At 44.7% G+C, this 72,089-nt stretch overlaps 1 long non-coding RNA gene across 1 annotated transcript; it reads left to right on the top strand.

The window, feature by feature from the left end:
• The first annotated feature begins 13,617 nt into the window (after positions 1 to 13,617).
• On the top strand, positions 13,618 to 33,089 carry LOC115093328. Its single transcript, XR_003857292.1, has 3 exons — positions 13,618 to 13,866; positions 24,354 to 24,470; positions 32,813 to 33,089. It is a non-coding gene; the product is annotated as an uncharacterized LOC115093328 (long non-coding RNA).
• Positions 33,090 to 72,089: the final 39,000 nt, after the last annotated feature.

Raw genomic sequence — 72,089 nt, 5'->3', positions numbered from 1 at the left:
TGTGCTTTTGAAAATTGTTACAATATGTGCCATTGAGTAGACAATAAGTTTTATCCATGTTAAGTGCACTTCCACTTGACTAAATGGCTTTTGAAATTTGCTACGAGAGTATGTTACCTTTACATGCATAAATCCCTTGAAAATTCACCTGATAATGTTTATCACATTCAGTTGGTAAATTTGTGTTTAATTATAATTTTTGTAGGTATTCACTTTCTTCAATTGGGGGAGAAGGGAGAGATCAAAGTACACCTTACTGAAATTGTTTCTAATTCTAATACTCCTTGTTTCTAATTCATGGTAATGCAGTGTGTGGTGACTAAAGAAATCTTTCAGTATTGGAACAACTGCCTTGAAACTTCATTTAGTTTCATCCAACCCCAATGGCACCTGCAAATTACCCAGTGATATAAGTGTGATATCATAATTGTGTTTCCCTATAGTGACCCCCTTTTCTCAACCAGTTTAATAATCTGGAGTGGAGGGTTACATATGCAATACGGGGAGGGGGGGAGATAATGAAGGAGGGCTTGGGGGCTATGTAGCAGACTGGCAGAGATAAATCACCCCCCCCCCCCGGGGTTCATTCATATGGGTGAGTCACCTAGTTGTATTTATTGACAGACTGTTCAGGATCAGACTCTGGCTGACAAAATTCTAGTATTGCTGCAGGATTGAGAATTCAGCAGGCTAGATATCAAACAACCTAGAATAATGCAGCATGCAAGCTAGATGGCCAGGTTCATAGGGTATGGGTACCTACCTGACTAAATCAATGCCAACTGGACAGAGTAACTAATGCTGAATGGACCTTTAAGACCAGTCATAATCCTAAATCAGAATCAGGTTAAGTCTACTAGCCATATTTTGAGCACAGGCTAATAGGCCTCTGCTGCTTTGGGCTAGTAGCCATTCTTGATCCAGGCTAGTAGCCATAACCACAGCCAGGAAGATCAAATCTGAGACTGGGGATTGTCCCTTAGAGTGCTACTATGACATGTGTATTATCTGAATGTGTCAGTTATTTGTTATTGTAAAAAGCAATAATAAATCTGTGGCTTTTATCTTCCCACTAAATAATTGTTTCACAATGTTCATAATGAGGGTACTGGCATAGTTTGGTTTCAATGAAATATATTCAGATGAAAATTTTTTTTCAAAATAGTACATGTATTTAGCAGATTATAACAACTTATTTTTGTATAGACTGAGCTATGATTACTCTCTCTTGCAAATTACCAGGATCCCAATTCTTTTCTGAAATGCTGGATGGTGAGCTATATGGGGAAGCCTGTATTTTGTTTGAAATAATTGGTTCATTGTGTTATTTTTTTTCACTGTGGCCCAAATTTTTGAATATATGTGTTTTTGTAAACATGTATAGTCTTTCTGTGGCAGGAATGGGGCCATTCTAACTGCAGATGCACTGTGATAAATCTATGTAGGAGAATGACTTTCTGAAGTCCAACATTCCTCCCTTTGAGAGTACCTTGATTTTGTTTTTTACTTGTTTTTGATCTTTTCTATTACTTTTCTATTACTTACAATATCTTAATTTATTGTTGCGCCAGAGGTAGACCCTAGGGCTGAGGTGGGATTGACGCTACCCGTAGATGGGATCCTATGGGGCCCCACCATCTGCAGGCAGAGGGGACTAACGGACGGAGGCCAGTTCACCAATACCAGTCCTCATTCCCTGTGGGTTGAGCCTTTGGGTGCCGGGGCCAGTTGGACTTAGGTGGCCTCCGTCAGTGGTCGTTGATGGGTGGATCGAGGTCAGTCCAGAGGCAGCAACTAGTGTAGGTATCAGTCTGTACTGGATGAGGTGGAGACCCGGGCACCAATAGGAGCACAGTCTGTCAGAGAGCGCCCGAGCAAGAGCAGGCCGAAGCCTGAATGAACCACGTCCAGAACAAAGGCTGAAGAGGCATCTTTAAGCAATCTGGGTTCAGGGCTGGTGGCAGTCTGGAAGCAGTGGCAAGCAAGGCTGAGGTCTAGAAGAGGAGAGAGTCAAAGGATGGTCAGACGAAACAGACGTCCAGGGCTGGAGAGAAGCAATGGCGTGGTCAGGCAATGCAGAGGTCAAACCAGGTTAGCAATCCGAAGGAGAGATGAAGGAACAGGAACACAGGAACAAGGAACAGGAACAAAGGCAATCAGGATCGGGAACAGGAACAGAAGAAGCAACAAGTACTCGACTAGCGAGGAGACCTGTTCAAAGGCAATTTGAGAGAGCAGAGCCTGGCCTTATATACCAGAGCTTAGCCGATGTCATCTTCCGGGGCTGCGGCCAGATTCCTGCTGCAAACCCTATTAAAGGATCAGCTGTGTGCGCATGCGCACCTAGGGAAGGGTGCGGCGCTGGTTGGGACAGAGTCTCTCTGCAGGCCATGCAGAAAGGCCCAATGGGGAACATCAGGAACTGTAACAGAGCCGGAGGCCCCAGGGGTGGCCCAAGGATGGAGCCGGTGGCCCACAGCCACCAGATAAGGGACCAGGTGCTGGATCATTTTGAAAGAGGTGAGGGGGTCAAGCTGTTGGTCTGCTGCAGCCGGCACGCGTAACATTTATCTCTAATTAACCCCTGCCTGATATGCTTCTATAATCTGCAGACTGTATAAAAAATGAAGTAGCATTTCCTAGTCTTTATATAGCTTCCACTACATGTTCCTTTCTATTCTCATAGCCAAATCATACAATATTGCAAACATGGCAACTTCTCTCTCTATATATAAAAAACGCTATCTGTCTATCCATCTGTCTACCTATATATCTATCTATACAGAAAGAGAGAGAAAGAGAGAGATCCAAGGTATTTGCACTAACCATGATATTTGCATCTTCATAAATGTTTGTTGTAAATATCCAAAATGTTAAATTTATGGAGCAATCCATAATTTTAACTAACAGGGAATGGTAACTTTAAAACAATTACGCGAGCGTACATGAAAGTGCATATACCCGGCTCAAGCCCATGGAAATGGCCATGTTATAACATGTATGTATATATGTTTCCATCTTATAAAATCGATTAGACGTGCGTAAATGTGTGCACTATTTTATATGGATGCGCACAGGTGCTGCTTCTACCGCATATGCATGCACGCCAATGCAATTACCAGTTAAAGCAGTTCATTCCCACTTTGCCCAGTTCCAGGATAGGACTTCCTAACCCCCCCTAGCTAACTAACCTCTCTTTTACCATACCTACCCCAACCCTTAAAACCCCACTGACTAGCCTAGTTGTTTTGTTTTATAACTTACACATCATCTATAGCAGAAGTAAAGTTATTTGGTAGAGGACCCCAGCACACACACTTGTGTGCATAAATACTTACATGCTGGTTTCCATTTAAATTCTTAGAACACCCACTTCCTGCCCCTTTTTTGGACTTTTTCTTTTGGGCATGTAACAGGAGATACGCACGTCCATGGACACTTCTTAAAATATGCACGCCACACTCCGGCCCGAGAAACACGTGTATCTCCCTAATTTGCCATGCGAAGAACTTTTAAAATATATACCAAAGGAAGTAGTAAGCAAAAGAGACCCAAGCTTCTAGCATGCTTAAGACAGGTTTCAAAGGCTCTGTACTCCAGAGAATACAAGGAGATCAAGAAGGTCTAATGGTGGAAAAGTAGTGAGGAGTAAGTAGGTACACTGAGGTCCTATGTGATAAGATGCACAGTGAATCTACGTGCTGAAAATCAGTTTTCAATTTTCAAATCCATGCAGTAACAACATTTAACTCCTGATGCAGTAAGCAAATAGAATACTAATGAATCAGTAGTTATAAATAGAGATGTGCATTTGTCTGGGATGAATTAGACAATTTCAACAAAATTGTCCAATTTGTCCTGTTTCGGCAACCCCGAAAAACGAAGCAAATTTTCCCGAAATTTCAGAAAAAATTATTTTTTCGGGGTTAGCATGTGCTAACCCGAAATTCGGGGCGGCCGAAAAAAAAAGGCCCGAACCACGGGAAACCGAAATTTCTCGTGGCAGACTGATAACGAAGGCCGAACCGAAAGGTTCAGCCGAAGCACATCTCTAGTTATAAAGTATTGAAATCCAAGTTAAACTACATGTTCAGCCTTTTGCATAGACCGACCGCAAATTTTAACTCGGGGGTGGGGGATGGGTGTTGTATGCGTACAATCAATTTTCTTTGCAATAATACTAACTGCTTACTTAAAAAATAATTTTGGTACATGCAATTCAGAGATTGTCTCTTAGCATCCTCCAAGGATGCCCCTATATGATGATCTTCCTGAGCGCTGACAGCTACAAAGCCACTAACTCAAACATGCCAGCAGCTGCAATCCCGGCTGCTGTGGCAAAATTGTATGCACAGGGCAATAGGGACTTCTGCTTAAACAATGGCCAGGATTGCAGCAATCGGCATGCTCAGCTGTGCTGTAATGCCCAAGTATTCTTGCTGCCAGGAAGGTAGAGAGAAAAAGACTCAATTACTGTATTGATAACAGGAGTGAATTGCCAGGGCACTACTGTATTTTCCAGCAGAGATAAGCAGCTTCCTGCTACTTCACTTTGGGCTTGTCTAGGAATATTCTTGCAGGATTAGTTTTACAACTGAGCAGTAAACAGCCAGGACCACTGGCAAGTAAGTGCATCCTAGGGCATATCCTAAAGCAACCTTCCCTGTTTTGATCACCAGTAACATGCACTAGGGATGTGAATCGTGTCCTCGATCGTCTTAACGATCGATTTCGGCTGGGAGGGGGAGGGAATCGTATTGTTGCCGTTTGGGGGGGTAAAATATCGTGAAAAATCGTTAAAAATCGTTAAAAATCGAAAAATCGAAAAATCGGCACATTAAAACCCCCTAAAACCACCCCCGACCCTTTAAATTAAATCCCCCACCCTCCCGAACCCCCCCCCCCAAATAACTTAAATAACCTGCGGGTCCAGCGGCGGTCCGGAACGGCAGCGGTCCGGAACGGGCTCCTGCTCCTGAATCTTGTCGTCTTCAGCCGGCGCCATTTTCCAAAATGGCGCCGAAAAATGGCGGCGGCCATAGACGAAAAAGATTGGATGGCAGGAGGTCCTTCCGGACCTCCGCTGGACTTTTGGCAAGTCTCGTGGGGGTCAGGAGGCCCCCCACAAGCTGGCCAAAAGTTCCTGGAGGTCCAGCGGGGGTCAGGGAGCGATTTCCCGCCGCGAATCGTTTTCGTACGGAAAATGGCGCCGGCAGGAGATCGACTGCAGGAGGTCATTCAGCGAGGGTTCCGGCGCCTCGCTGAACGACCTCCTGCAGTCGATCTCCTGCCGGCGCCATTTTCCGTACGAAAACGATTCGCGGCGGGAAATCGCTCCCTGACCCCCGCTGGACCTCCAGGAACTTTTGGCCAGCTTGTGGGGGGCCTCCTGACCCCCACGAGACTTGCCAAAAGTCCAGCGGGGGTCCGGAAGGACCTCCTGCCGTCCAATCTTTTTTGTCTATGGCCGCCGCCATTTTTCGGCGCCATTTTGGAAAATGGCGCCGGCTGAAGATGACAAGATTCAGGAGCAGGAGCCCGTTCCGGACCGCTGCCGTTCCGGACCGCCGCTGGACCCGCAGGTTATTTAAGTTATTGGGGGGGGGGTTCGGGAGGGTGGGGGATTTAATTTAAAGGGTCGGGGGTGGGTTTTAGGGGGTTTTAGTGTGCCGGTTCACGATTCTAACGATTTATAACGATAAATCGTTAGAATCTGTATTGTATTGTGTTCCATAACTGTTTAAGACGATATTAAAATTATCGGACGATAATTTTAATCGTCCTAAAACGATTCACATCCCTAACATGCACTATTTCCTGCAATCTAGACAGAGTCTGGAAACGGTGAGGCAGAAGCTACAAGAAGTACAGGAGGAAAGAGCTTGTGGCAAGCCTGGAGCAGGGCTATGCTGTGTGTGCATAAAACATCTTTTATGCTCACAAATAATCTTTTATTCGTTCATAAAATAATTTCCAAATAATTGACAGGTTTGGAAAATGTAACACCTATCAAAGATGGAGTGAATTAATTTTACTCCACCTCTGACCAGGAGTTAAATTTCCAGCATTAAGACAGCAAGAGTTAAGCCAACTCGCCTCTCTGCATTTTGGGGTACTAGCCTTCATGAGCATAGAGTTTCCATGTGAGGCTGCAAAGCAGTATTCACAGTTTTATGAACACATTTTGTTTTTTGTGCAAAACTCCTCGCTACATTGGGTGTAAAGTTTGTGCACAAAAAATGTGCACACAACTGCTGGTTAAACTGTGCACTCTGCAGAGCACACCTTGTTATATCAGTTCCTGGGTAGGTCAAGTGGTCCTTGTGCTAACTACATTTTTTGTAATTAGCTGCAAATTAGGAAGTTGTTGCGATCCTGCCCGCGAGGAGCACGGGCAGGTTGATACCTCCACGTGGCCAGTCGGGCCGCCGGGAACTCATCCATACGGCTGGGTCCTGTGTTGCTGCTCCTGCCTCTCTCCAACAAGCTGCAGACGATCCCGGGGTCTTCAGCCGGCAGGGAGGCCATCCCTGCCGGTGCCTGCTGCAGTCCGGGTCCTCGCCCGGAAGGGAAGCCATCCCTGCCGGTGCCTGCAGCTTCCTGCAGCTCTCTGCTCTGCCTGCAGCCAGCCCTTCTCTTCCTGCTTCAGTCTTTGCAGCTGGGAGCCGCTCCTGCAGCCTGCCATCTCTCCAGCTTCGGAGCAGGGCTGCTCCGCTGCCTGCCTGGCTTCCTCAGGCCTTCCACGTGGCTGAGGATGCCACCAGCGGATCCTGCTTCTCTTCTCTCCAGCTTCCTTAGGTGCGGGCACGCGCCTCTCTCCAGCTTTTCAAGGGCCAGCCAGGTGTGGCCCTCTGCTGACCCCTCCCTGGGCGTTGTCCTCTTCAGCCCTACAAAAGGGCTCAGCGTCCATTCCAGCTTTGCCTTCGCAAGGAGTTGGTCACTCCTGGGATCCTGCTGTCCTTCGCTCCAGGAGTCGTCCTTGTTCCAGCACTTCTTCAAGTTCCTGTGTTTCCTGTTCTTCGTTGGAGCTCCTCGTCCGTGTGCCAGCCCTAAGGTCTGTCTCCTTATCCAGTATCTGTGTTCCAGTCCAGATGTTTGTTCCTGATATCCGTGATCCAGCCTGATGTTGCTTCTTCTGATCCTGAAGTCCGTGAGTCTGTCTTGCTGTCCTGAACTCCTGGTTCCACATACCATGCTTCCTGGTGTGCCATGTCGTGGTCCGCGACCAGACCCACGGGCGGGCTGTGTAGGGCGCCTCATGGTACGATGCCTGCCTCTCTTCTGCAGCACTAGCCTCCGGGAGACTTCCGCTTCTGTACTTGTCCCTGGTCTACGGAGTCCCTAGTACTTGCTCCGTCCATGCCAAAGACTCTGCCAGAACCTGCACTCCCAGCGTGGTCCGTGACCAGCCACTGGTGGCTGAGTAGGGCACGCCTTGGTGCAGGCCTCTACAGCTTCTGTGACATGCTCCATTCATTGCTCCATATCTTGTCTAGAGGCTCTTCGAGTCCAGCGTGGTCTGTGACCAGTCCCGCGGGTGGACTGTGTAGGGCACGCTGCATTGCAGTCTCACCCCAGTGCTTTACCTGAATCTTCTGATTACCTTGAGCCTTGCCTGAATCTTCTGAAAGCTAAGTACCTTGTTCCTGAGTCTTCTGAAAGCCAAGTACCTCGTTCCTTCCTGCACTGGTCCCGCTCCCGCGGATGTAGGACAGGGTGGTCCGTGATCAGTCCAGTTGTACTGGCTGAGTAGGGCGCCCTGAGGGATTGCACCACTGTCAGTATACCCGAGTCTCGTCTGTGCATCCAAGTACCTCGTTCCTGAGTCTACGTCTGTGCATCCAAGTACCTCGTCCCTGAGTCTCGTCTGAATCTCCATGTTCCGGTCTTCGCTGCCCTGGCCACCATCCGGCCTGCTGCTTCTTGCCGTACCCTGCGGCAGGTCCGAAAGGGCTTGGAACGGTCGGAGGACTGTTCATAAGACCACCATTGCATTGTTGGTCTTCCGAAGCGTGCAGGTCCAGAGGAGGGTCAGTATCTCCAGTCTTCAGTCCAGCCTCGCTCCTGTCCAGCCCATGCTAGGGCATGCTTCGTCTACTACGGCATCTCTTCGGAGTTCCTCTGGGGTCGAGCCATGGCCCAAGAACACACATCTCTTGGTAAGTGGGACCACTTTCCTAGCGCTCCACAACAGAAGTGGCACAGATTTGTCAGGGTCAACCTGTGAATGACCTGCTTTATCTGAGTTGATTCACAATCAAATTTCTCAGGGGCTGATGCAATAAAGGTACGTAGAAAGTGAGCGCTGAACAGTCACCGCCCACTCTCTTAACGCACGCATGTGCCCTCCTCAAAGGGGGGCACCATGCAATATTTAAATTAGGGGGTCGTGTTAGCAAGGATATGCTAGGGTCACATTAAATAGGCGCTAATCCCCTTATAGCATTAGGGGATCGATTAGTGCTTATTTTACCCACGTCCAACTACACGTTAATAGTGCGCTCTGCTCAGCGCACCATATTGCATCGGCCCCTCAGTTTGTGTTACAGCAATGTGAGTTAGCTAATTTGTTTCAAACTTCTCATTCTCAAATGATTGAAATTTCAACGTGAGTGGATTCTTGTGTGACCAAGGAATTAACTCTGCATAAATCTGTTGAAACGATCTTAGTTGGGCAACCATATTTGCAGAATAAGCTGGAAAAACTTGAAAATGTTGTATGCTGTTGGAACATAAGTATTATTAATTTTCCTAAGAAAAATCTTACTACTTCAGTAGAGATGTTACATAGATATTTTTTGGAGAAATTATCAATTAAGGAAAGTTTGCTTCCTCCTAACCCCAACGCCTATTATGTTCCTATGTATCTGAAGGATCGCAAGTAAAAGATGTTCCTGTAGATGCTGGCTTTAGATTCATCACATCTATCTTCTTTTCTTGAGTGTAGGGATGTGAATCGTTTTTCAACGATTAAAATTATCGTCCGATAATGTTTATATCGTCTTAAATCGTTATAGAACACGATACAATAGAAATTCTAACGATTTATCGTTAAAAATCGTTAAATCGTGTTAGTGCGCACTAACTCCCCGTTAGTGCGCACTAACTCGATTTAGAGCGCACTAACTGAAAATGATACAAATAAACACTTTCCAGGTCACTGAAGGTCAGTTAGGAATGAATATGTGTTCCTATTGGCTGGCTGCCCTCTTATCTATTGATGTTACCAAGGTTACCACTGAGGTGATGGTTGGGGGGATGGGAAATGGAACTGGAAACTAACGAACACCAACAGAAAATGAAACAAAGTGTTCACACTTCCCAGGTCAGTAAAGGTCACTTAGGAATGAATATGTATGTATGTATTCCTATTGGCTGGCTGTGCTCTTATCTATTGATGTTACCAATATGGTTGGGGGGATGTGAAATGGAAACAGTTGGAAGCTTGACAAAAAAAGTAATGTAATGATCAGCACTCACGTGACTAGAACTTGTTTGTTTATTATTTTTGTTAGCAGGCACCTGAAATGCTAGTGCAAGTTGAATTTGCCAATCACTGTACATTTTAGAAAGGTGGTCCTGGCTGGAACTGTACACAGTTCAAATATATGTAATTGATTGTTGGTAAGTGTATTTTTTAAGTAGCCACACTGGCACCAGTATGTTTACTTTTCCTCCTACTTAACTCACTAGCTCAGCTTTGTAAGAAGGGCTTCTCTGCTTGTGTGTTGTTTTTGTTTGGTGTGAGGAGAGCAGAAACATCAGATCTTTATTCAATCTACTACAGTCATCTCTTACAGTGCCCTATCCCTATTAATACCAGGAGTGTTGTGATCTTCCTGCATACAGTGCCCTAACCCTGATACCAGTCTGAGACAGCTCCCTCCCTGCATTACTAGTGAGAGGCTGGCTTCACAGACAGGGGGGAGCTGCCTGACCCTCACTCCTGACTTCCCCCATGTCCCAGCTAGTGAATGGTGTGTGGGTGAGGGGGGGGGGGAGGATGGTGAAGTCTGAGACAGCTCCCTCCCTGCATTACTAGTGAGAGGCTGGCTTCGCAGACAGGGGGGAGCTGCCTGACCCTCACTCCTGACTTCCCCCATGTCCCAGCTAGTGAATGGTGTGTGGGTGAGGGGGGGGAGGATGGTGAAGTCTGAGACAGCTCCCTCCCTGCATTACTAGTGAGAGGCTGGCTTCACAGACAGGGGGGAGCTGCCTGTCCCTCACTCCTGACTTCCCCCATGTCCCAGCTAGTGAATGGTGTGTGGGTGAGGGGGGGGTGGATGGTGAAGTCTGAGACAGCTCCCTCCCTGCATTACTAGTGAGAGGCTGGCTTCACAGACAGGGGGGAGCTCCCTGACCCTCACTCCTCCGGGGTATTGTGATCTTCCTGCACACAGTGCCCTATCCCTGATACCAGGGGTGTTGTGATCTTCCTGCATGCAGTGCCCTATCCCTATTAATACCAGGAGTGTTGTGATCTTCCTGCATGCAGTGCCCTATCCCTATTAATACCAGGAGTGTTGTGATCTTCCTGCATGCAGTGCCCTATCCCTGATACCGGGATGTGTGCAAGAAGATCACAACACCCCCGGTATCAGGAATAGGGTACTGTGTGCAGGAAGATCACAACACCCCTGGTATTAGGGATAGGGCACTGTGTGCAGGAAGATCACAACACTCCTGGTATTAATAGGGATAGGGCACTGTGTGCAGGAAGATCACAATACCCCTGGTATCAGGGTTAGGGCACAAGTTCTAGTCACATTGACTGATCACATTACTTGTTTTGTCAAGCTACCAACTGTTTCCATTTCCCATCCCCCATATACTGTCAGTAGGAAACTTGGTAACATGAATAAATAAGAGGGCAGCCAATAGGAATACATATTCATTCCTAAACTGACCTTAACTGACCTGAAAAGTGTCAAATTGTATCATTTTCAGTTAGTGCGCACTAACTGGGAGTTAGTGCGCACTAACTCCCGTTAGTGCGCACTAACTCGAGTTAGTGCGCACTAATCGGAAAAAACGATTTTTAACGATTTTTTTAACTAAAAAATCGTGCCTAAGACGATTTTCTTGCCCTGCCACACGATTTCTATCGTTAAGACGATATGGAAAACGATTCACATCCCTACTTGAGTGTTCATTGGATGAAGAAGCTGTTTCTTCTACTTTACTTGTTACTTTTGCATTAGATTCGGATCTTGACTTTATTTTCAAATTGTTTTTTCATAATTGTGATGCTTTTTTTTAGGATTTAAGATCCATATGTTCCCAGATGTGTCTAAATTAACTCAGACTAAAAGGAAATGATTTTTGTTGTTGTGTCCTGCTGTTTTGAATTTGGGGGCTTTGCTTTGGTTATATTTTCCATGTAAATGTGTTGTTAAATTTCATGGCATTAAACATCTTCTTTGATTCTTCCTAGTTAAATGTTGTTCTTAATGATAAATCCAGACAGGACACAGCTCCCTTAATGCCAAGCCAGTAATTTTTGTGACGAGCGGCACAAATGTATTTTGAAGATTCTTTCCCTTAATTTTTGATGGGTCTTTTTTCTTCTTTTCTTATATTTCTTCTCCTGATTTCATTGGATCTCATCCTTTTTTGTGGTCTGACAGGGTACTATGAGATATATATATTTCTTAATTATATTGTTTTCTCTTTTTTGTAATTAACAATTTATTTAATTAATTATTTATTTTAAAAGGTTTATATACTGTTTTTACAACTAGATTGGTCTGTCAAAATGGTTTACATGTAAAAATATATATAGTTTAAAATTGGAACAGAAAAAACACAATAAAAGTCTTAATAAAAAGAAATAATAAAATATATAAAATGAAAAAAGCTGAGGAGGAGGATCAGTGATCAGTGAATATCGTTGAGATGGGATCTATTGAGAGGTAGGTAAGGAGCCGAGAATAAGGTCTTTACGCTTTTTTTTTTAAATCTCTGTGTGATACTATTTGTTTTAACTGGTCAGGTAGTGAATTCTAGAGTGAGGGACCTGCAACAGAGAATGCGCGTTGTTGTGTGATTTCTAGTCTGGCAAGCGAATGGATGGTACTTCAAGGAGATTTTTGTACAGAGAGCATAATTGTCTGCTAGGTTGACAAATATGGAGAAACATGCATAGCCATGTGAGGAGTCATTTTAGATTAGGTCATGTATAACAGACAGGATTTTGTATTGTATTCTGTAATTGACCGGAAGCCAGTAAAGTGAGTATAGAATTTGGGATTTGTACCATTTCTTGTCAAATTGTATTAATTTGTTAACATTCTAAAATTAATAAATGAAGAGTTTAAAACAAAGGGGGCAAATTGCAATTTAGATGTGGGATTGCAAGAGCATTTTTAAAAGGAAATACTGTATGGTATTTCCCTTTGAAAACTGAGCTGGCAAGGCATAGCAGATACTTAGCATCTGATTTGAAGTAAATGCACATGAAAGTCCCAAACATATTTTCCCTTCCCTGATCTAACTCTGTCCCTTTCTTGATGTGGGTGAACACCAAACAACTCATTGGGGGGGGGGGGGATTTTCAGCAGTTTACCCCCATGAAAGCTTTGAAAGTTGTCCTCAAATTGTATTATTTGTGGCAAAAAAAATGTCTGAAATGTCTGGAGTTACTGCTGTTGTTGAGAAAGTCTCTTCTTAATAGCCTTCAAACATTTCCTGCCCAATGATAATAGCTGAACCAAAAAAAGCTGCTTGTAAGCTCTTCCAGTGCAAGGCAAACCTCATCCACTGCTACAAAATGAATGGTTGTAACATGAATGAAAAATGATTGAACACCTTCAGAGTCAAGCAGCACCAGCCTATTTTCCCTTTCTAAATTATACTTCAGTGGAAAGATTTGCAACACTTTGATTACCCCTAGATGAAAATCTGTGTTTGTGGTATGGAGACAGAATCTGTCAGAATCTGTCAAAACTGATCTTGAGTCTGTTGGAAAGCTTTAAATTATAACTTTTCTAAATTAGTTTTTCCTCTTTACTCATTTTCCATATTTGGAGTCAGGCAGAAAGGGAAGTGCTGTCGTCAGCTCAATGAGCAAGATCTGCTTAATGATGCACCAATTTAATATGAACAACAGTGCAACAAAGTCATGCACCCAGCTGATAAACCATATAATCATCTATTTGCATTTGAATTTAAGCCTATGCCCCAAATGAGACTCATTGCCTTTGAAAGTATAGAAACTATGACTGATTTACATTTAGGGCCTGATTCACTAGGACTTTTCTCCCGTTTTGGGTCTATGGGGAAGGACCTTGATACAATTTCTGAAACTGAATTCTTTGTCTTTTTAACACACTGATAGGGAAAGCCAGATTAAATAGCTGTAACATGCTTGGAATTCCACAGTGGCATGCGATCATCTGAGATATTTAGTCTGTTCCCTTTATTATGGGTACATGCCATAATAATAATCATGCTGCCTGTTGTATAAATCATGTATTCTTGTACTGTACACTATTTCAAAGAGTGACCTTACCCATTGTAAGAGTTCATTTTAATTAGCAGTTAACAGATTTCAGAAGTGTGCTGTTCCTCACATGGCTAATCAATGCTAGGTCTGTAAAGCAGCAAACTACCTAACAATCAGGAGCATCACTAGCAATCACAGGAAGGCTTTCTTGTTTCCTTTATTTCTTCTTCTGGCAAGACTGAGAGAACTTCTTTTCTTTCTTCCACCTCTCTCTTTGCTTTCTTCCTCCTTTCTTTTCTTTCTCCTGCCAGGCTTGTCAGTTGGAAACTCTTTGCCACCAATATCCTCATCATCACAAACAGCTACAACAACAGCAGCAGCAAAGGCAGCACTTGCTGTCCTGTACGGAAGAGCACTGCATGGTGAGAGAAGACCCCCTCCCATTTAACTATGTGTCAGGCTGATATCCAGGAGTTACTTCCCTAGCCTTCGCCCCTCTCTCTGTGGGTAAAGCCAAAACAGTGTTTATTATAGTATTTTAATGCAGTCCAAATCTAGAAATGATATGGTCTCTACTTGTGATTTGTGGACATAATTTCAATTAATCTACCTCATTCTGGTCATTTTTTCATTTTGATTTTCCATAACCCATAAATAAAAAACAGCATTTTAAAAATTATTCCTCTAATTGTAAGACATTCTTATATTAATGTTCAATATATGAATGCAGTATATTCAGCTGAAATAGCTTGCATAGCATTTTGGTGTCCAACCAAAGAGAACAAGTTTCTGAAACAAAAAAAAAGATCAAAATAAATAATAGAATGCAAATTATGGACATGCCATTTATATTTTTATGATTTTAATTGTGTGTTCTTTTGTGTTTGCTTTGTTTGATGGATTTATATTGTATTTAATATTAATATATTGTAATTTGCCTAGCACATGTAAATATAAAATGGTCGACCCACGGAATGCAGGGAGGGCCCCCCTTAACCTGGCGCTTGCCGGTGAGGGAGGCCCCCCTTCCCCCCCTGACCTACCATATCACTGCGGCGGCATTCCTGGAACCCTCCCCTGGTAGGGGGAGGGGAGGCAATGACGTGCACAGCGCATCATCATGTGGTGACATCAGCCTCGCAGGTATCGCGAGGCTGAGGTCACCAAGAAAAGCAGCAGCGAGCGCTGGGCCCAGCCTCTTTTTGCAGCCAGCACTCGCATTTTGAGGAGCAAGGGGCTCACAAGGGGGATCACGGTGGAGGCCCGAAACGTGATCAGAGGCACCCAGGGATGATCCGGAGCCGGGAGAAGGCACCAAAAATCAGGCAGGCACCTCGGAAGCCTAATAAGAGGACCCGGAGACCTGTACCAGGAATTTAAAGGCACAGGCAGCCTTTTTGAGTCACTTTCTGTGCCGAGAGGCGTGGCAGCTTGGTGCCACATGCAGAGCCTGAGACCTGATCTGGGACCAGCAAGGGCCTGAGAGGGGCACAAGGACCTCCCCAGCACTCTTTCCCCGCAGTTACAAACGATATTTACAAACTGTGAGTAAAAAAAAAGAAGTCCATCGTGCAGTGGTAGCAGGGGGAGGAGCAGTAAGAGCACGGGGGAGAGCAAGGCAGCAGAGGACCCCAGAAGCACGGGAAATGCAGAAGGAACCATCCTCAAGCACGGGGGAGGGAAGAGGAAGAGTCAGAGGGAGACAAAGGCCACAGGTCAGGAGCCAGAAAGGAGCAGGATCAGCTGTGAAGGCTGTGAGGGCGCCGAAGGTGCAAAAAAGGAAGGAACAGGAGCAGGCAGCAACCGATGTCAACCACAAAGGAGCAAGGCGGCGATCAAGGGACAGCAGGTTTGAGGCGGAACGAGGCGGCCCACCGCAGTGGGGTTGGCCCATGATGGGTCCAGGGGCCATGCCAGGAGCACCAGGCTCATATGCGGATTCGTCTGTGCAAGGTGGACAGGAAGGAAGCCAGTACAGTGCCCCGCCATGGCAAGCCACAAGGTCACAGCCTTACCAGCAACATATGTACCCTCCATGGTGGCAGGTACCTCTGCCATGGTATACCGCAGCGCCTGGACAAATGGCTACACCGAGTGACATAGACACTAGGGGTGTGCATTTGTTTTGAACTTAAATGTAAAACGCTACTCTTTTTTTTTTAACTTAAAAAAGTGATGAGGCGAAAACGATCGGATTTCCAACTTATTCAACATAGCTATGTTGAATAAGTTGGAAATCGCGATTGTTGATCCAAAATAAAAATTTAAACCCCCTCACCTTCCTTAATCCCCCCCCAAAGACTTACCACAACTCCCTGGTGGTCCAGCGAGGAGTCAGGACGCCATTTCTGCCATTTCTGAACTCCTTTGCGAGGAGCACGTGACGTCGGCGCCACGTCGGAGTGACGCGGCGTCACGTGATTCCCCGCGTGTTCGCTCCGGGGACCCTCGTTCGACCCAAAAGGAACTTTTGGCCAGCTTGGGGGTGTCAGGAGGCCCCCCCCAAGCTGGCCAAAAGTTCCTTTTGGGTCGAACGAGGGTCCCGGAACGAACCCGTGGGGAATCACGTGACACCGCGTCACTCCGACGTGACGCCGACGTCACGTGCTCCTTGCAAAGGAGGTCAGAAATGGTGTCCTGACCCCGCTGGACCACCAGGGAGTTTTGGTAAGTCTTGGGGGGGGGGATTAAGGAGGGTGAGGGGTTTAAATTTTTATTTGCACATATGGACATAGACTCAACTTATGGAATTCTCCATATGTCCATATTGACCGCAAATGGGACCCCCTTTTGACTTATGGACTTATGAACATAAACTTTTGCTCTGCACATCCCTTATAGACACTGGCATGGAGAGACTGAACCAGTCAGTGTAGAGTGAGGAGAGGCAAACCAGTAAGGGCCGGCAACCCAGAAGGCGGGTCGCTGTGAAGGATAGCGACAGCGACAAAACGGCACAGGAGATGGAATCCAGCGAAGAGGAAGCCAGCGCCGAGGAGGTCAGCAGCATGGGAACACCCAGAGGCTCAGCGGGAATAGCTGCCGGGCCAGCGGCAGCAGATGGAACGAGTGGAGGTTAGCGAAGAACAGACAGAGAAACAAAAGGCAAGGTTACTAAAAGGAAAAGGAAGCAAGCGAATCCACCACTGGCTCGTCAGAGGACGACTCTGACGGGAGCGAGGCATCCAGGGGTAGCTCGGTGCTGCCCGAGTGAGTAGCAGGGAGCATGACAGCAGCAACAGCGCTGCCTACTTTAGCTGATTTATGGGAGAGTGTCCCGAGGGCATTGCAAAGCAAAATAAAGAGGGGAGAGTATATAGATATAGTCTCAGTCTTGGAAGGCAGGAAAGGTGCAACAGAGAAAAAGAAAAAGGGGAAAATAGGAAGAGCAAAAGGGGGGGGAAGTAAAGGTGTCAAAAATATCATTAATTGGACCAGAGCGTATTTAAGAATGATTAGTGTCATAGGAAAGGAGGGACCCATCCCAGTACGCACCCATGCTTAGCTATGCAGACACGATATTGGAGGCATATAAAGAATATCAAGGCTGGTGTTGGCTAAACTATGATAAAAAGTTTAGAGATAAGATGGAAGAAAATAGAAACATGTCATGGGGGACTCAGGATGTGGGTTTATGGTTGCGGCAGATGACCAGTAAGGCCATGGAAATAGGCGTGACACACAGAATAGGGAAGGCAGGCAACGGGCAGTCAGCATTGGGGAGTAGTCAATGGAGGGAAAGTGGTAACAATAAAGTAGTGCTGGAGATATAACAAGGCAGGATGCACCTTTCAAGAATGTAAATTTAAACATATCTGTTCCGTGTGCGCTGCAGCACACCCGGCAAGTAAAGTGTACAAAGAAAGGCCCGGGGCCCGCTGGGAGTTTCAGCGGAAGAGGAAAGCAATAACGCTTTTGGCAAGGCACCTTCACCAGTGCAATTGGCAACTATCACCAAATGGCTGGCAGAATACCCTAGACGTGCAGACGCTGCCAGGCTTAGGGAGGGTTTTCAATATGGTTTCAGCATCCCCTTTCATGGAAAATTAAGAGCGCAAGCTTAGGAAATTCCCTTTCCGCAGTTAGGCACACGGACATAGTGCGACAGAAGGTCAATAAAGAAATTGAAATGGGTAGAATGGCAGGTCCATTTGCGGACCCGCCGTTCCGGGATATGATGTTGTCACCATTGGCGGTAGTGCCAAAGAAAGAACAGGCGAGTCTGTGAATGATCATTTGCCGGAAGAGGCATGTACAGTGCAATACGCGTCCTTCGACATGGCAATTGCTCTGGTACGGCAATGTGGGAAAGGAGCATTAATGGTGAAGGCCGACATAAAGTCCGCTTTTAGATTGCTACCAGTGCATCCTGACAGTTTCCCACTACTGGGTTTCCAATTTGACGGTCAATAATACTTTGACAATTGTATGCCAATGGGATGTTCCATATCCTGTGCATATTTTGAGATGTTTAGCACATTCCTACATTGGGCACTCCAAAAAAGGGTGGGGAATGGCAATGTGGTCCATTACTTAGATGATTTTTTGTTCATGGGACTGGCCAACAAGAACACTTGTGCGCGAACACTATTAACATTTCAAGAGATGGCAGATGAGTTTAGGGTTTCTTTAGCACAGGAGAAGACAGAGGGCCCTGCGACCATTTTGTCCTTTTTGGGAATAGCGATAGATACACAGGCCATGACATTGAGATTGCCGGAACATGTTCAGGCAGACGTTAGCGTCAAAAAAAGGTCACTTTAGCTAATATATAATCAGCAATAGAAAGCTTAAATTTTGCATGCTGGGTAATCCCCATGGGGTGGGCCTATCTGAGGTGGTTAGCGGACGTGACAAGGGGAGTGAGACACCCTCACCACCATATTAGAATATCTCGACCCATAAGGGCAGAGATATTAATGTGGTTGGAGTTTTTGGACAGCTTTAATGGCATATCAATGTGGCAGGAAGAAACTGTTTCAAATCGGGACTTGGCCATATACACGGACACATCGGGAGGATGGGGGTTTGGGGCGTATTCTCAGGGCACCTGGTGCGCAGCCCCATGGTCGAAGGAATGGAGGGAAAGGGGATTAGTAAAGAATATCATGTTCTTTGAACTATTCCCTATACTAGTAGCGATCACAGTGTGGGCCCACAAGTTGCACAACAAGCGGATAGTGTTTTGGTGCAACAACCTGGCGGTAGTGACGGTGTTAAACAAACAGGCTGTCCGGTGCTCGCAGGTGGCGGAATTGTTGAGGGAAGTGGTGATACAAAGCCTGCATTTGAACATGACCTTAAGGGCTAAGCACATACCCAGTATCCATAATAAGGTGGCAGATTCACTTTCTAGGGCTAAATGGGATCTTTTTCGCCAACAGGTGCCAGAGGCGGAACAGGAAAGAGTCCCAATACCGGACCATTTATGGCGGATTGGAATGAGACTGAACGGGGATTGCTGAGGGCATCCGTTTCCCCTGCGACATGAAAAGCCTACTTTAGGGGTTACACAAGGGTGCAGGAATTCCTCCAGGGGCAAGGAGGAGTGACAGGGGCACAGGAGTCAGGCATGTCTCGAGGAGCCACAGTAAACCAGTTAGCTGGTTTTGCCTTCTTTACAGAAGCACAAGGGCTAGGGGATCCATTTAATTTCTTCATGGTTAGGAAGCTGTTAGCAGGATAGGCAAGAGAGGCAGCAAGAGAGGCAGCATGTTTGATGGATTTATATTGTATTTAATATTAATATATTGTAATTTGCCTAGCACATGTAGATATAGGCAAAACATAAATAATCCAAATAAATAAATAAGTAAAACAACAAACAAATATACATAAATATGAACAGGAAGAATAAGAAGATGGACCCCCAAGTAAATAGTACAGTATAAAGAACGGTTTAGCTGTAAGTGCAAGAAGCATACTTCTTATTTTTCTCAGTGTTTTATGCATGGCAGATATTCTTAGGGATGTGAATCGTTTTAGGACGATTAAAATTATCGTCCGATAATTTTAATATCGTCTTAAACCGTTATGGAACACAATACAAAACAGATTCTAACGATTTATCGTTATAAATCGTTAGAATCGTGAGCCGGCACACTAAAACCCCTAAAACCCACCCCCGACCCTTTAAATTAAATCCCCCACCCTCCCGAACCCCCCCCAAATAACTTAAATAACCTGCGGGTCCAGCGGCGGTCCGGAACGGCAGCGGTCCGGAACGGGCTCCTGCTCTGAATCTTGTCGTCTTCAGCCCGCGCCATTTTCCAAAATGGCGCCGAAAAATGGCGGCGGCCATAGACGAAAAAGATTGGACGGCAGGAGGTCCTTCCGGACCCCCGCTGGACTTTTGGCAAGTCTCGTGGGGGTCAGGAGGCCCCCCACAAGCTGGCCAAAAGTTCCTGGAGGTCCAGCGGGGGTCAGGGAGCGATTTCCCGCCGCGAATCGTTTTCGTACGGAAAATGGCGCCGGCAGGAGATCGACTGCAGGAGGTCGTTCAGCGAGGGTTCCGGCGCCTCGCTGAACGACCTCCTGCAGTCGATCTCCTGCCGGTGCCATTTTCCGTACGAAAACGATTCGCGGCGGGAAATCGCTCCCTGACCCCCGCTGGACCTCCAGGAACTTTTGGCCAGCTTGTGGGGGGCCTCCTGACCCCCACGAGACTTGCCAAAAGTCCAGCGGGGGTCCGGAAGGACCTCCTGCCGTCCAATCTTTTTCGTCTATGGCCGCCGCATTTTTCGGCGCCATTTTGGAAAATGGCGCCGGCTGAAGACGACAAGATTCAGAGCAGGAGCCCGTTCCGGACCGCTGCCGTTCCGGACCGCCGCTGGACCCGCAGGTTATTTAAGTTATTTGGGGGGGGGTTCGGGAGGGTGGGGGATTTAATTTAAAGGGTCGGGGGTGGGTTTTAGGGGGTTTTAATGTGCCGGTTTTTTCGATTTTTCGATTTTAAAATTAACGATTTTTCACGATATTTTACCCCCCCAAACGGCAACAATACGATTCCCTCCCCCTCCCAGCCGAAATCGATCGTTAAGACGATCGAGGACACGATTCACATCCCTAGATATTCTGCACTTAGCTTCACACCTGAGGTCTGACTGGAACTAAAATTCAAGTTAACCAATATTTTCAAAATGTCATTGTTTTTCTTTATTCATCTTCAGGCCTAGAAGTAATAGATTAGTTATTTCTTAGAGTTTTCTGTTTGCTACTAAAAGTATGTTAACTATCAGGTATGTTTTAAAATGAAGGCAAGTATTAATATTTATCTAGCTGTTTTTCAATGAACTTAAAACAAAAGTAAAAGAAATAACATTAGCAGATTTACTTCAGCTTCACAATAAGCAAAAAGATGGAAATTTTTCATTTTCATTTTCATTTTCAGTACTGGCAGCCGCTAGCCTTTGCCTTCACTATGTCGCAGGGGCTGGCCGTCGGCCCCTGTGACATAGTGAGGGCAAAGGTAGCGTGGGCGCCATTTTGAATACTGGCAATACGGCCCGAGTGCAGGAGGTCGCTCCCGGACTCCCGCTGGACTTTTGGCAAGTCTTGTGGGGGTCAGGAGGCCCCCCCAAGCTGGCCAAAAGTCCCTGGGGGTCCAGCGCCGGCCATCCAGTGCTCCTACCATGTGACAGGGGCCGGCCAATGGCACGGATACCCTGTCACATGGTAAGGGCAAAGGGCCATCGGCGCCATTTTGATTAGTGGCAGCCAACGGCCCGAGAACAGGAGATCGCTCCCCGCGCCCCCGCTGGACCACCAGGTAATTTTAAAAGGTTTTGGGGGGGGGGGTCAGGAGGGTGGGGGAGGCTAAGGAGTCATTTTAAAGGGTCGGGTGAGTTTTTAATTTATCGGGCCATCGGCGCCACTTATATTAGTGGCAGCCAAAATGGCGCCGATGGCCTGAGAGCGGGAGATTGCGCCAGGACCCCCCCACTGGACCACCAGGTAATTTAAAACATTTTGGGGGGGGGGGGTTCGGGAGGGTGGGGGATTTGTTTTAAAGGGTTGGGGTGTGTTTAGTGGTTGTTTTGGTGTGCCGGTTTTCCCGCCCTCCCCCCTCCCCCGATTTATGATTTTTCATGATAAATCGGGGGAATTTCTATTGTATCGCGACTCTAACGATTTTTGAAGATTTAAAAAATATCTGACAATTTTTTTAAATCGTCAAAAAACGATTCACATCCCTAGAATACATGTGCACAATTGAGCTATCTAATTAGTTTTGGTTACGTCACCTATTAAACATTTTTTTCCATGTGATCCAAACCAAATTTTCATGACATATCAGGGGATCTACGAGAGTAAAGGAAGGTGTATATATATATATATATTTTTTTTTTTCGGGGGGGGGGGGGGGGAAACAATGCCTTCCATGAATATGCACACACAGTTATGCCTCCTATTAACATTTTGGTTTTCTATCCGAACCACATCAAAATTTTAAGGAGATGGCAGGGAAACCAATTGGGGTCAGACAAGTGTATTTTTTTTTCACATTCATTTAGTGTGCACATGGAAAATAGGCTGCATTAGTTCAGTGTGGAACTTTTAGTTAGGAAATGCATTTATTCTTACCAAATGAAATTCTTTTTATTTACCAAAAACAGATCTGTTTCAAATTTTAAAACAAAGTGGGGTAGATTTTCAAGGGGTTACGCAAGTAAGATACACGCGTAACCCCCGAAAACCTACCCCTGTGCACGCCAAGCCTATGCACGCCGAGCTTATTTTCATAGGCTCGGCGGCGCACGCAAGCCCCGGGATGCGTGTATGTCATGGGGCTTCGAAAAATGGGAGGTCCGTGGGTGGGGCCATGGGCGGGGCCACATTCTGGGGGTGTGTCCGGGTAGGGCGGTGGGTCTGGGGGCCTGGCGTGCTGGCAGTGAGCCAGCGCATGCAAGTTACACCTGCCAGAGGCAGGCATAACTCTACGAAACAAGGTAGGGGGGGATTTAGATAGGGCTGGTGAGTGGGTTAGATAGGGGAAGGGAGGGAAAGGGTGGGGGGACCAATAAAAAAGTTCCCTCCAAGGCCGCTCCAATTTTAAAGTGGCCTTGGAGAGCATGGGGAAGCCATTGGGCCTCCCCTAGGGCTCGGCGCGCACGTGCACCCCCTTGCGCGCGCTGACCCTGGATTTTATAACATGCGCACAGCACTGCGGAGAGAGACAGATGGCCTTGTACCATGAGGCACCCTACACACAGCCCGCCCATGGGCTGGTCATGGAACACGACAATGGCATGCCGGGAAAGTGGACATCAAGGAACCAAGGACTGGAGGCATAGGTGAAGACTAAGTTGTCAGGAAGGAACATTGGACATCAGGAACATGGAGACATCTGGAGGTACGGACGAAGGAGCTATGACAAGGGATGAGACCAGGACATCAGGAACATCAAGACAGAGGAGCTTCAGGACACTGGGAACATCTAGACGACAGAGGAGCAGGACATCAGGAACATGAAGATGGAGCCGTCAAAGCTGGAGAAGACCACGGAGGACCTGGACTGAAGATGAGGACATAGACAACTGTGATACTCGATCCGAAGGCCCTGAATGAAGGCAGGCAGGGCCCTTTTATAGGGCTGAAGCAGGAAACTGTGTGGAGCTGGCCTTCTGGTGGGGCCGCAAGGACTTCCTGTCACCTGCCCTTAAAGATAGAGAAGAGGCGCATGCCAGCACCTAAAGGAAGGCCGGAAGAGGAGACAGGACCCTGGACAGCGGTACCCAACCGCAAGAAGGAGCAGATGGAGCAGGTAGACTTTGGGGGCGGGCTCCAGGCCACATGATCACATCAGAGCGGTAGCGGCCTCCCATTGCCGCTCAGAGGAAACTTCGGCAGTGGCTCCTCACCGCAAGAGGAGCTGATTGGTGCGGCCTGAAAGCCACATGAAGATGGCAATCGGCGGGGGGCCCACCACGGAGGTTCCCGGCATGGGCATTGGCAGCAGCAGCACTAGGCCAAGCAGAAGGAAATCCCGGCGGGGCTTCCCCGCTGCAGGGGCGGCATCAGCAGCGGCAGCTTCAGCCACAAAGATGGAGGACATCGGGCAGGGTCGGCCTGCCGCGAAGGCATGACAGTCCAGGCCACGAGTGCGGCAGCAGCGGCGACCTCCTAGCCATTTGGGTGGTAGGCAGCACTGCGCTCCAGGCCGTGACTGCGCAGGATGGATCCAGCATCTCAGATATTAATGCCTGCTCCAGGCAGGCATTAATATCTGAGAGTAAAATGTGCATCTGAGATGCACACTATTTTTAATGCGGAGTGAATGAGAAATAGCCTCATTCACATACATTTGCATGTGATGATCGCTATTGCATTCACTCCGCGACAGATGTGCGTTAAATAGGCGCTAATCCCCCTATTGCTAATCCCCCTATTTCACTAGGTTAAAATGAAGGTAATGCATGGAAATATATCTCATGTATATTCATTATAGATATCCTGCATTCTAGACTGGTTTGATGCATTTTAGGACCAGAATTTGGGATCCTTGATCTAGACCATAACAACTGTTCCTGGTAATACAAGATTTGAAAATACTTAATTGACTCATTTATTCCTTCTAACCACATGGAAAGGATTTTAAAAAAGATTTTACATAGGTAACTAAGGGGTGAATGTTCAAACAGTTATGCATGTAAAAATGAGCAAACTTCATATGCATGAAAGTGGCTTGTACTCATGTAATTGCTATTTTATAAATTTCAAAATTTGAGTGTACTTTACATTTCATGCGCATATATACGAGCAAAAAAATGGGCCATCTAGGGGCATTCTAGGGCAGGGCCAATAGTTACAAGCATATTTGTTGTTATTTATAAGATTCTTATGCACGTACATTTGACAACTTACTTGCATTATTTTATACCTGCTAATTATTTTGTATATTTGATACCAGAGTTGTTTATAGTGGAAGGTCTGGGTAAACTGGGAAGAATTCAGGTTGAAGAAACAGGAGATTCTCGATGACCTGGGAAAGGACTCATTGAACTGGTGGAGGAATCAAAAAAATTTGGTAATTTCAATTACATGTGCTGTTTTAAAGATACTGACTTCTGCTTGTGAATCGGGTTTTATGTGAGCAAGGCCTACCTTTTTTTACGTATAAAATATTCACGCATATATTTCTAAAATTGAAAGGAAAAGCATGTGCATTCAGTACATTGAAATACTCATTTTCGATGCTTTCCATGTATTTACAATTAAGCATACATATCAATATTTATAATACACATGTTTCTGATTCGCCTGTGATATAAAGTACTATCATAGATTTCCATGCACCCATATATATGCATGTACAGTATATGTGGCTGTATGGAGTTATTTGAAACTTATCTTCTAAACATTTACCTGGGTAAAATAAGGAGCTGAAAACTTCCATCTCGCTCTGTGAGTTAAAGTACCTACTCTAAAGGTTTGGGTAGTTTTATCAGCATCACAGAAGAATGGTAAGTCTAGGACAGGGAAGAGTGCAGGATGGAGGATAGAGGATGGAGGACAGATCCAGCAAACAACACATGAAGATATCATTTTGAAATCCACATGTATGATTTACATGGGAATTTTTCACTAGCTATAAAGCATGATACAAAGCCCACAGGTATTTTCCCTTTGAAAATACACTTGTAGGCCCAAGGGTATGAAGTACACATGGGTCTGCAAGTTCCTTGTGGGGATTAAAAATTACCCCTATATTGCTTGTATTTTGTGCAACATCATGTATTCTACATTTACCAAATAATTTGTTATGGTTTTATTGGCATGTAATATGAAATGATTGTTTAGAAACATGGAAACCAAGTAATAAAATGAAACTTCAGACATTGTCATATTCTAACAAAATCAAGTCCATTAATGTGGCTAACAAATGAGACATAACATTTTCTTCAATACCTTTTATGTCCCCATACTGTCAATAAAAGGGAGCAAAACTGGAAAATTACTCAACAGACCATTTCAAGAAGATAGGAAGCAAAGTAGTATAATTGTATTATTGATGACACTCAGTTTGAAATAATAGTAGATTTAACATTTGCCCAGCCTTTCAAATGTAATGACTATTGGGAAAAAGTGTCAGACTAAGTTGATGCCCCTCACACGCAGGCTGAATTTATTTCTTTATACTGTTATATCACTCCTACTGTACAAACAGTGTAAAATTATGATTCCTTTTTCATACCAATTGATTTTTTGTTTGGGCTATCTCAAAGATCTTGTCCTACATGTTGAAGCTTAGGAAGCAGACACACAGTAATATGACATGTTTGCTGGTTACTCTAAGGGTTAAGTCCTGAGTTTAGAAAGTCTTTCTGCTTTAATGAAATCATCTTCTCCCAACCTGAAGAGGCACATGAATTTTTCAGTAGAAACATTTTGACATTTTCTTCTTCAGGAGCCCTGGTATGCAGTTGTATTTCAATTATTCTCATATTCCTAAATTTGTAGACACTTTACCCTGTACCACTATGGAAGTGCCTATTGTCAATTCTCAGTCTGTCTGTCTGTCTGATTCCCCATCCATCCATAAGCATCTCACAACTAGACCATGAAAGATCTAATTTGGATTACATTTGGAACATAGGATGAACAGTAAAGGTTTTCAGTTCATTCCAATTTTGCTCCCAATGTGTCCATTTTTTTGTCCTGCTATTATGGTAGGTTTACATTATTCCACTTACAGAGGCTGCTGAATATTTCCATAGAAAGCACCACTAGGTTGGATATAGAGTACCTCTAACTTATCCAGTTAACTTAACTGGATAAGTTTGAATATTGCTACTTATCTGGCTATTTTAACCTGATAAGAAGCTCCTCCCTGATCTGCCCATATCCTGCCCATAAGATGTCCAGCTATCTGCTTAGCCGGATAAGTACTTATCGGGCTAAATGGTGACTGCTGATCACAGTTAGATATGCAGCAGCCTTCACTTAGCCAGATAAGTTGCTACTTATCTGGGTAAGTAGCGCTAAATATTGGTCTCATAGTGTTTTAAAGATGGTCCGTTAAATCCTTGCAAGGTATCTGAAGGTGGCCTTTTTGATACCTAAGTGTTCACCATTGAAGAGATATAGTGCTCAGCCTCTGACATTCTCTTGCAGAATTTTTATTGTCCAATTTGAGATTACAGTACAGTCCTCATTTAACGTTCCCTCAAATGAGTTTGAAATTATTACATTTAAGATTCAACTGCATTTAATCAAATGTGTTCAAAGGTCAAATGGAATGCATTTCAAACTCATTTGCGGGAAAGTAAATGAGGACTGTACTGTATTTAAATTATTTTTAATGTCTGCAATGTCTGAGGTGATTTCCCTGCAGCAGTTCTTCTCTCACTGATTTCTTTTGCTAAGACTGACTGATTATTGTGCCATTCAAGGAAAGTTCCATATCATCAATTTTTCTCCCAGTCATGTTCTTTTACTTGCAGTTTGCAGGGGGTAAATTAGTTTGTTGACATGGATTCTGATAACAAAAAGGCAAGTAAGTGTTCTTACATGCCCAATGAGTGGTCTTTAAAAAATGTGTATTGTTTCACTATATAAAAAAAAACAGTGATGGTATCAGATGCAGGAGTGAATGAATGAGGCAGTCCTATGTACCCTCACTCTCTCAAAATAAATGCAGAATAAAAGAAAACAAGTCATATTTATTTTTTAATTTAAAACACAAAAACAGAAGTATGCTGATGACCTTGCTTCCCTTCATATACCAGTGCATAACGTTTAGACTGGAAAACACAATGACTAAAAGTAGAGATCCTGAGGCACTATTAACAGTTTGGTTAGTAAAAAAAATGAATAATAAGAACCATGTTAGTACACTTGAACTTGTTGGGTATAGATTCCTTTATAATATTAGCAAATGTTTAAGAGCGCTACCGAGGTCATCATCAGGCAAAGTCCAGTCAGACATATGTCAATGCTGCTGAAAACTTTGAGGCCAACATTCAGTAAGCCAGTGAACAGTCAAAGTTAAAGCCAGATAACTTGTCCCAGATTTTCAGAACAGTGAACTTCCCACTGCCTATACTCTCCTAACATTATCCAGCTACATGTAGTTGGATAACTTTAAAACTTAGCTGACTAATCTGAATATAACCAGGTATGTTATAAAGTTATCCATCCACTGTTATTAAAAAGATATCCAATAAAGTTGCAGCATAATGGAGATGAAAAAAAAAACTGGGGCCTTCATGCCTGATGGTAGAGCCCCCTCACCCCTAAACAGTAAAAGATAAGTGCAAATCTAGCACCCAAATTTTTCCTTCCCCCAAAATTCCACCAAATCAAAAAAGCAGAAGTAGCTAGAGCCTTGTGGCTGGCTTTCCCTCCTTTCCCAATTTTTTTAAAACAAAGTCTGGACCCTCCTTGTAACCCTCCCTCAGAACCGCCAAACCCAATGTCACATAACCATAGGATTTCTCTGAGGCAGGCCTAAATTCATCAGGCTAACTTACAGGGTCATTTATCAAATTGTGTTAGGGCCTTCACGCATGTGGTAGGGCCCTAACTCCCGTGATAAAGCCGTAAAGCACACGAGAAATACTGCATCGCCAAATGCATATGCAAATTTAAAATTCGTATTTGAGTGGGAGGAGTAAATGGAAATGAGTTTCAGTTAACATTTATTTATTTATTTGTTTTTAACTTTTATATACCGGCGTTCCTGCATGACATACAAATCAGGCCGGTTTACAATGAAACTGCAACTTCACACGATGGCAATACGTAGAACATGAATACGAGTAACAGGGAAAGGAACTCAAACGCTATAATCCGTATGATGAATCGGTCCCTGAGACCTTCTAAAAGATTACAGAAGAGTAAATATAATTGTAAAAGCGCAGGTAAAATAAAATAGATTAGTAGTTACATTCATTAAGCTACGGGAATGGGTAAAATAACTTTGGGAAAAGTAATCAAAGGAGCAATGGGAAAATACATTTGGGAAGGTAATCAAAAGGTGCAACCTTAGAAACGAGTCGAGAGATGGCTTACATTAGTAAACTTTTGACAACGCCTAATATAATGCTTATCATAACAAGTGTGTGGATACCAACTTAGGAGGACCAGAGCCTGGAAAACTGAATATAACTCGAGGGAAGGGGAAACTTGTCAGAAAGGGTAAATAAAAGATGCGAACTGTGAAGGGATAATGGACAATGGATAATAGACAGTCCAGTTGCTAAAGCCCAAGAGAGTTATTATGTTTCAGGAAAAGCTTGGCTGAAGAGCCAAGTTTTGAGGTTTTTTTTAATGCCAATGGACAGGGTTCTTGACGGAGGTCCGGGGGGAGCGCATTCCATTGAGGGGGGCCTGCTGTAGATAAGGCCCACTTCTGTAAGGATTTCTTACGTTGTGTGATAGAGTAACGCAGGAAATAACTACACCTTTTTTCGGTGCATTATGCCTGCTTTAGATGTGCATTTCCGGCCAAAACAGTTTTTAGCACACAGGCCTGTGAAAGAGAGAGAGAGAGAGCACCTCTGTGGAGCCTCACATTTAAGCTAACTTTTTATACCACTGTAAAAGGAGGCATTATGAATGTGGGGTGAGATTTGGGGGGGTGGGGAAGGTTTGGGAGAGTGGTTTTATATACATGGGGTAGAAAGACTGATACTTCACACATATCCAGCATAGCTCTCTGCTTCAATGGCAGGGGAGAAAGACCGATATTTCATGCATATCCAGCATAGCTCTCTGCTTCAATGGCAGGGGAGAAAGTCCGATATTTCATGCATATCCAGCATAGCTCTCTGCTTCAATGGCAGGGGAGAAAGTCCGATATTTCATGCATATCCAGCATAGCTCTCTGCTTCAATGGCAGGGGAGAAAGTCCGATATTTCATGCATATCCAGCATAGCTCTCTACTTCAACGGCAGGGGAGAAAGTCCGATATTTCATGCATATCCAGCATAGCTCTCTACTTCAATGGCAGGGGAGAAAGTCTGCTACTTCACTTTCAATGCATATCCAGCATAACTCTCTGCTTCAACGGCAGGGGGAATGAAGAAAAGTGGATCTATATATAGACAACAACCAACAAGGACTGAATTACATAGTCTGGGTAAACAAATATGCATGGGTGTAGCTTGCTTATTCCAGTGGTTACTACCCCTAACTAATTAAGCTAGATATTTCACTTAGATGCAGTTCCAACACTGCTCTCTACATTAATGGTGGGGGTGGAAGGGAAATAGAACCAAAGGGTTACTAAGAGCCAAGAGAAACAGATAAGTATGAGAAAACAAAATGTGAAGCTTGCTGGGCAGACTGGATGGGCTGTTTGGTTTTCTTCTGCCATCATTTCTATGTTTCTATAGTTACAAACAGCACAGTTTCCATCAGTGAAGATTTACTGTCATTTGGAGTGATGAAAGGTGAAAGAAGAGTAGAGTTGTACAATGTTCTTTCTAACTAGTTTGATGCACTCTCTGTTTAGCTGCAATCAAGCTAGGTAGAGAGTATAGTGCACAAATCTACTCTTCTTTTACCTTTTATCACACCAAATCTTCACTGATGGCAACTCTGCTATTTAAACCTATATGACTGAGGGGCAAATTTTAAAAGCCCTACGTGCGTAAATCCAGCTAGAGTTAAGCACGCAGGGGGGTTACATGCGCCAAGTCTATTTTGCATAGGCCCGGTGATGCACGCAAGCCCCAGGATGTGCATATGCCCCGGGGCTTGAAAAAAGGGGCTAGGCCAAGGGATCGCGCACTGGCACTTGGCCAGCGCATGCAACCTACGCCTGCCCAGAGGCAGGCGCAACTTGCTAAATAAATGTTGGGGGGGGTTTAGGTAGGGCTGGGGGGCGGGTTAGGTAGGGGAAGGGAGGGGAAGGTGGGGGTGGTGGAAGGAAAGTTCCCTCTGAGGCCGTTCTGATTTCGGAGCGGCTTCAGAGGGAACAGTGAAAGCCATTCGGGCTCCCCTAGGGGTCAGCACGTGCAAGGTGCACAAGTGTGCACTCCCTTGCGTGCAACGACTCCGGATTTTATAACATGCGTGTGGCTGCAAACGCATGTTATAAAATCGGACGTAGATATTAAAATCCAGCCAAGGGCATTTAAAACTGCCCCTAAAAACCTACACCGCTCCCCAAACCTCACCCCGAGTTCATAATGCCCCCTCTTACAGTGGTATAAATAGTTAACTTATATGTGAGCTTCTACAAAGTTTCTTTCTCTCTCTCTCTCTCTTTCTGTCTCACGTGAAAATAACATGGGGTATGATAAATGTTTTGTATGTTGCAGTAAATACCTATGTGATGTAGTAGAAGGAAAATTAGCCTAACCATGCCTCCTTTTTTTAAATATGGGCACTATTTTCATGATATTTATAGCAATTTGATAAATCTAAGATGTAGAGCCTTGTACACCAGGCAATTAAACAACTACAGCCAGCCTAGACCTAGATTTATCAAATTGCTATAAATATCGTGGAAATAGCACCTGTAATAAAAAAAAAAGGGGGGGGGGCATGGATCAGGCTAATTTTCCCAATGCGTAATCTACCACAAGTATGTCACCAACCATAAAGATCTTTAGATAGAGAGAGAGAGAACCTCTGTAGAGGCTCACATATAAGTTAACTATTTTATACCACTTGAAAAGGGGGCACTGCCACACTAGTAAATCAGTGTTGTTCTGCGTTAATCTATTGTACACCATGTTAACTGACCCTCATTTCCATTTATTCCACCCAAACCCCTCCCACTCAAATACTTATTTTAAATTTACATACGCAGTTTGCGATGTGGTATTTATCGTATGTGTTACGGCATTATCATGGGTGTTAGGGCCCTATAAGGCCCTAATTCAATTTGATAAATGATCCTGTAAGTGATTTACAATGGTAACATGCATAAAAAAAATACATAAAACAAAGTAACAGAATTAAATAAACATAAAAATCAAATCATACATAACAAGAATACATAAAACTAAGTAACTGCATCTTCATTGTTATTACAGACTTTCTAATCACCTACTGCAGAATCAAAAACCAGACAAAATATATCCTGACAATCTCTCATATACTGGACATATCGCCACCATGCTGACACTACTCATAAACCCATCTGAAACGATGGATATTAAGCAGAGCTCTGAATGTTTTAGGGTATGACAAGGTAGCTGGATAACTTTACCATGCTGTGGAAGGCTCCAAAACATCTTTTTTTATTCTGGCTAAATTTTAGCTGGATAATGACTTACCTGGCTAACATCTTGCAGGATAAGTGGCTCAATATAAAAAAAAACAAAATAGGGTAGCTCATGAGTTATCATCTAAATGCCTGTTAATATTGACCCTTTATCTTTAAATATGTGTTAACCTTAGAAAGATATAATCTCTGTTGAACTGCTTTTATGCTTTCATTTAAATAATTTCATTTTGGTCACAAATATTTATATTCATCAATTATTTTTCATGGATGTTTCTAAACCTTTCATATATCTAGCAGAAATGGTTAAAAGCTACAAGAAACACTGTGACAATCAGGGTCTGTCACACTCCATTTGGAAAGCATTACATGCATTAAAAAACATATAAATGTGGCTTATATCCTCCAATTTCTTTGCTTAATTGCAAACGAAGAACTGCATTTGCAAGTTGATGAATCTAGATCATAAGTTTCTACATGGAAGATTACCTAGCCATAATATTAGAAAGCTTCTTAATTTGATGGGTACTGGCACACAAAACAATGAAGCAAAGTTTACAGAAATCTATCTTAATGTGGAATATGCTAATCAGTTCAATCAGTCATTTTGTTTGCAGTTCTGAAACTTTATTTTACTCCAAATATATGAAATGAACGGACATTAATTTGAATATAGCTGTTTTATAATAGTCTTTTTTTCCTTGCACAATTTCAAGGACAAAAGGGCAATAATAAAATCCATCCTAGTGATGCCCTTTTAAGACATTTGGGATGAAGTTGAGTAGATCTCTGGCTGGTACAAAAATGCACTACTGTCACTACCCAATGTATGTTCTCTATATTCTTGTGTTCATCATAAGAATATAGGGAAACCCCAATTATCTCCACACTTTTTTGTGAGCCAGGGTATACAGAAGACTCTGGGTGGGTAAGAACCTGGGATTTATCAGTGTGTCTGGTGTTAGGAAATGTTAAATGCTTAGGCATGCAGTATTACTAGTTGACCACTGGATAGCATTTTGGATGTATGAGCACTATAAGACAGTTAATAATCTGATATCGGAAAATGTATGGAAATTTATTTAAAGGCATGGGTTTTCGGATTGTTTGCAGAAAAAGAAGCAGGTAAAATGAAGAGGAAATTTTTGGCGGGATTTTACCTTTTCCTTCCTTGCTCTTTCCCATATAGGGTGGGGATTAGGGATCTCCAGCTATGTAATAGACTGCAATACTCAGCCTCTGGATTGGAGGGCCAGGGACCCTCCAAAGAGAGTGGGAGCCTTCAGGTGCTCTTCCCCTCAAGGGAAGAAGCCCAAGCCCAAGAAGAAATGAAGAGGAATTTGCTTCCTTCATAGGTCTGGACCAGCATGGAGAAACGCAAGAAGGTGGCTGCAGAGTGGCAAGTAGTGGGCATTTCTCCCTCCCAGGAAAATACCATGCAGCAAGAAGGAGTCATAATGGAGTGGGGGAGTTCACAAAATTGTGAGTTTCTAAGAGTGCCCTTTGATCTATGGAGGTTGGGGAACCAGCACAGAGAGAAAGGAGAGGTTTCCTCCTTCGATGAGGAACTTACCAGGGTGGTGAAATGGACAGTCCACAGACTTGTTTTCTTTCTTCCAAGGTACTACCCAAGAGAGATGCAGAGTAGGACCATGAGTGGGGGTGATTGCAAGTGAAGGTATGACCTCAAATATCCTTAAAGCACAATGTAAAGGGAAACCTGCACTAAAAGGATGGTGAGGGGGAAGTTGGTAGGAAAAGGTCAAAGACCACAGGAAGAGTGAGTAATGCTATGGGAAATGTGATTATATATTTGGTGCACATTAGATGAGATTTTTGTTATGGGTAAGTTTGAACAACTCAGACCCCTTAAGACTGAGAGTGAGAAAATACAGTGGAAAGGATAACAGGTTGATCAGTCTAATCAGCAGTAGTGGTAATATTCATGGTTATGGAAGCACATGATTTTCTGACTTGTTCAGTAATTATGCTGTAGCACTTTCTCATCCATGTACATAGTTTTGACTGACTGGATATTTTGGAATTGTTTGTTTGGAATTTGATGCAATGTGTCAGCCTCCATTATTATGCCAGACTATTCCTGTGGATGGGACAGAGATCATAGAGGGGATTAAGGGTGTTTTCTCCCTCACTTAATTAATTTTACCTTCTATAAATACTGGTCTCAGAGGGACACAGATTTTAAAAGATGGTTGCTGATATGTAAGTCCAAGCAGAGTAAAACAACATAAAGAACTTTGACCAGGACATCCATACAAACCAGCTTATCAGATCTGCTTATTTGATTTAGAAGCTATAAGCTTCTTCCCTCAAATAATGAAGTAAAATGAGACAAGCAAGTCTGCCTGAAAACCAGAAATAACTAATCCAAGAAGGGGCCTCACAGGTAAACTGTAAAACAAATTAATCTATCCAGAGCAGAAAAATAGCCTTTCCAAAGACAGCATGAAACAGGAGCAGTGATCCCCAAAGAGAGAAAGAGGGCCAGCAATCAAATGAAGAGAATTACTAACATGGTGAGGCAGCACTGGTCAAGACTTGACCATACCTCATCCAGAGTTGCCGCACAGGGGCAACTCTGGATGATGATGGCCGGCGCCAACTCAGGGTAATGATGGCCGGCGCCATCTTTAAAGATAGCGCCGGCCATCCAGTGCTCCTACTATGTGACAGGGGCTGGCCAATGGCACGGATACCCTGTCACATGGTAAGGGCAAAGGGGCATCAGCACCATTTCTTTTTAGCGCAGCTGATGCCTGGGAATGGGAAATCGTCCCCCGAGGCCCCCCTGAACCACCAGGTAACGTTAAAAGGTTTTCGGGGGGTCGGGAGGGTGGGGGAGGCTAAGGGGGGTCGATTTAAAGGGTTGGGTGTTTTGTTTTTTTTTATCGGGCCATCGGCGCCATTTTAATTAGTGGCAGCCAAAATGGCGCTGATGGCCCGAGAGCGGGAGATCGTGCCGGGACCCCCCGATTGGACCACCAGTTAATTTAACATTTTGGGGAGGTTTGGGAGGGTGGGGGGGGGGGGGTAAGGAATTGTTTTTAAAGGGTCAGGGTGGGTTTAGGGGTTGTTTTGGTGTGCCAGTTTTCCCGCCCTCCCCCAAATAATTCCTGTGCCCTATTTAACGATTTAGGACGATTTATGATTATAAATCGGGGGCATTTGTTCTGTATCGTGCACTCTGACGATTTAGGACGATTTTAAAATTATCTGACGATAATTTTAATCGTTCAAAAACGATTCACATCCCTAAAATAGAGTAGGACTTATTTGCGTAAGTTGTGATTAACACTTGTAAATTATTATATTAAAACAAACACATGGGAGTAAAATTACACCAGTATACAAGTTTTTAGATTACCACTTCAGTAATAATGTAAGTCATTTATTATTGATGTTGATGTCCTGAATTCAAATATATATACGGCAAGGGTGGAAAACCAAATCACCAAGTCAATAGATCAGTAATGAAAGATTTGATAAAGACTTTATTATCCAAACAGTTATGAGCTGTTCAAACAACAAACATTTAATAAAGATTGTAAACACTAGGATATTCATGCTTTTTTAATCTCAGTCATGGTCCCCTGACACGGACTGCGTGGAGGGACCAATCGCACAAGCCATGCTCACTGATTTACAAGAACAGTCTATGATACACAGTTCATGTCGAGGGACCGTGACTGTGATTAAAAAAGCACAAATACCCGGCTATTTACAATCCTTATTAAATATTTGTTCTTTGAACAGCTCATAAACGCTTAGATAATAAAGTCCTTACTAACTCTTTTATTGCTAATCTGAATTCAAATATGACAATTAAACCAACTGATTGGCTTTCTGTTTCCATGATTTTTTTTACATTTTATATCTATGTCTATTGTGTAGAAAGTGTATAGATAGCAGAGTTTTATTCTTAATGTTATGGCACCATTACTGCAGGAACATGGTGGACACCACCTCTGGAGTGGTACAGGATGGCATGATGAGACTAAACCTAGACGTGGGAGGTCCAGTAAGGCTGGAGCAAGCAGGCTGTGCAGACTCGGCTGGAACTCAGGAACAGAGTGCAGGCTGGACTGGAACTCAGAAACAAACTGGAACTCAGGAATGGACTGAAGCTGCGAGGAAGTAAGAGTGAACTGGAACACAGGAGCAGACTGCAGTAATGTGTGGAACTGGAACAAAAGCTAGGGCACAGACAGACCAAGACAATACAAGACAGAATAAGACAAAGACACCACAGCACATGGGACAGGGAAGCCCTGAGGGACAAGGCAGAAAGAGGCCTAGAGTCAGGAAGAGACCTAGGGAAGGCCACAAGGCTAGGCCAGAGTTCAGGAAAAAGAAAGAGACCTAGTGTAAGGAAGAGGCTCAGGATGTCTTATGGCTAGGCCAGTAAACAGAGAGAGGCCTAGTCAGGAAGAGGATTAGGAAAGCCTCAGGGCTAGACCACAGTTCAGGAAATAGAGCGAGACCTAGTGTCAGGAAGAGGCTTAGGGAAGCCTCAGGATTAAGCCTGGACAGAGCTGAAAGCTGGGAGACCACAAGATAGCGAGAAGAATTAGAAGGCCCAGAGATATCAAGGACAGACAAGGAAAGGCCAGGAATGGCTGCAAGGAAGATGTGGCTAGAGCAAAATGCAGAATAGCACTCAATGCCAAAGCAGTGAGGCAGATGCTAAACAGGATTAAATAGGACTGGGGTCTGGGCATGTTGCAGGCAGGCAAGAAAGGCTTGGCCAGCCAGGGGAGTGAGCTCTTGGAGGTCCCCTAGTGGCATGGAGGCTGTAAGACTGGCTGAGGCAAGAAAATAGGGGCATGGAGAAGAGTAGAGTTTGGAGTCAAACTCACAGAATTCCTTTAGTGAAAGGGAGGTTGCACAATGGTCGGAAATACAACACATAAATTGTAAACTTAGGTCTCCATGTATCTATGGTTGCATAATATTTCACTTGTCCTGTTTATGTAACATTTTAAAAATTAAATCAGCAAAAGGATTATATAAATAAAATTAGCTTTGAAGCAAAAAGCCCAAAACTATTATATATATATATATGTGCATAGTTTAGTCCTCATTCAGTGGCTATTCAGCTCTTTTTGGCTTGTGTTTTATGTTCATTAAATGGAACATCTCTTGTCACTGTCCAGCAATAGTCTGTAGGTATTGCCGTGATACCATTTTTCCACTGCTGCAACGTCTTGGTGAAATCACTTAACATGCTCATCACTTACTGTTTTGCAGTTTGGTGGAAAATAAAATCTAGATGAGATTGCAGAACATTTATCTTTAGTGACATGATGTAGCCAATGCTTTTGTATGCCTTGAGGAGGTTTTCCATCAACTCCTTGTAGTTGTCTACCTTGCTTTTTCCAAGAAAGACTTTCCACACCATCTTTTCTTTGCCACGTAATGCACAGTTAAATGCATCATCTCGGACAAGTTCATGAATCTGAGAGCTATCAAAGACATGTTCCTTTATCTTAGCTTCATTTAATCTTGGAAATTTACCACCAAGGTACTTGAAAGCTGCTTTAGTTTTGCCCATTTCCTTAACAAAGTTTCTCATTAGACCCAGCTTGATATTTAAGGGTGGTTACAGAAATATATATTAATCATTTCTGGTTTTATTTGAGATCCTTTCCCTTCTTAAATCACTTAGCCCCAAAAATTCACAAATCAAAGGACCTATATACTGACCCAGTAGCATATCTTGAAATCAACAAAGCCAATCAACAATTTTAAGCATAATGTTCATTCTCAGTGACTCAGATTTTGTAAAGTTTGACTATATTAATTTTAGAAGCATTTTGGCTATAGATTAGTGTTACCAGTTTATCAATTACTCCACCAATTTGCCAAATCCTACTCCAGGTCATCCAGATCCTCCTGGTTCTCCAGCCTGAACCCCTCCAGTTCACCCAGACCACCTACTCAGTCAATACTACACAATAAACAGGTTTAATATCACTTATGCCAGATAATTAGCAAATGTAAAAATAAGTAAATTGGAAAATGTTGCTGGTAATTGTCTTTTAAAAATACCAACTTACTTGCGGAATTGCTGGCTCCACTGCAGCATGCCCCTAGACTGCCCCTTTTTTAGGTGCATGTATGTGCGCAAAAGTGAAAATATGCATGTATTTTGGACTTATAGAATATGTGAGTAATGTTTACTTACATAATTTTTAAGTGTGTAACATTTTGAAAAGTCAACTTTTAAGATTTTAACCTCTTTCTGAAGGACACTAGGTCATCCAATAACCAAAGTTCCAAAGGAAGCTTGTTTCATGACATTGGCACTATATAACTAAAATCCCTTTACCTTATGTGCTTGAATCAAATCTCTTGAAAGACTTTTCAACTAATAAACTATCTTGCAAAATAATGCACTGCACAAGATGGTGCTAGGGATTTATATACTCTAAGGGGCAGATTTTCAAAGGGTTACGCGCGTAAGATATGCGCATAACCCCCGAAAAGCTGCCCCTTCCACCCCCTGCACGCGCCGAGCCTAAGCCCTGGGACACGTGTAAGTCCCGGGCCTTTCCTGGGGGGGGCGTGTCGGGGGCGTATCGCGCCTGGTGCGTCATCGTGGGGCATTCCAGGGTGGGGCCACGGGCGTGGTTCCGGCCCAGGGGTGTTCCGGGGGCATGGCTGCGGTCTCTGGACCAGCCCCCTGACTGGAACATGGCACGCCGGCAGCTGGCCGGCGCGCGCAAGTTACGCCTGCCTCGGGCAGGAGTAACTTGTAAAATAAAGGTGCGGGGAATTAGTTAGGGCTGGGGGGTGGGTTAGATAGGGGAAGGGAGGGGAAGGTGGTGGGGCCGGAAGGAAAGTTTCTTCCGAGGCCGTTCCGATTTCTGAGAGGCCCCCGGAGGGAACGGAGGATGGCTCGTGGCTCAGCACGTGCAGGCTGCTGATTTTGCGGCAGCGCGCATGTTATAAAATCGGGAGTAGATTTGTTTGCGCCGGGTTGCGCAAACAAATCAACTCCCGCATGCACCTTTTAAAATCTTCCCCTAAGAGGGTAACTTTTAAAGAGGCGAGAAGGCTTAAATGTGTGCGCATTCGTCAGCCTGTGCCCAGGAATGCAGCCACTTTATAACATACACACATATTATAAAATAGCCTGAACACACACATGTGTGTGCAGTTTTAAGTGGAAGCATGCCTTCATGCAAATGCTGTTTCTACCACATAAGAGGTGGATTTTAATACACATGTGCGCCAATGCATTACCAGTTTGCCAAATTCATTCCTAGTTAGTCCAAGTAAGGGAAAGGACTTCCAAACCATCTTAGTTTAAAATCCTCCCTTCTGCCCTGTTTTCCCTGACCCTTAAAATCCCACCAGTATATCTATGTATCTTTATTATATTTCTTACATGTCATCCACAGCAGAAATAAACATATGCAACATGTTCACATACCTCCTGGTTTTGGAATGTGGGGGGCTTTTAAAATTCACCTTTAAGAGCACAACATTCTAAGCTCCAACATTGGGAAGCTACACACCCACATTAACTACATTCTCTTCACAACTGAATTTTATTTTTAGTTTCTGGTAGAGATCTAGGATCTTTACACATAAAACACAGAAATGGAAAAAAAAACCCTGAAGAAAAGGCAATGCAATGAAAAACAAAACATTTTTCCCTTGCTGGTTTAATTGTTTAGTGGCTAGTGCTGTGTATTTTCATGCAGAAATTTCCTGGTTCAATTCTTGCATCAAACTGTCTATACATAGATCAGATGGGACTGAGGATGCTATGGAGACAGCATTCACCTGATGGCTGGGTTTAGACCCTATGATACAGAGCTCCTTATGGAGCCCTGCTGTATGGTTCTTGGCCGCAGGATGATTATTGTGAGGACCAGATTAGAATAGTGGGAGGGAGGGAGTATATTAAAATAGGGGGAAAAAATCCCTTGGCAGTTGTGAATAATGGGCCCTGGTGCCAGGATCCCAAATGACCTGGAAGAAAAATGAGAAAGGAGAATGGCCACAGAGGCAAAAACTCATAATAAAAACTTTTAAAAATATATCCAAAGCAAGAAACCTGTGAGGGAGTCGGTTGGATCATTAGATGACCAAGGGGTTAAAGGGGCTCTTAGGGAAGATAAGGCCATTGCAGAAAGACTAAATTAATTCTTTGCTTTCATGTTTACTAATGAGGATGTTGGGGAGATACCAGTTCCAGAGATGGTTTTCAAGGGTGATGAGTCAGATGAACTGAACCAAATCACAGTGAACTGGGAAGATGTAGTAGGCCAGATTGATCAACTAAAGAGTAGCAAATCACCTGGACTGGATGGTATGCATCCTAGAGTACAGAATGAACTAAAAAATGAAATTTCTGATCTATTAGTTAAAATTTGTAACCTAACATTAAAATCATCCATTGTACCTGAAGACTGGAGGGTGGCCAATGTACCCAAATTTTTAAAAAGGGCTCCATGAGTGATCCGGGTAACTGTAGACCAGTGAGCCTGACTTTAGTGCCGGTCAAAATAGTGGAAACTATTCTAAAGATCAAAATCATAGAGCATATAGAAAGCATGGTTTAATGGAACACAGTCAACATGTATTTACCCAAGGGAAATCTTGACTAACAAATCTGCCTCATTTTTTTGAAGGGGTTAATAAACATGTGGATAAAGGTGAACTGGTAGATGTAGTATATTTGGGTTTTTAGAAGGCATCTGATAAAGTCCCTCATGAGAGGCTTCTAAGAAAACTAGATATTTAAAAAGGGCTCCAGGGGCGATCCGGAAAACTACAGACTGGTTAGCCTGACTTCAGAGCCAGGAAAAATAGTGGAAAGTGTTCTAAATATCTAAATCACAGAACATATAGAATGGTTTAATGGAACAAAGTCAGCATGGCTTTACCCAAGGCAAGTCTTGCCTCACAAATCTGCTTCACCTTTTTGAAGGGGTTAATAAATATGTGGATAAAGGTGAACCGGTAGATGTAGTGTACTTGGATTTTTAGAAGGCTTTTGACAAAGTTCCTCATGAGAGGCTTCTAGGAAAAGTAAAAAGTCATGTGATAGGTGGCGATGTCCTTTTGTGGATTACAAACTGGCTAAAAGGCAGGAAACAGAGAGTAGGATTAAATGGACAATTTTTTCAGTGGAAGGGAGTGGGCAGTGGAGTGCCTCAGAGATCTGTATTGGGACCCTTCCTTTTCAATATATTTATAAATGATCTGGAAAGAAATACGACAAGTGAGATAATCAAATTGTCAGACAATACAACATTGTTCAGAGTAGTTAAATCACAAGTGGATTGTGATACATTACAGGATAGGGATGTGAATCGTTTTCCATATCGTCTTAATGATAGAAATCGTGTGACAGGGCAAGAAAATCGTCTTAGGCACGATTTTTTAGTTAAAAAATCGTTAAAAATCGTTTTTTCCGATTAGTGCGCACTAACTGGGAGTTAGTGCGCACTAACTGAAAATGATACAATTTGACACTTTTCAGGTCAGTTAAGGTCAGTTTAGGAATGAATATGTATTCCTATTGGCTGCCCTCTTATTTATTTATGTTACCAAGTTTCCTACTGACAGTATATGGGGGATGGGAAATGGAAACAGTTGGCAGCTTGACAAAACAAGTAATGTGATCAGTCAATGTGACTAGAACTTGTGCCCTAACCCTGATACCAGGGGTATTGTGATCTTCCTGCACACAGTGCCCTATCCCTATTAATACCAGGAGTGTTGTGATCTTCCTGCACACAGTGCCCTATTCCTGATACTGGGGGTGTTGTGATTTTCCTGCACACAGTGCCCTATTCCTGATACCGGGGGTGTTGTGATCTTCTTGCACACATCCCGATATCAGGGATAGGGCACTGCATGCAGGAAGATCACAACACTCCTGTTATTAATAGGGATAGGGCACTGCATGCAGGAAGATCACAACACTCCTGGTATTAATAGGGATAGGGCACTGCATGCAGGAAGATCACAATACCCCGGAGGAGTGAGGGTCAGGCAGCTCCCCCCTGTCTGTGAAGCCAGCCTCTCACTAGTAATGCAGGGAGGGAGCTGTCTCAGACTTCACCATCCTCCCCCCCCCCCCCCCTTACCCACACACCATTCACTAGCTGGGACATGGGGGAAGTCAGGAGTGTGGGTCAGGCAGCTCCCCCCTGTCTGTGAAGCCAGCCTCTCACTAGTAATGCAGGGAGGGAGCTGTCTCAGACTTCACCATCCACCCCCCCCCCCTCACCCACACACCATTCACTAGCTGGGACATGGGGGAAGTCAGGAGTGAGGGACAGGCAGCTCCCCCCTGTCTGTGAAGCCAGCCTCTCACTAGTAATGCAGGGAGGGAGCTGTCTCAGACTTCACCATCCTCCGCCCCCCCCCTTACCCACACACCATTCACTAGCTGGGACATGGGGGAAGTCAGGAGTGAGGGTCAGGCAGCTCCCCCCTGTCTGTGAAGCCAGCCTCTCACTAGTAATGCAGGGAGGGAGCTGTCTCAGACTTCACCATCCTCCCCCCCCCCCCTCACCCACACACCATTCACTAGCTGGGACATGGGGGAAGTCAGGAGTGAGGGTCAGGCAGCTCCCCCCTGTCTGTGAAGCCAGCCTCTCACTAGTAATGCAGGGAGGGAGCTGTCTCAGACTTCACCATCCTCCCCCCCCCCCCCCTCACCCACACACCATTCACTAGCTGGGACATGGGGGAAGTCAGGAGTGAGGGTCAGGCAGCTCCCCCCTGTCTGTGAAGCCAGCCTCTCACTAGTAATGCAGGGAGGGAGCTGTCTCAGACTTCACCATCCACCCCCCCCCTCACCCACACACCATTCACTAGCTGGGACATGGGGGAAGTCAGGAGTGAGGGACAGGCAGCTCCCCCCTGTCTGTGAAGCCAGCCTCTCACTAGTAATGCAGGGAGGGAGCTGTCTCAGACTTCACCATCCTCCCCCCCCCCCTCCCCCCCACACCATTCACTAGCTGGGACATGGGGGAAGTCAGGAGTGAGGGTCAGGCAGCTCCCCCCTGTCTGCGAAGCCAGCCTCTCACTAGTAATGCAGGGAGGGAGCTGTCTCAGACTTCACCATCCTCCCCCCCCCCCCTCACCCACACACCATTCACTAGCTGGGACATGGGGGAAGTCAGGAGTGAGGGTCAGGCAGCTCCCCCCTGTCTGTGAAGCCAGCCTCTCACTAGTAATGCAGGGAGGGAGCTGTCTCAGACTTCACCATCCTCCCCCCCCCCCCTCACCCACACACCATTCACTAGCTGGGACATGGGGGAAGTCAGGAGTGAGGGTCAGGCAGCTCCCCCCTGTCTGTGAAGCCAGCCTCTCACTAGTAATGCAGGGAGGGAGCTGTCTCAGACTTCACCATCCTCCCCCCCCCCCCTCACCCACACACCATTCACTAGCTGGGACATGGGGGAAGTCAGGAGTGAGGGTCAGGCAGCTCCCCCCTGTCTGTGAAGCCAGCCTCTCACTAGTAATGCAGGGAGGGAGCTGTCTCAGACTTCACCATCCTCCCCCCCCCCCTCACCCACACACCATTCACTAGCTGGGACATGGGGGAAGTCAGGAGTGAGGGTCAGGCAGCTCCCCCCTGTCTGCGAAGCCAGCCTCTCACTAGTAATGCAGGGAGGGAGCTGTCTCAGACTTCACCATCCTCCCCCCCCACCTCACCCACACACCATTCACTAGCTGGGACATGGGGGAAGTCAGGAGTGAGGGTCAGGCAGCTCCCCCCTGTCTGTGAAGCCAGCCTCTCACTAGTAATGCAGGGAGGGAGCTGTCTCAGACTTCACCATCCTCCCCCCCCCCCTCACCCACACACCATTCACTAGCTGGGACATGGGGGAAGTCAGGAGTGAGGGTCAGGCAGCTCCCCCCTGTCTGTGAAGCCAGTCTCTCACTAGTAATGCAGGGAGGGAGCTGTCTCAGACTGGTATCAGGGTTAGGGCACTGTGTGCAGGAAGATCACAACACTCCTGGTATTAATAGGGATAGGGCACTGTAAGAGATGACTGTAGTAGATTGAATAAAGATCTGATGTTTCTGCTCTCCTCACACCAAACAAAAACAACACACAAGCAGAGAAGCCCTTCTTACAAAGCTGAGCTAGTGAGTTAAGTAGGAGGAAAAGTAAACATACTGGTGCCAGTGTGGCTACTTAAAAAATACACTTACCAACAATCAATTACATATATTTGAACTGTGTACAGTTCCAGCCAGGACCACCTTTCTAAAATGCACAGTGATTGGCAAATTCAACATGCACTAGCATTTCAGGTGCCTGCTAACAAAAATAATAAACAAACAAGTTCTAGTCACGTGAGTGCTGATCATTACATTACTTTTTTTGTCAAGCTTCCAACTGTTTCCATTTCACATCCCCCCAACCATATTGGTAACATCAATAGATAAGAGCACAGCCAGCCAATAGGAATACATACATACATATTCATTCCTAAGTGACCTTTACTGACCTGGGAAGTGTGAACACTTTGTTTCATTTTCTGTTGGTGTTCGTTAGTTTCCAGTTCCATTTCCCATCCCCCCAACCATCACCTCAGTGGTAACCTTGGTAATATCAATAGATAAGAGGGCAGCCAGCCAATAGGAACACATATTCATTCCTAACTGACCTTCAGTGACCTGGAAAGTGTTTATTTGTATCATTTTCAGTTAGTGCGCACTAACTCGAGTTAGTGCGCACTAACGGGGAGTTAGTGCGCACTAACTCGAGTTAGTGCGCACTAACACGATTTAACGATTTTTAACGATAAATCGTTAGAATTTCTATTGTATCGTGTTCTATAACGATTTAAGACGATATAAACATTATCGGACGATAATTTTAATCGTTGAAAAACGATTCACATCCCTATTACAGGAGGACCTTGCAAGACTGGAAGATTGGGCATCCAAATGGCAGATGAAATTTAATGTGGACAAGTGCAAGGTGTTGTATATAGGGAAAAATAACCCTTGCTGTAGTTACATGATGTTAGGTTCCATATTAGGAACTACCACCCAGGAAAAAGATCTATGCATCATAGTGGATCATACTTTAAAATCATTGGCTCAGTGTGCTGCAGCAGTCAAAAAAACAAACAGAATATTAGGAATTATTAGGAAGGGAATGGTTAATAAAACAGAAAATGTCGTAATGCCTCTGTTTCACTCCATGGTGAGACCGCACCTTGAATACTGCGTACAATTCTGGTCGACGCATCTCAAAAAGATATAGTTGAGATAGAGAAGGAACAGAGAATGGAAACCAAAATGATAAAGGGGATGGAACAGCTCCCATATGACAAAAGGCTGAAGAGGTTAGGGCTGTTCAGCTTGGAGAAAAGAGGATGAGGGGGATATGATTGAGGTCTGTTGGAAACAGGATGCTGGGCTTGATGGACCCTTGGTCTGATCCAGCATGGCAATTTTTTCATGTTTCTTAAGGAGTAACTACCGGACCAAAAAAGTGTTGCTCTGTGTCCATCCCTATTTTTCAGTGGATAGGAATTTCTAGCATAAGAGGTCATGATATGAGGCACACTCAAAAGTACCATGAGGAGGTTTTTCTTCACAGAAAGGTTGGCACATTTACAGAATAGTTTTCCGTTAGAGGTAGTAGAAACAACAATGGCAGCAGAATTCAGAGAATCCCTTATTGTATAGAAATGAATGTGAAGACGGGATTCAAATGTGATGCTGTAATATTACAATAGGAAGCGAGGATGTGTAGATTAGTTAGTCCTTGAGATCTTCATTTGCTGTCATAGTATATATTAGCGATGTGCATTCGTTTTTGCCAAATTGGAAAATTTCAATGAAATTGTCCAATTTGGCATGTTTCGAGGAGCCCGAAAAATGATCAGGATTTTCCCGTTTTTTCACGAAAATTGGTTTTTTGGATTAGTGCGCGCTAATAAAAACTAACAAAAAGTAGCAAAATCTAATGGTTTCTGTTAGTGCACACTAACGGGGAATTAGTGCGCACTAATGGGAGTTTGCATACTAACGGGGAGTTAGCGCGCACTAACTCAAAAAATGATTTTTCGCAAAAAAAAAAAAGACCCGAACCCCCAAAAAATGACATTTCCTGCGGCGGCCATAAAACGAAGAATGACATGAACACAAAAAAACGATTCACATCTCTAGTATATATATCTATATTTCATTATACTTAAAAATCAATAAATCTTATCAATAATCAATAAAGCTTAACAAAAATCTGCAACTGATATTCTTAAACAGATTAAAAAGGTTTAGTTGAGCTAAGATTTAAAAAGAGAATGAACTGCTGATGATGATGCAAAGAAACAAAACAACTCAACAAAGTCAAACTAAATGTAGATTTCTCTTAGAAAAGTACAAGCTAGTGGAATTTATTGAACTGTGGCTTAAAGTGAATTAATTACAAAAGTAATGCTGCCATTTTTCAAAGTATTTCATAAAGCACTTAAAACATTAGTCAGAGTAGCCTAATGATCAGACATTTACAAATAGTTATTTGTTATTTTGACAAATCTAACACTATATTCAAAAGACAAGGACACAAGGCAACACATAATGGAAATTCTATTACTTCTGCCTTTGATAGAGCCATTAGAGAGTCTTTGGTTTGCCATAGCATACTGAGCTTTTGGCCTTTTTGGCACATGCGTCTTTCTTTCTCGGTCTGCTTCTGATTATTTTATATTACCATTCCCCGAGTTGAGCAAAGAAATTCCTTGAAATAAAATGAAGATAGAAAGAAAAAAAAAGATTAAAAAAAAATTAAATTCTGTTTAATTTAGTATAATTCTCTTACAAACAACTGATTTACAACTTATTAAGGGTCCAATAATAGTAGGAATGTGCACAGTATAAATTACAGCTCAATTTGTTAATTTGTTTCAGAAGCCTCCATAGTTTGTTTCATTCGTTTCAAACAAAAAAATAAAATATTTTGGGCCAGATTTTCAAAGGGGTATGTGCGTAAGATACGTACATTCCCCCCGAAAACCTGCCCGAAGTTCCCCCTGCGCGCGCTGAGCCTATGTTGAGTAGGCTCGGCGGTGCGCTCAAGCCCCGGGACGTGCGTAAGTCCAGAGGCTTTCCTGGGGGGGGGCATGTCGGGGGCGTGTTGGGGGGGGCATGTTGCGGTGGCGCGTCATTTTGGGTGGGGCCGCGGGCATGGTTCCAGCCCGGGGGCGTTTCGGAGGCGTGGCCGAGGCCTACGAAACAGCTCCCGGGCTGGGGAATCACGCAGCCTGAGCGCGCGAGTTGCGCCTGCTTTGAGCAGGTGTAACTTCTGTAATAAAGGTAGGGGGGAGTTTAGATAGGGCTGGCGGGGTGGGTTAGGGAGGGGAAGGTGGGGGGGAGGTGGAAGGAAAGTTCCCTCCGAGGCAGGTTGCGTGGCCTGAAAACTAATTGAGGAGGGTGCACAAGGCTGAAGGGCCTAGGGAAGTGGTTCCCAAATCTGTTCTGGGGGAACCCCAGTCACTCATGTTTTCAGGATACTGCAATGGATAAGCTTGTGTAGGAGAAAGGTAGGGCTGCCTCCCGGCTCACTGGCTCTGTGTTGATTGTTGCTTCAGTTATTGCTGCTGCCACGGTAGAAAGTTCTACAGCAGTGCAGCACGAAAAGTATAGGAGGCAGGAGAGATTGAAAGAAGGCACAAGGAGGGACTTGCCAATTGGGAGGAGTAAAGAGGGGAGCCAAGGAAGGGTCCGCTGCTGTGCTGTAGATTGGGAGAGGAGAAGAGAGAGGGGGCTGCTGCTGCTGGGCAGGGATGGGTGGGGAAGAGGGGTCTCCCATTGATAGCATGGAGTAGGTGAGTGTGAAAAGGAGATGCAAGACAAGTATTGTGTCGGGGAGAAAGAGGAATCCTAGGGCAAGTACATAAGAACATAAGAATTTCCATACTGGGTCAGACCAAGGGTCCATCAAGCCCAGCATCCTGTTTCTAACAGTGGCCAATCAAAGTTGCAAGCACCTGGCAAGTACCCAAACATTTAAAAAATCTCAAGCTACTATTGCTTAATAATTAATAGCAGTTTATAGATTTTTTCCTCTAGGAGCTTATCCAAACCTTTTTTAAACCCAGCTATGCTAACTGCTGTAACTGCAGCCTCTAGCAATGAATTCCAGAGCTTAACTCTGCGCTGAGTGAAAAATAATTTTCTGCAATGTGTTTTCAATGAGCCACTTGCTAACTTTATGGAGTGCCCTCTAGCACGTCTATTATTTATTTATTATTTTGTATATACCGACAATCAATCTGAGATATCACATTGGTTTATATTCAGGTACTGTAGGATTTTCCCTATCCCCAGAGGGCTTACAATCTAAGGCCTGGATTTACCAAAATGGGATAAGTATCGCATGCGTTAGCAAAAGGGGCGGCAGCGCGCGCATGTTATAAAATTGGGTGTACATTTCTGCATGCCGGATAGTGCTCATAAATGTACTCCGTGCGCTCGTTAAAAATCTGCCCCATACTTTTGTGCATACTTTTGAATTTTTCAAATGTATGGACATAATTTTTTATTGGAAAAACTATCTTCACAAATTAGAAGGAAAAAGAAAAATATTTCAGTTAAACTTTTCAGCAACCACACATCTACTGGTAATTCTAATTTCAATTTTAAATAGAAGGAAAATACTTTAGCTACTCCAAGAGAAATTCTCACAAGAGTTTAGTGCCATCATTAGTTAGAAGAATCTCCTGCCAACCTATTAAAATACCAAACTTACTCAAAAACCTGAAAGTGCACTTATTTTGTGTATATAAAATTCAAATGACTGCAAACAACTCAGCAATTGAGAAGCCTCAAATAGTTTGACAGAATACACTCCAATTCAAGATATAATCTGACATGGTCAACATTTTTCTAATCAATGCAGGAATCATCCTCCTATGAACTTATAAACAAAGGATAAAGAGAGATTTAAAAATCTTATGTATTTACACCAAAGTTAATTCACTATTTCTACCTTTACACATCATTTTCTACTTTGAAAAAGCAGTGAATTTTGCTGTTTAGAAGCCCTCAGAGGATACCAAATTACCTAAAGTACATGAAGTTAATCTGCTTTGAAGAGCTGAAAGGCAAAATAGAAATCAAATAAATAAATGATTATTGTTTTCTTTTTCCTTTTGCTTTATTACTTCATTGTCTCAGTTTTTGTTCGATCTGAGCAAATTAGAAGGTGTAAATGCATGTATATTTTTTCTGGGAGAATTTTCAAAAAAGGAGTATGCATGTAATTTCACTTTGAAAATTAGTGTTACAGTCTGCAAGTAAAAGAGATCCACAGACTTTGCACCAATGCAGGCAATAATGAAATCACTCTCTAATGTCTGCAGCTTCTTTAGGGAGGGGAAAACCCGTAACTGCAAAAGTGATCAGAAAATGATCAGGGCAAGTCACTGTTCATATAGATAAATCCTTAACAAGATGACCTTTTTAAAACTGGATTGCTAATATGGAGTTTGCAACTCAAATCCTACAAAGAAAGACTTTCAACCTTCAAAATGTATTCATTGGAGGGAAGGCGGGGTAAATTAAAAACATTTAACATTTCAATATTTGACAGATTTCAATAAACTGACCATAGAAAAAACATTTTAATGACTAGGGGTCAGTTGCAGGGGGATGGTTCTGATGAAACATGATAAAAAATTATTTGTTGAGTGGGTGGTAGACATCTAGAACAATTTTACAAAATAGGTGGTGGAAACCAGTATTGCAGCAGAATTAGAGCATGCTTGTGACAGATCTACAGGTAAAGGACAGTGATAGAACAGGATGGGGAAGAAAGAGAATTACAAACAAAACAACCTTCACTCTTCAATTTTCAGGCTACAATGCCCCAGAGAGCAATCCAGTTAATGCAGACAGGTTAATGGCAGCCTGGTGCAATCGTAGCAGAAACTAAGAACAGCCTCACTAGTTTTCAGGAAACAGCAGCACTAGATTTGGTAACTGTTTAGATTAGAAACTTTGGTGGTAAGAAATGAGGAACTGGGGCTGGGTGTTGGATAAAATATGGGAACTTATATGTTCATATACTTATATGTTCATATACTCAACAAAAACTGACTTAGAGAAGGAGCAATATCTGAAAAGCAGCTTGGAAACATCTTTAGCAGTGTAGATGAGGATAACTGGGAAGACTGGATGAACCGACTGATCGTAATCTGCTGTCATCTTCTATATTTATATGTGACTATGCATATAAAAAGGGAAGTATGACACTCTAGTGAATTCCTTCAGTAAGCTAAATTGCTTTAATAAGTACTACAAATAATAAGACCATCAAGCCCAGAAAGGATGACTGTAGAGCTTCAATGGCCTTGCTCACAAATGGTTTTATTTGTTATACCAACAACTGAAATGCCATTTTCCAGTTTGCTGACAGTTAGAAGTCAGTTTAGTTATGGTAGGTAACTACAGTAGCTCATCTCCCATTGAAATTCTTTCAGTATTTATCAATGCACAGGAAACTGTTCTCTTTCAACATAATTGAGACTCTGTAACAAGAGGTCATGGGATAAAGGTGAAAGAGGGTAGACTCAGGAGTAATCTAAGGATGTCTTTCTTTACAGAAAGAGTGGTGGATGCCTGGAGCAGCCCCATGGTGGAGGTGGTGGAGAAAAGGACAATATTTGAATTTAAGAAAGCATGGGACAAGCACAAAGGCTCTTGGAGGGACAGGAAGGAATTGTAGAGCTGAGCAGTTGTGAGGATGTGATTAGGTAGGCCATGTGGCCTATTTCTGCCACCATTGTTTCTCTGTTTCTACTATTCTTGATCAGTATTATACCTGGCCTTCTTAAAAGCTATGTAAAGATGACAGTGAGAACATTTTGAAATTCTTCAGACATGAATATGTCAGGCATGAAAAAAGAAGGTTTTTCCCAGTGAGAAGCCAGATTTTGTAAACGAAATGAATAAATGCTTATTTCTCATATTTTTTTCTAGTTATATAAAGTCACATAGGAATAGTAAAAGCTTTCATATTTTTCTTCATAAGTTAAAAGAAATGATTTCATTTTTCAAGAGAGCATTTAGCATCCAAATGTAATCCCACAGGACAGGCATAACACCCATTCACATCATATGATTATTATATCTCATTTGCTTTTTCAAAGTGTCAAGGAAAACATCTGGTCCTTCAGTAATATGCTCAGTCTGCCAAGAAAGGCTCAAACTTACTTAGGACAACAGCTGGATATAAAATAATATCTAGAATAAAAGTGACAAACCTCATCAGCTGCTCTTATTTACTGTTCTTTACTGAGAGAAACATATTTTGACAAGATTAATACTGTCTGTAACCAAAGCAGTATATCACAACTATATTTGCCATTTTTTTCTTTCACCTTTTTTTCTACATTTAGAATTATTTGGAAATACAGCAGTTTCTCACTGTTCTTTGATGTGAAAAGCAACATTTGGTGCTTTGCAGCAAGAGATAATTACAGGTGCTGGGTTTCAGCGCTCAAGTCTGTTAGTGTACTTTGTAGGAGTTTATAAACTAAATGAGTTGTGATAGAAGGGAGAGGAAGGTAAATGCATGATCTTTTTTTGCACAGCTACTTAAATTATGGCCCTAATTGCAGTACTAAAGTGGCCTTTATTTTAAGACTAAAGGAAAAACATTTGGAACCTTTCTTGCTACATAATAGAAATTTGATGAAATCTCATATTCATTGTCTAAAAAGTCTTTCTAATTATGCACACTTGTAAGGTTTAAAATGTCCAGCAGTTCAGTGGTGGTGTATTCCAAGACTTATGGCTGGCAAAAGGATACAGAGAGTTCTATTCAGCTCTAACAGTTATACCTGGTGATTCATGTAATAAGTTCATTCCTAATTAAAATACAGCTGTAGAGAGCAAGAATGTATTTAGGTCCAGAGACAACATTTACTGCAGACACTTAAACTGACCGAAAATAAAAAGGCATAATGGTTCAGTTTAAATAATAAAAAAAAAAAAGTAGTTTGATTATTCACCTAGCGCTCAATGGGGCGGATTTTAAGAGCCCTGCGAGCCGGTGCGCCTATTTTACATAGGCCTACCGGCGCGCGCAGAGCCCCGGGACTCGCATAAGTCCCGGGGTTTTCCGAGGGGGGCGTGTTGGGGGCGGGCCCGATCCGCGCGGCGTTTTCGGGGCGGGACGTAGCGTTTCGGGGGCGGGTCCGGGGGCATGGTTACGGCCCGGGGCGGTCCGGGGGCGTGGCTGCACCCTCCGGACCCGCCCCCAGGTCGCGTCCCGGCGCGCTAGCGGCCCGCTGGTGCGCGGGGATTTACGTCTCCCTCCGGGAGGCGTAAATCCCCCGACAAAGGTAAGGGGGGGGTTTAGACAGGGCCGGGGGGGGGGGGGGGGGTTAGGTAGGGGAAGGGAGGGGAAGGTGAGGGGAGGGCAAAGAAAGTTTCCTCCGAGGCCGCTCCGATTTCGGAGCGGCCTCGGAGGGAACGGAGGTAGGCTGCGCGGCTTGGCGCGCGCCGGCTATACGGAATTGGTAGCCTTGCGCGCGCCGATCCAGGATTTTAGCGGATACGCGCGGCTACGCGCGTATCTACTAAAATCCAGCGTACTTTTGTTGGCGCCTGATGCGCCAACAAAAGTACGCCAAATCGCGCTTTTTGAAAATCTACCCGACTCTTCTTAAATCCAATAGGAACATATTTAGTAGGTTTTGGTGAATACAAATGATCATATTCTATGTTTGAAATAGAAGGCTTAGAAGCCAGCATATGTCAGAAAAACAGAATATACCCTCCTATCCATGGGTTTTTAGGCTGGCTCCCTACTCAGAGCTGAGTAAAATAAGGTAAAGGTTTGTTTTATTTTTTTTTCACAGCTGGTGTTGTTTGTGTGGATTTGGATATCTGACATGCAGTTTGGAATTATTTTTATATGCATATGACAGAGTATTCCTATTTTCTTTATGCAAAGGTTCAAGAATCCCCAAAATTGTAATACATTGCTATTGGCCCTATTTTCTAATCTGATTTAATCCAAATGCTCTGATCTCCTTCCACTGCACACTTGGGTGAGCAGAAAAGTGACTATGGGCCAAAGATGTCCAGCCAAGAGAGCAGATGGATCTCTTGAACCCCAGATCTCCTCACCCAGATCTCCCCACCCACCTTGAGTGACCCTCGCTGAAGTTCCTCCTCACCCTCTAAAATTCACAGCAGTCCCACAATCCTTAAGCCCTCAAACCATTGTGCAAAGAAGATTGTCTTCTTGCCAAAATCCTCTCCAGACTCCCTACCCAGGCTAGGAACCCTATCAGCCATGGTCCAAGGAAAGAAAGGGGAGGGGAGGGGAGGAGCAGGAGAGCTGATGCCTCCCTCCTACCCAGTAGTTCCATCAGGAATAATAATGTCAGTTGAATCCACGTGTTCCTTTACCCTTGCTAGGCTCAATGGATTAAGCAGGAGGTTCCAGGCCTGAAGTGTCAGAGTGTGACTTGAGGCCTCATTAAGCTTAGAGGTGGTTTCTTTGCATATCAAATGTGAGTGCATTAAAGGTAAATCAGAGCTATCATGATTTTATTTCAGGGGGCAAAGGTAGGGAAGAATTTTCATCTCAATCAGGCCTTTCTATCCAACAGGGTGAGCAGAAGGGAATATAGTTGTGCCTTTCACTCCTTATGGTAGTTAACATTGCAACTTGACTATACTTCCCAAAATTTATTTATTTATTTATGTTCTTTTAATATACCGATGCTCAAGACCAAGTCTTATCGTACCGGTTTACAATAAACTGGGGGGGGGGGGGGGGTAAACCAGTTAACATGGAAAGTGAAAGTTACATTACAACAGGGAATGTAGAACAAGGCCGTTAGACGAAAAGGGATAGATTAACAATTTCTAACTAGAGAGCAGTGCAGGTAAGCAGAGAGCAATTTGCTTACATGGTAAAATTATATACAGTTTACATAGTGGAGTCGATTTGACAAGTTATATGCGAGAGCAGTTCTAGCATAACAGTTCCTTTGTAGTTACCAGTAGCCATATGGTAAATACATATCGCGTGGTTTAAAATGACCCTTTTGTATAGTAATAAGCTGCTTTGCATGAATTTGCATGGAACATAGCTCATTACCAATTTTATTCATTAGAAGAGCTTATTTGGATTAATGATATTCCATATGCTATCATTTAAGCATAGATGTTCCTATGATATGCCTTAATATGTTAATACAAACATATAAACACTGAACTGCTGTCAAGACAACTCATGACGCTGCTACAAGCAGTATGCATTTACCACAGCTCCAGCAGCCTGGGGCATTTAGGAGATTCTAACAGGGATGGGAGAATTGGAGTTGGCCTGAAGATGTATGAGAAGGTGGGAGAATGAGGGGGGAATAAGAAGACTGGCAAGTGTCAGAGCCATTCTTACAATTGCCAAAGGTTTGAATCATTGAGGCGAGCAGGATAGCTTGCCTCCTTGGGCCTTTCGGCCTTTCACGTTTGAACTTATTTCTGGTGGCTTGGGAGATGGGGAACATGGGCACACTGACCCTACATTCTAAATGACTTGCAGGGCTCTGACCGCTGGCCTAAACTTGTTTTCTTTTTTTTAAAACTGTTGGCATGCAACCAGCTACATTCTTTGAATATAGACACAAATTCTTAAAGTTATCTGATTACAAGAACCAAGATAACTTAAAACATAGCCAATTAGGTTTAAACTTATCCAGCTGGATAACTTTATTCAAGTAAATTCAGCGTGATGTTTATCCCACTGAATATCCCGATAACTTATCTAGCTAATTTTAACTGGGTAAGATATCTTTTTTTTTTTTAATATTGCTCTCATAAAAATTGTGAATATCTGAAAAAAAAAAGGTAAACTGTGCTCTTGTAACTATTTGAAATGTTTTACTTGTTTTTCCTATAACATTAATTTTTATTTGATATATTTTATTATGGTTAATAATTATGAGGTCTATTTTCAGCTACTATGCTAAAAAGACTTCTGATTTGTGTCGATTGATAGCCTATCATTTTATTAGCTATATATATAAAAGGCCAATATTTAAAACCATCCAGGTTTGTTAGTTACCATAAAAACACTTATCCAGTTAACTTTCACAGGATATTCAGCGATGCTAAATATATCTGGAAAAGTATTAAATTTAGCCAGATAAGCTTTTCCGGCTAACTTTAGACCTGCTTTGGGCATGTCTAACATCAGTATTTATCTGGCTAACTGGGTCATTCGTCAAAATGTTATATGGCCCGAAGACGTGTTAAATGGGATATAAAACACGTTATGTGAGCCATAAATAGCGCAATGCAAGCTAGCAAGCAAATTTTAAATTTAGTGTGCATATGGGAAGAGTTAATGCAAATTAAGGTGTCCGACCACATTCAGTGATAATGTAACACACACTAGGGGTGTGCATTTGTTTGCAACATATTGGCAATCCGCAACGTATAGGGCCATATTCGTTGTATTCGTGGGGAAGCGAAACGTATCGCAATTCCAGCAGTCGAGGTCAAATACTTGTAGGAACACAAGGACTGGATGAACAGGCACAGCAGTCGAGGTCAAAGACTTGTAGGAACACAAGGCCCGGATGAACAGGCACAGCAATCGAGGTCAAAGACTTGTAGGAACACAAGGCCTGGATGAACAGGCATAGCAATCGAGGTCGAACACTTGTAGGAACACAAGGCCTGGATGAACAGGCACAGCAATCGAGGTCAAACACTTGTAGGAACACAAGTCCTGGATGAACAGGCACAGCAATCGAGGTCGAACACTTGTAGGAACACAAGGCCTGGATGAACAGGCACAGCAATCGAGGTCGAACACTTGTAGGAACACAAGGCCTGGATGAACAGGCACAGCAATCTGAGGTCAAAACAGTTGTAGGAAACACAAGGCCTGGATGAACAGGCACAGCAATCGAGGTCAAACACTTGTAGGAACACAAGGCCTGGATGAACAGGCACAGCAATCGAGGTCAAACACTTGTAGGAACACAAGGCCTGGATGAACAGGCACAACAATCGAGGTCAAACACTTGTAGGTACACAAGGGCCTGGATGAACAGGCACAGCAATCGAGGTCAAACACTTGTAGGAACACAAGGCCTGGACAGTTGACGGTCATGCACAGCGATTCATGTCAGGTATATGTGCTGCAATGCTTATATTATCTGGAGCATAGGAGGCAATTGGAGCTGCTGCAAGGCTTTGAATTGCTTTTATTCATCTTGCCATTCACAGGGAAAATTTGGAAACCCAAGCAAAGGCAGGTTTACTTTCAAAAACACTAGCATTTCCATGAACTCTGGTGCCAGCCTTGAGCGGTGAGGGCTCATGATATTCCCTGTCATTGAAAAGACACGTTCACTGGGCACACTGGTTAGTGGACATGACAGATATCGCTGAGCCACTTTGGCTAGCTGTGGCCAGACAGTGGACTTGTGTGCCCAATATGCCAGCGGATCTGTCTGCATTTTCTCTATTGGCTCTGAGAGATACCGTGTCACTGACAGCTGTGCTGCTGTCTCCTCCTGTGCTTGGGCGGGCAGAGTCACTCAATCCAGCTGCTTTCTCTCTCGCCTGTTGCACAACTGATGAATCTTTATGGCCAACATGCCTTGGGCGTTCTGACGTTGAGGAGGAGGTACTATCTGTCGCTGACACAGTGCTGCTCCTGCTTGGGCTAGCAGCACAACTCTCTGACTTGCCTGCTATTTCCACCTCTGCTTCAAGCCTAATCTGTCTCCGCCTATGGCGTTCCTGTTCACGGACCTTTGCTAACAGCAGCTCCTTCACAAATGACAGACAATTGGTCTGTAGGGCGAGTTACCTTTCACAAGGGGGATCACAGGACAGAGGCGAGCATGTATGTGCGGTCGTCTGTTAAAGGCCTTAATCTGTCTTTCACCTGCTGCTGCAAAACGTCCAGACACTGCAGCACCTCAGCAGTCATTCCCTCTTCCCGTTTAAAGGCCTCCAAATGTTCATCCAGGAAATTAACTATAGGGATGATGTCAGCCAAGGTGGCACTTCTGGAACTCAACTCCTCCGTGACATCCTTGAAGGGCTGCAGGATTTTTACCAGCTGACTCATGACTAACCAATCATGATGCCCTAGGAGATTCTGCACACCTATGTCCATTCTACCAGAAAGTTCATGAAGGGGTGTCTGCAGATCCAGTGACCTCTCCAGCATTATAAAGGTGAAATTCCACTGGGTGGCAATGTCTTGAATGAGACGCTTGTGAGGCATATCCAAAGCAGTCTGCTTTTGTTGGAGAACCTGCCCCGCCTTGACACTTCTGTGGAAGTGTGCTGCTATGTTCCTGCACTTCTGTATTAAGGGAGAATAGAAGCCAGGAATGGGCAAAGCACAAACAATTTAACAACCATACACACTGCAGAAATTCACTAAGTGTGTAGTTTTAAGATATAGCACACCATAACTAATGGATGTTACATTTGTAAAATTAGCTCTGTAATTAAAACTGAGAAGGAAAGACATGGACATGAATCACATTTAACATCTAACATTGATAACAATCTATGTTACCGAACCTTATGGCACCTATGTAAACGGACAAATTGTAGTATCATTACTTTTATGTGCCTTAATGTAAACCGTTGTGACGGTCCCCACCAAACGACGGTATAGAAAAGACTTAAAATAAATAAATAAAATAAACCTATGCAGGTATTCATTCTCCTTGTCATTGGACTCCAAGCCCAGAGCTGACCACTACAAGGTGCAGAGTGTGTGCAAAACATCGGATGTTCTTAAACCGCCCATCGGTTATTGCCTTTACCATGTTTGCACCATTGTCTGTGACAAAGAACCCTGCCTGTGTTTTCCTGTCTTGCTGGTGTAGTTGCCAGCCCTCCAGCATCTTTCTGATGCATGCTAGAATATTGGCTGCGGTATGGGCCTGGTCCGTCAGGTGGGTGTGCAGTAAAGCCCACCTCCACCCTGATACTTCTTCAATAATAGAGCTGCTGGCTGCCCTTGCCTCAGCCATGTCCCACCAGTGTGCTGTCAGAGAGAGGCAAGAGTGTGCAGCATTCATGGCGGTCCAGATATCGCAGGTGAAATGCACTCTTCCTTCTGCCTTAGCTAGCAGTGCTTGCATGTGACTGCGACACTGCTTGTACAGGCTGGGGATGACCTTTCTACTAAATGTGGTTTTGCACGGGATTTTGTAATTTGGAAGTACGACCTTCAAAAACGGTTGAAACCCACATTCTGCACTAGCTGCAAGGGCTGGTCATCAAGGGCAATCATTTCCCCAATGGTCCTGGTTACAACTTTTGAGGCTGCCTGCCTCCTACCCCGGGATAGCGTTACCGCACTCCACCCCATTTCCTCCATGGTGGATTGTTGCTTCTGCCACATGTCAGGGGGTTGCTGGCCTGCCGCCTGACTGCTAGAAGGGTATGAGGGCGTGGGCTGACTCTGCTGCTTTCCTACCACTGCACACTGGTTGGAAGGGGGTCCCCCTACTGGAACTGCCACCATCCCCAGATGGCAGTAATCTTGTTGGGTGTTGCCTCTTCATATGATGGTTCATGCCAAAATTAGATAGATGTCCCATTTGCTTGCCTCTGCTAATATCCCTGGCACAGTAATTACACCGAGCATAACGCGGGTCTTCCGTCACTTTAAAGTGCTTCCAGATCGGAGATGTCTTTCGTGATCCTCCTCTCTCAAACACCTTGGGGGTGGATGCTGGCACTGGAGTTGAGGTAGTGGGTGCACCCTGAGAAGCAATGCCAGAGGGGGCATCAGTCACCCTCTGTGCCTGTATTGACTGCTCTTCCTCCTCCTCGATATCACTGTCATCTCTCCCCTGCTGCACATTTCTGGAGGCTAAGACAGGACTAACTGATTCTACCGAAGATTCGTCAGCTATTACTTCTTCCGTTTCTGATGAGAATCCCACACAAGAAGATTCTTCATCTGAATCAGAAGCAAACATTGACTGTGCTACCTTGTGAACGCTAAGTGTTAGTCAAGACTTCTGTCCCCCTGCTGCTTTGGGTGTCTACTTTTTGTCGTGCATGACTCTGCCTCCCCTTCCCTCTCCTCCAAAACTACAGGGCCAGAAACAAGTGGTGGTGATGGCGATGTATCATGGTCAGATTTATTTTTTTTTGGCATGGAACTGCCATCCCCTACAAAGAGTTTAGATTGCGACAGTTGCCTTTTTAGCTGTACTGGTGGTGTTGCACTAGTGTCTTTTCAGGTGCCTCCTCTGCCAGTCCCAATTACTCGATTACATCTCTCTTTCCCTGACATTATGGATTTAATGTCACTGAGTAGTAACACTGCCCACTGTCCCACAATAATAAGGTTCAGTCTGTTTAAAATGCCCACTGCCTACTGTCACGGTGCCTGGCTGTGCACTAATGTGTGTGGCTTGTACACAGAAGCTGCTTGCTTGTAAGCACAAAAGAGGCAGACTCTCCGGGCACTTGACTGCACAGACCCACTGAATAATAAGGTTCAGTCTGTTTAAAATGCCCACTGCCCACTGTCACGGTGCCTGGCTGTGCACTAATGTGTGTGGCGTGTACACAGAAGCTGCTTGCTTGTAAGCACAAAAGAGGCAGCCTCCCCGGGCGCTTGACTGCACAGACCCACTGAATAATAAGGTTCAGTCTGTTTAAAATGCCCACTGCCCACTGTCACAGTGCCTGGCTGTGCACCAATGTGTGTGGCGTGTACACAGAAGCTGCTTGCTTGTAAGCACAAAAGAGGCAGACTCCCCGGGCGCTTGACTGCACAGACCCACTGAATAATAAGGTTCAGTCGGTTTAAAATGCCCACTGCCCACTGTCACGGTGCCTGGCTGTGCACCAATGTGTGTGGCATGTACACAGAAACTGCTTGCTTGAACAGGACCAACGAGAAATAAGCGAGAAACAAGAAACATCAAGAAATCCAGGAGGCAGGGAAAAAGCAACAAACCAGAAGGGGTGCAGGTGCCTCCTGCAGGTCATAAAACCCCAACCTGGTAACAGGATAGCAAAAAAAAAAAAAAAAGGTCTGGATATAGGCGCCTCCTGTAGGTCATTTCAAAAAAGGAAATCGAGACAACTGGCGCCTCCAGCAGGTCGTAAAACAGGCAAAGACAGTCCAGAAAAAAATGTTTTCAGTCCCATCACCATCCAGGAACACGGGGAAGAGTCAGATCAAGGCAAGTCCAACACTGAAAGTACCGTCGAGCACATGGCCTTGCATTCTGTCACGGTCGGCCTCGAAGGTCTTGCATACCTTTGCAACCTTGAAGGCCTTACATTCTGTTGCGGCCTCGAGGCCTTGCATTGTTTAGTGTGCCTTTGGGCCTCAGCCCGACCCCAGGCGAACCCAGGACTGACCTGAGGGTTGACGGCATATTCCATCATGGCTGGCGGCTGAGCCTCTGCCAAGCCTGCAAGCTCCCAAGGCCAACATCCGAGGATGTTGGAAGTTGAATGGTCCTCCGACCATTGCGAGCCCTTTCGGACCTGCTGTGAACAGCATGGAGCAGCAGGCCTGGCCTGAGGTACAGGGCAGTCGAGGACCTTGACACGAATACAGGACAATGATAAATCAGTGCTGTAACAGGGTACAGGTTCTGGAACCAGGCAGGAACTGAAGCAAGACTCTGATACTGGAACCAGGCAGGAACTGTAGCAAGACTCGAGTACTGGAACCAGGCAAGAACTGTAGCAAGACTCGGGATACTGACATTACAGAAGATACTTGGGCAGAAAGACAGTTGCACAGTGTCTAAGGGCCCCCTACTCAGCCCACCCGCGGGACTGAGTCGCGGACCACCCTGTCCCACTGTATGCCCTACACAAACCGAAGGCTGGTCACAGACCACGAGGAGAGCGGGACATGCACAGGGAAGATCCAGGCGAGGAGGAACTCCGATGTCGGGAGCAATAGCATCCGAAGCTCCAACGGCTGGCGGGAACAGAAGCTCCAAGGCGCAGGGACAGATCCCACCTATTGGCCACTCCAAGGCCCAACAGGTCAGAAGGCCGGAGCACATACGAAGATGCAGGGAAGAACATCTGGGAAGACAGGACATCGGGACGTAGAAGATCAAGGCAGGTCATCAGCACGAAGATCAAGACAGGAACATCAGGATACCTGGACAGGACATCTGGACAGGACATCTGGACGGAACTTCAGGCATGAAGACAAGACAAAAGAACAGGAACTGAACAGGAACTCCATGGAGAAGGCAGGAAGGCCTGATGGAGCTCTGGCAGGCAGGAGCCTCCAGAGGGATGACACTCCGATGCAAGGCAAGGAACAGACTGACAGAACAGCCCTTTATAGGGCAGAAGCAGGAAGTCCACTTAGAGGTGGGGTCAGCCACGCTTCCTGTGGCTGGCCCTTTAAATCAAGCAGAGAGGCGCGGGCTGGCGCTTAAGAAGCAGCAGGAGAACAGTGCAGGACCGCGGACAGCGGCCTGCACTGACATCAGATGCTGAGAAGCAGGAAACGGGCAGGCAGGCCTCGGGGCAGCCTCCAGGCCGTCCCACGAGGACCCCCTTGATGGTGTCACGGCTCCCTGCCGTGAAGGCTGACCTGGGGCGGCTCCATGCCATGAAGGAAGGCAGGAAAGACTGTGGCTCTGGCCACGGCGAAGACAAGGAGCAGGGGCGGCCTCTGGGCTGTGTGGACAAGGCTAGACAGCGGCTACAGCCGCGCAGGCAGGCCCGATGTCGGCGTCCATGCCGTGTCAGGTGAAGAAGGAAGGCGTGGGTAAGTGAGTCTACTCGCTGGAGGGGGCCCGCGGGCAGTGGGTCACAACTAAAGAGTATCTCATCTTAGGATCCTTATTTAGCAACTGTCTTCAACCAGGAAAGAATAATATAAATCTCCAATCCTAATGTAACTTGACTATGTAAGTCCTTTACCTAGTTATCTTATAAGAATCTTAAAAAATTTAAAGGAATTAAGGATACCTATCAAATTCTCAAATAACAAGACTACAAAGCATTAATAGGGGCAATTCTAAGTCTCAGAGTGCAAAGAAGCAATTACTTTAAAATAGTTGACTTGCAAATGGTGGTGCAAATCTTCTCTGTTTAAGTTGTGAATGTTAAAAATGCTCCCGTGTTTTGACTTCATAGCTGTCTGTTAATCATAAAGTAAATCATTGTCTGGTATAATATTCACCTCTTGTATTCCAATATCAGTGGTATCCAAAAAATCCCAGCTCTGTTCTAAAATGTCCTGTATAAGTTACGATTAATAATACATAATACATTTATAATGCATCAATCTTTTAAGAACAGAATTCAGCATATAACTATGCAGGCTATCTCTTCAACATACATAAACTGTATGAAATAAAGGACAAAGGGCAAGCAATCTCTCTCTAATATTATAAATCCTCCCTTAGTGCACATATCTTAAGTTTGGTGTGCAGAGGTCATTGCTTCTAAGGTTTTGCTCTGATTTGACAATCAGCGGCACACACCATCTTCAATTTTGTTCTTTCTGAGCTCCTCAACTTTATAAATATTTCACTGCAAGAGCCCCTGTTCTTCATCATTCACTCACTATGCCAGCATTTCTTCTCTATGATGGCCCAAACTATAGGATCTCACAGGACTCCTACAGAGGTAGTCCAACTTCTAGTCTGGTAATGTACATGTACCTAAGAATACAAAAAGGTGTCAAGCTAATCAAACCAATGATCCAGCATCCTGTCTCCAACAGTGGCCAGTCCAGGTCACTTAGAAGTGCCTGTCAGATCCTAAATAGGAAAGCCCATTTCATGTTACTTGCTCCCAAAAGTGGGAGGTAGAGACAGCTATGGCTGTTTGGCTAGATAATGGTTAATGGATCTGTCCTTTAAAAATGTATTAAACATTTTTTACTCAGCTAAAATACTAGTCTTGATCACATCGTCTGGTAGGATATTTCATAGTTTACTGTAATAGTAGACTGAAATAATACTTTTTAGAATTTGTCTTAAATCTGCTACTATTATTTTCATGGAGTATCCCCTATTAATGTATTTATTTATATATGTACTTACTTATTTAAAACATTTATGTTCTGGACAATTTATTATATTATAAGTCAATAATATTAAAGAATTGTTGAGGCGGGGGTGTTTTAGTGTGCCCTTGGGCCTCAGCCCGATCCCAGACGGATCCAGGACTGAACCGAGGGTTGACGGCGTGTTCCAGCATGGCAGACAGTCTTACCCTCTGCCAGGCCTGCAAGCTCCCATGGCCAACAACATGATGTTGGAAGTTGAATTGTCCTCCATCCATTCCGAGCCCTTTCGGACCTGCCACTTGGATCGGCATGGAGCAGCAGGCCTGGCCTGAGGATGAGGGCAGATGGGCCTTGACATGAAGACATGACACCAAGGTTGATGAAACAGCATCACAGACGAGATAGTTGAAGACATGACACCAAGGCTGTTGAAGACATGACACCAAAGTTGATGCAATGGCATCACAGACAAGGGCTGGAACAAGACATGACACCAAGGTAGTTGAAGACATGACACCAAGGCTGATACAAAGACATCACAGACCAGGGTCGATGCAACGGCATCCCAGACCAGGGTCGATGCGACGACATCAGAGACAAGGAACTTGATGAAGTCCAGACGAGACGAGAAATTGGGTGGAAGGGCATTGACACTGTCTCTCAGGGTGCCCTACTCAGCCCACCTTCACGGGCAGACCCAATGGGCTGGACGCAGACCGCCCTGTCCCACTGCGTGCCCTACACAGCCCGAGGAGGCTGGTCACGGACCATGCGGAGAGTGGAACAAGCGCAGGGAAGAATCCAGCCGAGGCAGAACTTTGACGACAGAGCCATAAATCATCCGGAGCTCCAAAAAGGCTGGCAGGACATGACGGCTCAGGAGCACAGGAACAAATTCCACCTGCAGGCCACGCCACGAGGGAGCAGGGCCTGACAAGACCAGAAGGCTCAGGAGCGCTGAAGACACAGGAGCAGGACACCAAGGAAACTAGGACATCAGAAAGCAGAAGATCAAGACGAGACACCAGGATACCTGGACGGGGACCTCAGACATGAAGACTTCACATGACATGAAGATGAAATGATGAGGAGCTCCACAAAGAAGACCTGACGGAGCTCTGGCAGGCAAGAGCCTCCAGAGTGAAGTAACTCTGATGCAAGGCAAGGAACAATGACAAGACCAGCCCTTTTATAGGGCTCAAGCAGGAAATCAATCCATAGGTGGGGCCAGCAACACTTCCTGTGGCTGGCCCTTTAAATGCTGAAGAGAGGCGCGGCCGCGCGCCTAGGAGGAAGGAAGCAGGAACTGTGCAGGACCATGGACAGCGGTCCTGTATGACGTCGTCACGGAGGAGCAGGGCTGGCCTGAGAAGCAGGCCCCGATGACGGCAGCGGCTCCAGCCACTGCAGGAGGCCCCGGGGGCGGCTCCAGCCACTAATCCAGGCTGGGGCTTGCAGACTACTGCCGCGAAGATGGTAACTGCGTCAGCGGCGGCTTCCAGCCACATGATGGAAGGCAAAAAGTCCACGGCTCCGACTACGGTGAAGAATGATACCAGGAGCAGCTTCCGGGCCACGAGAGAACTCAAGTCCGTGACTCCAGCCACACCAGAAAGCCCGACTTCGGCGGCGTCCATGCCGCATCAGGTGAAGAAGCATGGGGTGAGGTGAGTGCCTGCTCGCAGGGATTAGCTCCGCGGGCAGGTTCATAACAAGAATACTAACATTGAAAACTTAAAATCTATCAAAAACATAAAGAGACAAAATAAACAATACAAAGATCCCATAAACAAAATTGTTGCAGGCAAAAGAAAAAAAATGAATCTAAACAAATACATATAATTTAGCTTTTTCTTAAATTCTTCCAGACTAGTTTCTAACTTGAGCTCCTATGCCAGTGTATGTCACAAAACAGGACTGGTAGTAGAGAAGGAATGATTACATGTACATTATAGTCGAAAGAGTTTTAAAAGAAGGTACATCAAATAATAATTTTTTCATAAAATGAAGATGATGACCCTTTAAATATTCAGGACCATAGACCTGCTGTACTTTGAAAACAGGTTTAAAACTTTAACTTGAACCTTGAATTCTATTGGGAGCCAATGCAAATCAATAAATTAAGGTGTGATATGTTTTCCTCATTTACAGTCAGTAATCAACTTAACAGCTGAATTATGGATTAATTGTAACATTCTTAGACAATGCTCTGGAAGTCCATTATATAAAGCATTACAGTAGCCAAGCTATGAACTACTGCATGAAGTTCTTAACAAAATTCACTCCTTGAATGAACATTTTTTAATTGCATGTTTATTAGCATTTAATCTAATTGCCAAAGTTAAGAAATATTTTTAACCATAATAATCAAGCTTATAAAACCATCAATAATCCCCATTAAAGGCAAGAACAATAAGGAAAATATAAATGGAAAAAAAGCAAGAAAAACATACAATCAGGCGTCATTACCAATCTTTCAATATACAATATTCCATTATGATCCCATCTGCATCCAGCAGTAATCATCCAATCTTGTCAAGAAGAATTGTCTCTAAATGAGTAAGATTGACAAAAATGAACGTATTCCTTGATAAACAAATTATACTTTTGCATGAGAACTTCAAAAAGAAGGAAGCACCCAAATCTATCGTATGTTGTTTAACTGTAATAAAAGCTTCTTTCTCATATGAGTTTATTTAGCAATGTCTGGGAACAGTTAAACCACAGAAAAGTTAATTCTTGTACTTAAAATGCTGCTTAAGCACCATATTCCTGTCTGATTCAAAAGAAAATATAACGAAAGTTGCTTTAATGGCAATCACAGCTTCAGTCTTGCAAAAAAGTTGAAAGATCAGGACTTACAATAGAAGTAAATATATTTATAGAGCCATCAAACACACTAGTAGCAATATTTTTTTGTCAGGAAAATAACATTTAGAAAGCTAAATATCTTTCTAAGAGGAAAACTGTAAAACTTCTGGAAGATACCATTTAAACAACTCAACAACTGATAGCTACTTATTTTAGGAAAATTTAACAAACGTAAATGTCTAGCTCTCAAAGCATTTTCAATACATTAACATTTATGATATAACGTCAATTTATCTTTTATGTTAGCAGTCTCTTCTGATTGCAATAAAGATACAGAAAATATTAAAACAGTAACCTGATGTTCAATTTCTCCAAGTCTGTTTTCTAAATCAGACAGCTTGCACAAGACTCCAGCTAAAAAGGAACAAAGCTGGCTGACAGTACTAGCAAGAGAGGCCTCAGTAAATCTGGCCACCTTCTATTAAGTGTTACACCTGCAGGTTTAGGCATAGTCTCAATCCACTCCACCAAGCCCTGGAGATAAACAAGCAGCATCCAATACCACAATACCTGTAAGCCCAGAGGCATGTCGGTTAGCCATTGGAGACTCATTAATGGCCAGATTCACTAGCAAAAAGCAGGAAGAAACTTTATGACTTGAAAAACAACCTGGGCAATTTCTAGATCATAAATATGGACCACCAGGTGACATTAATTCAAAGTCAAAAGCTATTTGCCCAGATCTTGTAGAATTGGGTGGAGGTGGGGGATCTCGATCTCCAGAAATCAAGGAGATCTCAGCAACCTCTCCACTTGTATTAACAAAACCAAAAGCCGGCCATAGCAAATTTTGGTCTACAGGCTCTCTTACCAGGGTCAATGATGTGGAGGTTGCAGCATTCTTTACTTTCCTTTTTCTACCTATAACTTCAGCAGCAACAGTTTCTCTCTAGGGGCATGCTCCGTCATTCTATGGCTTTGGCAGCTTACACCAAAGAGACAGCTTTCCCTCATCCAACTCACAAAGAAGGGAAATCTGTCTCTTTTAGTTTTATTGGCAATCTCTGTAGCATTTGATACCTTTGTCATAGATGTTGCTATTTCATCTTGGTGTGATAGGAATTGGTGGGGTTTTTTTTCAAAATCAAGAATCAAGAGTTGAACCCAGGGAACTGTTAGTTGCGGTCAAGCAAACACCCACACAAACACACTCCTTCCTTCTTAAAGTGTGTCTCCTCTCCTATATTCTAATCTCCACCTTTATCTTAAACTTCAAAGAACTAAAGTTAAGTAACACCAAACTTTTAGCAGAGTTAGAAATCCTAGACATAACTTATAACACTCACCAAATAGTACTTATTATGATATAATGTTACAGTACTTTTGATGGCACCTGTGTAAGAGGTAAAATTCCAGACACTTTATGCAACATAGTTTTTGTGCCTTATTGTGAACCGTTGTGATGGCTCCCGCTTAACGACGGTATAGAAAAGATTTTAAATAAATAAATAAATAAATAAATAAATAAAATGGTTTGAATCATTTTTAACTGGTAGGTGTCATCAAGTTAGTTCTTGTGATAGGTTGTCTGCACTCTGTTCCTTATGTCTGGTGTACCTCAAGGATTAACACATTTAGTGGCTTCATTTAATATTCACTTAGCACCCTTTAGAAAAGTTATATAATTTAGCATGTAATGGAAAGTACTGAATATGCAGATGACATTACATTGTACCACCTAGTGTCATCTACAATGTAGACAGTCATTATCATCATGTCAGATTGTATTTTAAGAGTTGAACATTAGCTTATTTTAAAAATTAAAAAAAAAATGTTGGTTAGCTGGACTTCTAAATCATCTGTCATAAAAGGAAACCAAAATGATCTTAATGCTAGGTCCCTTGCTGAATTGTAAAGGGCATAGGGTGTTAGCTGGAAGGCAAAATACAAAGTATTACAGTTGTCGAGTCCACTATGTACTAATATCTGCACAACAGTAAAGGAATTGCTAGTAGGGATGTGAATCGTTTTAGGACGATTAAAATTATCGTCCGATAATTTTAATATCGTCTTAAACCGTTATGGAACACAATACAATACAGATTCTAACGATTTATCGTTATAAATCGTTAGAATCGTGAGCCGGCACACTAAAACCCCCTAAAACCCACCCCCGACCCTTTAAATTAAATCCCCCGCCCTCCCGAGCCCCCCCCAAATAACTTAAATAACCTGCGGGTCCAGCGGCGGTCCGGAACGGCAGCGGTCCGGAACGGGCTCCTGCTCCTGCATCTTGTCGTCTTCGGCCGGCGCCATTTTCCAAAATGGCGCTGAAAAATGGCGGCGGCCATAGACGAAAAAGATTGGACGGCAGGAGGTCCTTCCGGACCCCCGCTGGACTTTTGGCAAGTCTCGTGGGGGTCAGGAGGCCCCCCACAAGCTGGCCAAAAGTTCCTGGAGGTCCAGCGGGGGTCAGGGAGCGATTTCCCGCCGCGAATCGTTTTCGTACGGAAAATGGCGCCGGCAGGAGATCGACTGCAGGAGGTCGTTCAGCGAGGCGCCGGAACCCTCGCTGAACGACCTCCTGCAGTCGATCTCCTGCCGGCGCCATTTTCCGTACGAAAACGATTCGCGGCGGGAAATCGCTCCCTGACCCCCGCTGGACCTCCAGGAACTTTTGGCCAGCTTGTGGGGGGCCTCCTGACCCCCACGAGACTTGCCAAAAGTCCAGCGGGGGTCCGGAAGGACCTCCTGCCGTCCAATCTTTTTCGTCTATGGCCGCCGCCATTTTTCGGCGCCATTTTGGAAAATGGCGCCGGCCGAAGACGACAAGATGCAGGAGCAGGAGCCCGTTCCGGACCGCTGCCGTTCCGGACCGCCGCTGGACCCGCAGGTTATTTAAGTTATTTGGGGGTGGGGGATTTAATTTAAAGGGTCGGGGGTGGGTTTTAGGGGGTTTTAATGTGCCGGTTTTTCGATTTTTTCGATTTTTTAACGATTTTCACGATATTTTTACCCCCCCAAACGGCAACAATACGATTCCCTCCCCCTCCCAGCCGAAATCGATCGTTAAGACGATCGAGGACACGATTCACATCCCTAATTGCTAGGCTCTAAGAGAGAATATCATCCCCTCGCCATATGTAACTTAGAAAAGGAAGACCTAACAACAGCTTTGATCTGAGGCATACTTCAGATCAATAATCATCCCTTATTTGGGAACCTATCATTCAGAAAATTAATTGTGAGGCTTTCCCAAATTTTTTCATTAAAAAATATCCTTTCACTCTTCCCTTCATCATCGGACAGAGTTGAAACAAACTTCATCTCCTGCAATTTCAATGTTTTCTATATGGATTAAATTTCACTGAATTACTCATGAGCATTTTATATTTGATGTTGCATCTGAAATCTATTTCTTTTGCATTGGAACCTTGGCCTAAAATATATTGTCCCTGAAATCCCGGACAATATTATTAATAATGCTTCATTAGCAAAACAATAGTTACTGATGCTTTTAAAAGGATGATAGTTCTCCTGTATTAACTAGATGGTAATAAATTTGCTATCCTCATAAGACATATCTTCTAGGGAATGACATTTGGGAAAAACAAATTTAGAAATTAGAAAACATTTCCTATTTCATTTCATATCATTATGAAACTGAAAAAATTGAAAATCTGACAAAATTTTGTTGGGTTTCATGTTTTGTTTTAAAATCAAAATTGACCGATTGTGTCTAGGCCCAGAACAAAAGCCAGAGCATTGACTAGGGAATAGGGCAAGGCCCAAATCAAGGTCCTTAGCCTTGGCCTGAGTGAAATGCCAGGGGCTGAGGCCCAGGTCTAGAACTAGGAACTTGACTGAGATCCCAAAAATGGAAAAAAAACCATACCTGCTCCATCAGGGATCCAGAGTCAGGGCCCAAGCCTAGGCCTGACTCTGGTGCCCAGTTCAGAAACCAGGTCCTGACACATGAGCCTTGACCCAGACTTAGGCCCAACCCTGGGACCCATCCTGGAGGCTGGGTCTCGATGCCTGGTTCTCAGCCTAGACTGCACCTTGGGAGTATTGATGACTCTGTGATTTTTGAAGTACCTCACATTCTATGCCTTGGGGGTTTTGATGCCTCTGTTCTGCCTCCTACCCCATGACTTCATTGGGAATTACAGAGTCATGGGATAGAAGGCAGTTTCATATTACAAGACCGGAAACAGAGGGTAGGACTATATGGTCAGTTTTCCAAATGAAGAAAAGCTAGTAAAGTACCACAGGGATTGGTACTGGGACCTATGATATTTAACATATTCATAAATGATCTGGTAAAGGAAATGATCAGTTAGGGGATAAAATTTACAGATGATACAAAATTATTCAAAGTTGTCAATACAGCGGTGTTGCGACCCCGGGTCGGCCCCGGGGTCGGCACTCACCCGTGGCGCGGCCCAGACTCGTCCCCTGCCCGGTCCCGGGGTCGGCACCCGCCCGTGGCCTGGTCGGGGCCTTTTCCCGCGTGCTCAGCCCTGCACGGCCCTCTGGCGCCACGTCCCTGCCTCGGAGGAGCAGCCGGCGTCTCGGCGCGGCTGGCTCCGCCCCCTAGTCGCGCGCGCGTGGCTGAGCTCCCTTCTTAAGGGGCCAGTGCGGGAGAACCCGGGACTGCCTCCGATGATGTCAGACGCTGCAGGGCTACTTAAGCCCTGCAGTTCCTCCTCTTCTCTGCCTTGCAACGAGGTTCCCAGGTTTCACTGTCTCCAGTTGCTGCGTTCCTGTGTCGTTTGGCTTCTGCTTGGCTCCTGACCCCGGACTGGCTTACGTTGACTCTTTGGCTCCTGACCCCGGACTGGCTTACGGTGATTCTCTGGCTTCTGATCCCGGACCGGCTTACGTTGACTCTTTGGCTCCTGACCTCGGACTGGCTGAAGGTGATCCTTTGGTTCTTGACTCTGGACTGGCGAGCGACGACCCTCCGGCACTCAACCTTGGACTCCATCTGACTCGGCCCCCGCGGGCCCTCCTAAGTCCCAGCGGCTGGGTTCCTACGGGCTCCTCTTGGGGGAACTCCGGCTTCCAGGGTGAATCTCCTAAGTCCCAGCGGCCGAACTCCTACGAGCTCCTCTCAGGGGAGGATCGGCTTCCAGGGCGAAGATCCCACTGCTGCGCCAGCTCCATCGTCTCCTTCATCCTCGCCAAGGCCCTTGGTCGCATAGGGCTTCCAGAGTCCCTCCTTCGGCCATCCACGAGTCTGTCCTTGCCGCCTCCCGATCGGGGCCACTGCTGCAACCACCTTCAGCAATTCATCCTTTGGTTCCGATCGGCCCAAGGGTCCACGAATCCAAAGATTGCAAGGCCATGGACCCGGCGGATCTTGCCGGCCTCAAGGCTATTCCGGGCATAGCCCAGAAGCTGCAACAACAACAGTCCTGTCTCGAGACCTTGATGTCAACCGTGCAACGCCTGGCGGATCGTGTTGAAGGGGCCTCCGCAGCTCGCCCCGCAGCATCCTCGTCTCAGGCCAATGCGGGTTCCCCTGCCCTGGTACAGATGCCATCACTGCCTCGGTACTCTGGAGATCCGAAGGCGTGTCGGGGATTCCTCAACCAATGCTATATCCGCTTTGACCTTCTGCCTGCGCAGTTCTCCACAGACCGGGTCAAGACGACCTACATTATTTCTCTCCTGGACGGGAGACCCTTGGCTTGGGCTTCTTCCCTTTGGGAGCGCCAAGACTCCCGACTGAACAACCTCGTACAGTTCGTCAAGGCCTTCCGGAGGATTTTTGACGAACCGTCTCATGCCTCCACGGCTGCCTCAGAACTCCTCCAGCTGAGACAAGGCAATCGCCCCCTAGAGGAATACGCGATGGAGTTCCAGACCCTTGCCACCGAATTGGCCTGGGGAGAGGACAGCCTACATGGGATATTCCTAGAGGGTCTGTCCCCACGGCTCCAGGACGAACTCGCGGCTCGGGACCTTCCGGACGACCTTCAAGAGCTCGTAGAACTGGCTGGACGAGTGGACCGACGCATCCAGCGCCGCTTCCGGGAGCGAAGGCCCGTCCTGGGGTCGGCCGCTCGTCGGACCACGCCACCTCGGGTCCGAGCCTCACCACCTGTGGCAGCTGCCCTTCTGTCTGAAGAACCCATGCAATTGGGCCGGGGTCTTCTCTCGGCCGAAGAACGGAGGCGTCGACACTCGCAGGGGCTATGTCTCTATTGCGGTGGTAAGGGGCACTTTCTGGCTCACTGCACAGAGCGTCCGGGAGTTGACTCTAGGCAGTACCTTTCCGAACTCCCCATGTACCGTCCCGGCGAGACTCTGCCTTCCTGGGGGAGGGTTCGATACCCTGGCACTGCTCGACTCCGGGTCCGGGGGGAATTTTATCCTCCAAGATCTGGTACAACAACTGCAGCTCAAGGTCTTGCCTCAGGAGCCACCTTTGCGAGTATTATCTATCCAGGGGATTCCCCTTCCAGGGTCCATCACCACTCGTACGCGTCCTCTCCAGCTTCAGGTCGGGCTTCTTCATAGGGAGGAGATCTCTTTCCTCATCCTCGAGAAATCCATTCACCCGCTCATCTTAGGACTGCCCTGGCTAAGGAAACATTCTCCAGTG

The sequence above is a fragment of the Rhinatrema bivittatum genome, chromosome 6, assembly GCF_901001135.1.
Source record: "Rhinatrema bivittatum chromosome 6, aRhiBiv1.1, whole genome shotgun sequence".
NCBI classification, from domain to species: domain Eukaryota; kingdom Metazoa; phylum Chordata; class Amphibia; order Gymnophiona; family Rhinatrematidae; genus Rhinatrema; species Rhinatrema bivittatum.
The sequence above is the reverse complement of the archived record's forward strand: the minus strand, read 5'-3'. Positions and strand labels throughout refer to the sequence as shown.